Genomic DNA, 68,497 nt, shown 5'->3' on the forward strand with positions numbered 1-68,497 from the left:
GCTTCCGGAGGGAAAGACGAGTCCTGGGCGGCAGGCAGGTCCTGCCGTGGGCCTGGTGGAGGGGTGCGGGCAGGGAGGGGGTGCGGGAGAGAGCGGGGGGAAGTACTTCTGCAGTCTTGTGAGAACGGGGGTGCGTGCTTCTTCACGTCACGGCCCCTCCTCAGACAGCTAATTGTTGCTAAGAGAAAATATCAAGGGGAAAAGGTATGCAGAAAGATGGGTTAAAGTAAAAAACCAAATGCGTCAGCTCATGTGTCCTGTGTATCCGCTCAGGACATAAAGGACATGAAATGGGCTATAAAACCAGAGGATGATTGATCAGAACTAGAAGAAACGTAAAGCACACAAAAACAACCCAAAACAAAATTCTCTTTCACTTACAAGATTGCTAAGCAATCCTCTTTCACTCTCTTGTGTCTTCAGCCATTCCAGGAACCCTGTTCCTAGGCTCTTACAGGTGTGTGATTGCTCTCTTTTTCTTTTCCCTTTGAACAGATGAAAGGTTCATGTTCCAGCAGGTGCCGATGGTGGAGATGGACGGCATGAGGATCGTGCAGTCCAGAGCCATCCTCAACTACATCGCCACCAAGTACAACCTCTACGGGAAAGACGCCAAGGAGCGAGTCCTGTACGGTGATCGTTCTGCTCTGACAGCCATAGACAGAACAGGAAAGGTTTAGCTCGCTAATGCGCGAACACGGCCAGGACCGGGCCCACCGTGGCCACTGGTCTGAGCGTACACACTGAGGGGAGGAGGGCAGACTCCTAGAGGATGGAGAGACAGACAGACAGACACACAGGAAGGCAGGCAGACAGACAGACAGACACACAGGAAGGCAGGCAGGCAGACAGACAGCCAGACACACAGGAAGGCAGGCAGACAGACAGCCAGACACACAGGAAGGCAGACAGACAGACACACACACAGGAAGGCAGACAGACAGACAGACAGATAGATGCCGCTTGGTAGGTTGTTCTCAATGAATAAATGCTTGCACATAAAGGACACAAGGAAACCACACAGGAATTGAGTAGCATTCATTCACTGATGGCAAATTACACCGTAACCACCTCACGTTGACTGCCTTGGGTCTTTACACAGAAATCTAAATTGAGACACATTTGAATGTTGGGATTTCTTTATTTCATTTTATTTTTTGCTTTCAGGATTGATATGTATACAGAAGGCATGGCGGACTTGAATGAACTGTTTATTCTTCTGCCCATGGCTCCAAAGGAGGAAAAGCCTGCCAAGATCGCTACCATAAAAGACAAAGCAAAGAACCGCTACCTGCCTGCCTTTGAGAAAGTAAGTGCGGCTGTGGGCGTTGGGGACCCGGAGTTCTGAGGCTGAGAGGGAGGCAGTGGCCGGCCTTCCCCGGGGCGCTGACTCCCCCACACCCCCCCCCCCCCGTCCAGGGGGCCTGCGTGAAGCCCAGCGCGGCACCCTGGCCCACAAGCCACTGTAGAAAAGTGGACCGCTAGCAAGCACTGAGGCGATCTGCAGCGTTACGGTTCTTCCGCAGAGTTTCACTTAATCCCAGCCCAGTACAGCATGCACTGCTTGACAGGGTGCTGACTGAGACTGGTCCTAAGTCCCCCTGACCTGTGGAAGGCTGGAGCCCTCCCGAGGGTGAACCCCACACCCCACAACGACAGGGACCGGAACTCGGGAGCCAGAGGCTGACAACCACACCGCAGAGAGCACTTGGAGAGCTGGGGCCGGGAGGTGGGCGGGGAGCTGGGGGCCAGGGGGAGGGGGAGGGGGAGGGGGAGGGGATGGGGAGGGGATGGGGAGGGGGAGGGGAGGGGGTGGGGAGGGGCGTGTTCCATCCATCATGATTCGGGATAGGGCTGTTAGGCGAGAGGAGAACGCTGCCACCCAAGGAAACGAAGGGCCGTCCTGCCATGCGCAGCCCCTGTCCCCTTCCCAAGCTCCTGGCGGGCAGAGCGGCCGCCCTCCTTCCGCGTGCTAAGGGACCCGAGAGGAAAAGGCGCAGGTTGAGCAAGGACCTTGAAGTAAATGAAGACCTCTTGATAACGCGCCTCCTCGGTGATTCGCGTCCCTAGAGACGGGGCGGCCCTGCCCTGGACAGCAATGGGGATGGGGAGGGCAGGCAGGGCTCAGGGCGAGTCCCGTGACAGGCGCCCCACCTGCCCCCCCCCCCCCGGGACTCGGGAGAGGAGGCAAGGGAGCCGCATGGAGCCGGGAGCGCGCGTGGGGAGGGGGCTCCCGGCCCTGGGCACCCGCGGAACTGCACGCGGCTGAGTCGAGCCTCTGACAGCCGCCAAGGCCCCAGCGAGGGCGGCGGGCGTGAGCGCCAGGGCCGGGAATGAGAGCGGTGGTCACGGAGCCCGCGCCTGTGCGGCCGCAGGTCCCCGGCACTCTCCCTCCCAGCCTGGAGCCACAGCACCCAGTGGAGCGCTAGGACTGCTGGGAGTCAGCAGGAGGGAGCGAGCTGAGCAACTATGGGAAGAGGGGGAGGCCCCGAACGGACTCTGCGTGTGTGTGCGTGTGTGTGTGTGTGTGTGTGTGCATCTGTGCACACGCACGAGCCCACACCCTGACTCCTCCAATCCCGCAGGTGTTGAAGAGCCATGGGCAGGACTACCTCGTGGGCAACAGGCTGAGCAGGGCCGACATCCACATGGTGGAACTTCTCTACTACGTGGAGGAGCTGGACCCCAGCCTTCTGACCGGCTTCCCCCTGCTGCAGGTGACCTGTCCCGAGCCCCCCCCCGCCCCCGCCTCCCCCACCACTGCCACAGCCACGCCGTGTTTGTCTCTTCTCGTGAGGAGCAGCCGGGCAGGCCCCTCTGCCCCTGGCCCCCGCTCCTGGCCTCTCCACGCAGCCTTGCCTCCCCTCGCCCAGAGTTTCCTCCTCCGCGCAGCCCGCAGGCCTCTTCCCCTCTGCTCTTCCTCCCTCTGCTCTGATGTCTTCTCTCCGTGTTTCCATAGCCCCTTCCCGATCACAGTCTCCCGGCCTCACGAGCGGTTGGAACCGGCCTGATCAGACTTACATAGGCTGCCCTCCCTTCCAACTTGACAGCCCTGTGTCTATGCACCTTGGGGTGCCCTCTCTCTCTCTCTCTCTCTCTCTCTGTCTCTCTCTCTCTGTCTGTCTCTCTGTCTCTGTCTCTGTCTCTCTCTCTCTCTCTCTCCATCTCTCTCTCTCTCCCTCTCCCTCTCTGGGTTCCTGACAGACACAGCATTTTTGTTTGGCATCGGGCTGATGATTCCACAGGGGTTACACCTCAGTGGGCGGTGCGGAGGTGAACTGAATACAGCAGAGTTGAGGACTGTGTGGTTGAGCTCCGTGTGTGTCTGGCTCCCATGTTTCCTGTGCCTGGGATTCTGTTCTCAGCCTCCACCCTGAATGGGTGAAGAGAATCTCCTGGGCTTTGTCCAGATGGCTTCCGGTCTCCTGGGTGGTGTTCATGGCGGGAGTGGACTTTGGGCCCCCGTCTGCAGCTCTGCTTTGTGTGTTGCAGGCCTTGAAGACCAGGATCAGCAACCTCCCCAACGTGAAGAAGTTCCTGCAGCCTGGCAGCCAGAGGAAGCCTCCTCTTGATGAGAAAGCTCTAGAAGAAGCAAGGAAGATTTTCAGGTTTTAACACAGCTGGCGTTGACCAAGCTGCTACAGATGAAACTTGTGAAGTTTGCGGTGCCGGCGTGTCCCATGTTTATGTCCACTCAGTCTCCTGTGAGATTAAGAGAGTCTGACAAATCATACTCCTGTAGCTAAGAGATCTGGTTTTCCTGTCCATCCTTTATGAATTCATTGTTCCTTTTCTAAAACGAGAGTGAAAACCTCAACGGCTGATGGTTGTTGTTCCTCCCCCCCCCCCACACACACATCATTCCCTCTCTTGTAAGGCTCCTCTAGTCTGTGTAAATTCTCTAAAGAATTTTATGTGCTCACGAATCCATATTTGCACTGACGGGCTCCCACGCGGAAGCCAAGGCTGTGGGAGGATCTCGGGGCCCTGACGGGGTGCCAGCGCCCCGGTGGGAAAGCCAGTGCCGGGAACCTCCCGGCTCACCCCAGGAGCCGCGGCTCAGGTCGCAGCACCGCTGAGACGGTCGCGAGTGGCAGCTTCCTGGGCTTTCCGAGATTTGCCAAAGGAAGCCTCGTGTCTCGAGGTTTATGTGAACATCGCCTTTTGATTCCTGGAGGGGAAGGTTGGGCCCACGTGCTGCCATTACCAACAACCTCTGTTCTCTGCTAAAATCGGGACGCAGTGCTGCGCTCAGAGACAGATCCCGTTCCCAACTCCACGTCTGGCTGTGACCGTGGGCAAATGGCTTGAACAGTCGCAAGGGGCGGTGACGCGGTCCTTTCGAACGCGCTTCCTTATTCCCTGCACACGAGGGGACCGGGGACCGCCAGCACATACGAGTTGCGGCCTCTCATGGGGTCAGGACAGCCCGCCACCAGGGCATGCTCCGTGGGGCGGGTCCTGAGCCCACAGAGACTCCCACCAGCAGGCTCTCCCACCCCCACGTACCGCCACCTCCCTCCCTCCCTCTCGCCCTCCTTTCCTGCATTTGCTAGTCCCTCCCTCCTTAACTCCTCACCCCCCTCTCTCCGTTGTCTCCCTCCCGCCTTGTGTCATACTGAGAACTGAACTCAGTTCTTCCTTCTTGCTGGGCAAGTAGCCCCCCTCGAGCCGCCCGCCGGTGCCCTTTCCTTTCCTTTCGGTCTCTTTGCCGCTGGGGTCTCCCGCTAGTTTGCTGTGGTTGGTCTGGGATTAGAATCCTCCTAGCTCTGCCTCCTGGGATTCTAAGCGTGCCCCCACGTGCTTTGTACATCACTGCATGCCTTTCACAGTTCCTCCTCAGGCGTCCTTCCACTCTTTCTTCTTTATCTCTGTGTGTGCAACTGGCTCAATCATCACACCCCACTGTCAGTCATTGAAAGCTCACGCTATGACCACCGGGTAGACACTGTGGAGAACTCCAGACTCCTAGATAATATCCATGATCTAAATGAGCGTAGAGCTTAGTAGAGGGAGGAGCCACTCTAGAAAGAGAGAGGTTTGATCTAACATGGACAAAGAGAGCTGGAAGGCAGCGCCGTGTGCCAACCGTTAAGCGATCTGTTTAAGGAGCCGAGGAGGGATCTGCAGACGACGCGACGCGCAGCAGGGAAATCTGCTCAAACCGCCCCTGTGGAGGTTTCCAGGCTGGATAGTAGGGGGCATAGCACACTCAGTCCGGGTGTTTTAGCCAGTCTTGTATGTGATAAATGGTATTTTCTAGAAGTGAGTCCTGAGGGCTCCGTGGTAGCCAGACAACAAAGCTGGGAGAATGTCAGCACAATGTGCCGACGTTTGTCTGTGTGTAATCTGTTTTGGAATGAGGTCCCTGGTCTCGGATGGAGGAGCGAGCTGTGGGTGCCACGGGCAGGATTTACACCTGGAACCTAAGGAGGGAGGTTTTCATGGGGGTGAGCCGTGTCGGGACAGGGCCTGGCCGGAAAGGTTAGAAGGGACACGGGGATGCGTTGCCCCCTCGGGGCTGTCCCTCCAGTTCACCCTCGCTTCACCCTCTCAGGAGAGCGGGCATCGGGGAATGCTGAGCCACGAGGTTGATGAAGGGAATCGCAATGCCCTTTGCTGACTCTCAGAAAGTTGGGCGTGGCCCAAGAAATGACAGAGCTGTAATCTCCTAGCCTTACAGAGACCCAAGATTCTACCCTAAGCGTGAGTTAATCAGAAGCCAAACTTGCTTGGACCTCGGCGATAGGCAAAGGCCTCCACAAAGTGTGGCTGTGCGGTGCTCGCCTCGCTTCCTAAGAGAAGGAAGCCATCCGTCCTAGGGTGGTTTCACACGCGGGCGTCTGTAACTTCCAAGAGGTGGCTGCCTCCCTTTCTGCACGCGCTTTCCGCACTGTCTGAGAATCGGTAGCTTCCCGGTGAGAGGCAAGCTCCCCCGGTGCCCCCGGCCAGTTTCCCGGTCGGGCTTCCATCACTGCCCTGCTCCCGGTACCCGCGGCGGTTGCCGCGGCCGCTCACAGGGCCCCTGTGAGTTCTGACTGATCTGAGTCAGCAGTCATCCTGTCCACGCACAAAGGGAATTTGGTAAAGAAGCTTCCAGAAGTTTTGCTCACGGGCACAGAGTGATGCCCAGGAGGAACTTGCTCCTGTCGCGGACGGGCCTTGTGAGGGTCTGGGTGGGAAGAGGGGAGCAAGACAGCTTCAACACCACCCAGGAACACCAGCAAGCTTGACTGGTGGAGTGGGGGTGGGTGGGAGACGAGGCGTTCCCAACTCCTGTCAGCTCCGGCGCTGTGGACTCCCCCAGAAAATGTCCCTTGTGCTGCCTCTGCCCGTGGGAGGAGTCGGGGGCCACGCGGGCTCACGATGCTTGGGAACGTGTGTGCTTCCTCTGTGTATTCCTGACACGTGGTTCCCTGTGTCACAGTGCGTCCTCGATGAGGCACAAATTCTATGCGCACGGGGGAATGTGGGGGACCGTGGAGCTACCTGCTGGCATCCATGTCAACGCGTGCAGAACAACGCGGGTGGGCCCATTCCCGTGAGCAGCTGGGCACTGTTGTGCTGTTTGTTTTGTCTCTGGAGGCCACGTCTTCCAGGGCCTGACGGCAGCCTGTGCCTTTAAGACCCCGAGTGGCCATGGCCACCTCTGGCTGGCGGGTCACGGGGCCTCCCTCCACCTGGGTCTATTTGTGCATTGGACTCAAATCACCTCAAACCCAAATGACCCCTTCTCCCCAGTGTGGATCTTTAGTCTTTGACCCAGTGCTTGCTTTGGGCTGGATCTTGATAACGAGACACACCTGAATTTCTCTTCTAGAACTTGCAGTGTGAGGCTGAATGTTCACACCTACAAAAGCAAAGCCACATTCCCCTAGGGCTCCCCCTCCACCCCCCCTCCATGGCCTGGCCACGGCACAGTGGAAACGTGGAGCTCCACCCAGGGAAAATGGCTTCCCTCCTCCCTCCAGCTGCTGCATTTCTCCTCCCTGGCTATTGACACACAAGAATCTCCCTGATGTCTGTGTCTGCTTTCCTGATGTTATTTTATTACTGTAGGAAATTATACCCTGCTTATATTCAAGCATGATATGTATTGCAACATTCTGAAACATTTTAAAAGAACACAAACTGACGCCCATTCTCAGTACCCAAATACACATTATTTTCATGTCCTCGACTTATTCATTCTCTCTCTCTCTCCTGGGAGAAATGTGCCAACATATTTGTACCCTCGGCGGCATTTAAAACTCCACTGTGGGGGCTGGGGATATGGCCTAGTGGCAAGAGTGCCTGCTTCATATACATGAGGCCCTGGGTTCAATTCCCCAGCACCACATATACAGAAAACGGCCAGAAGGGGCGCTGTGGCTCAAGTGGCAGAGTGCTAGCCTTGAGCAAAAAGAAGCCAGGGACAGTGCTCAGGCCCTGAGTCCAAGGCCAGGACTGGCCAAAAAAAAAAAAAAAAAAAAAACTCCACTGTGGGTGACCAGCCCCAGGTCTTCCCTCATGCCCTACCACAGAGCTACATTCCAAACCCCTATAATCATCGTGCAGAAATCCTTGAATATTCTGATTATTTTACCAGTCGGCTTTTAAAAATACAACAGTAGCTCTTTCCTAAATTGCATAACACTTTTGAAGAGTCCAAGTGTGCGTTCACACCCCCTCCACCACAGCCCACTTGTAAATCCTCAAACCAAAGATAACTGTCGTTCATTAGCCGTTATTCCTTACAGCGGGGACCGCCTAGGCAGATAAGGGATGGGCTCTACGGAGCACGTGTAAGCATGGGAACGTAATCATTAACACGGAATGTATGGCTCTGTGGACCATCGGGCCCTGACCGCTGCTGCCCTGACCCTGGCCTCTCCCACAGGAGCCTTCGGGAGGGAGGACCGCTCTCAGGCCGTCTCACAGATGGGAAGTGGCACCTGGGAGGCTGTCATTCACCGGGGTCTTCACGGCACTCGGTGCCCGTGCTATGGTTTGGACGTGGGCCAGGTGCAGAAACTAGGCTCATAACCCAACCCCCCTCCCGAGAGGGAGCCGCCCTGGGCCCCAGGTGTGTGCCGTGAGCACATCGGGGAAGGCAGAGAGGGAGGAAGAGGAGCGAGCCGGGACAAGGGGCCAGGAAGGCGTCTGAAAGAGGGAGGAAGAGCTGCCGTGGGGCTGGGGAGGAGGGAGGGGAGGACCGTGCAGGCAGGGTAAACTGTGAGTGTGGGCTTCACTGAAGGCAGGAATGGCTCACCCCAGGGTTAGAGGCAGAAAGTTCCAGAGTCCGGGACACGGGGTACCAGGGCGCTGAGACTGTTGTACCAAAACTCAGTGGTGAGAAACAGAGACGCCGCACTGTGGACGGTGGGATTGGGAGAGCTGCCGTCTGCAGCCTCGTCTCAAAGACCCGCAGCCCAGGATCGAGCCCGACCCGAGCTTTGAGAGACGGAAACCACGCCCTTGAGGTGGAGGCCCAGCCTTAGCCAAAGCAGGCCTCACTGCTGTACTTAACTGATCGCTCAAACAAGTCACAGAATTAAGAAGAGGGGATTGCTTTGCCTTATAGAATTCCAGTTATTCAACATAAAAGGAACGGGGGAAAGGGAACTCACTGTTAGCCAGGCACCGGTGGCTCACACCTGTAATCCCAGCTACTCAGGAGGCTGCGATCTGATGATTGTGGTTCAACGCCAGCCTGGGCAGGGAAGTTCAGGAGACTCTCATCCCCAGTGAACCACCACAAATCATGAAGTGGAGCTGTGGCTCAAAGTGGTAAAACACTAGCTTTGAGGCTCCGTTCCACCGGACGGAAACGGGGAGACAAGGGAGGAAAGGGGGGCACCTGGGCAAAAAAGTTGATCTCAGATTTAAAAAAAGAAAGGTCTGGAGTTGCATAACACTCTTCTCCCCGAGCTAAATCCTTGTCATTGTACTGGTGCATTGTGAGATCCTTCATTAGAGGACACTAAACGAAGCACGTTTACGAGCTCAGTAGCGACACTCTAAGAAAATGAACTTAGGATCTCGCATGAGCTCACTCCTGGGTGAAAGGGGACTCAAAGTACAAACTTTTTGACGTGTCATCCCTCTAGTGTGTCCGGGAACCGGGGCCTGGACAGCCGTGGGAGTGGCTGTTACCTGCCGGTCCCGCCCTTCCGGGGAGCAGCAGTCACCAAATAAAAGCAGCTGGCAAGTCATGCTGAGCTGGCCGAGCAGCAAGGAGAGGACCAAGCCTGCACCAGGTCAGGTGAGCACTGCCCTCGCAATCTTCATCCTGCCTGTGCACCTTGCTGGTCGGGCAAACCTTTCCCAGGGTGGTTATTTTGCATGCTCAGGACACAATTCAAACATTGTGGATGTACTTCCTTCAGGAAAAACAATAACCAAGATTGGAGAAAAATGAGGAAAAAAAGGTGCTGAGTCACTATCAGCAATCTGCAAACACAGTCATAGCACTGCGTGGGGTCTGTGGGCGCTGACACAGAGTTGGGTTGCGTGTTAAAATATTTGTTGGTGTGTTTCATACAGGATTCGACACATAACTATATCCAATTGACATTGGGTATGGTCCTCCCTTTCGGGTTAAAAAACACATGCGATCTCAGTAATTATTATTTTTTTATTAGTGCCCAATTTGGGCACCGGCCATCCCTGCCTGCCATTCACAGAAGTTTTGGCTGTCATAACTAGTTTCACAGGGAATTGGTTATCCTTCATATTAGTTTGATTTGGGGGCCGTATTGCAAGGTCTTTCTGTTCTTCTCGTCCTTCCTTCTTTCTTCCACCCCTCCCTCCCTTCCTTTCTCTCCCCTTCTCTTGATCTTTCTCCTCCTCCTAACTTCTGCCCGCTTGCTCCCCCATTGTTGCTGAGTTCAAACGTCCTACAGTGGAAAGGAAATCCCCAAACAGAGACCGTCAAGACGTAACACAAATGGACCTAGGTACATTTTTTAGGCAAACTTAAGAAATGTAATGCCATTTTTGCGAAATGCTGTGTTCCTTGTTCTGAAAAGCATTTTCTAATATGATTAATTTGCCACATGAAATATTCCCTGTGCCCTGTGCCAAAGGCTCACAAATATTTTTAACCAATTTGTATGAATTGTGCAGTGGATTGCCATTGCTTCTATAATTCTGTTTTCACAGCAGAATGGAAGAGATTTTGATTGGGTTTTAACATTTTGCGACTGTGACCTTCAAGTATTACTTAATAGCTATGCATTAGTTAGCCTTAAATGATAAGCCATGTTTTCAGTACTTAAAAGTGTGCAGCATTTGAACTGTCACGCCTGTGGCATCTACAGAGTGGATTAAACTTTCTAGAATATGCTACTACTCTCTAAGGAGTGTGTGAATTCTTTGTTTCCCGTAAACTCACAATGACAGCATGTAGGAGAGCGGGCTGCAAGAAAAATGTAAGTGCTGCAAGAAGGGGAAATTTGATCCTGAAATATGGCAGGAAGAAAAAGTAGAATCCATTAGGAGGGAGTTGGCGGTCTGCTAGCACCTAGCCAGCTGGCACATCATTCTCCCTGGGGCTCAAAGCCTGGGTGAGAAACGTGGAGGCCGGCAGCCCGGTCCTCCGTCCCCGCAGCCCTGTAACTTGGGAACGCCTGCAGGAGGAGCGAGGTGTGTCAGCCAGCACACAGTTAACGGGATGATGTCTGTAAGTCCCCGAGTGGTAGCAGCAGGATGGTCCCTGGAAGGGACACAGAACAGCGTCACCCTTGCTTGACAACGACTCCTGGGCTTCCTCTTCACACAGCCCGTCCCGCCCCCCGCTGAGCCCGCTGGCCACCATGCAAAGCTTCTCCTGGGCCTCTCCTGGGCCGGCCTCCCCGGCAGCTTGAGCCCAGCACTGCTTCCCGGCCAGGGCCCAGTTGGCTTCCCACAGCGCATGTGGCAAATCCACAGGTCACCTTGGGTGTCACCATTAGCAGGGAAGCACTGGGGGGCCACCCTGCAAATGCACTGCAGGAACTGCCCAGCCCCAAGGGTCCACACGACAGGCAAGCATGGGCGGAGGGCGACAGAAGTTGCTCAACTTGCTCGGCAGCCAAGTGTGTGACGTCCTTATGTGTGAGAGAATAAAGACCAGGCGCTTTCTCCCGTGGGGAGAAGTTATGAGTGGGGTCCAGCCCTGGCACCTCTCTTTCCGTCTTGTAGGAGAGGAAGGATGAGAACCTGGGTTGGGGTTTGTGGGGTGTCACGAGGGTGGCTGTGGATGGGTGAGCACGTGTGCCCAACGAGGCAGCAAACGCGCGCTCGGCGAGGAAGGCAGTGTTTCTTGGGAAAGGCTGGCTCATCAGCCGCAGTCCCAGTGCGCCCTGGCCTTCTCTGTCCTCACTCACGGGTGTGTTCACATTTAGGGAAATCGAGAGGCGGCTCCCATGGCAGGAAAGCCCGTTCTGCACTACCCCAATACCCGGGGCAGGATGGAGTCGATCCGCTGGCTCCTGGCAGCCGCTGGCGTGGAGGTAGGTTCTGGGTGGGCTCATCCGACAATGGAGCTCCACAAATGCTTTCATAAGCATATTGTATAACCTTGGAGTAACCTTGACTGCAATAAAATGGTTTCCAGTGAATCAGACACTAGACAGAAAGTTTTAGCAATCTGTCCCTCATTCATCACATACCTGGTTAAAAGAGGTGTGTGTGTGTGTGTGTGTGTGTGTATGTGCACACGCACTCCCCTTGTGCTTGCTAGGCAGGTGTCAACCATGTGAGCCACACCTCCATTCCCTGTTTGCTTTGGTTCTTTCTTTTCCTTTCCTTTCCTATCTGCTGTGCGTGGGGCTTGAACTGAGGCTTGAACTCAGGGCCTGGACTCAATTCTAGCACTCTACCACTGAGCCACAGCACCACCTCCAGCGTTTTGCTGGTGTGTTGGAGGGAAGAGTCTCACGGACTTTCCTGCTTAGGCTGACTTTGAACCTGATCCCCAGATCTCGGTCTTCCGTGTAGCTGGGATCACAGGCGTGAGCCACCGGCACCGGGCTGTCTTGGTGATTATGTTTGACACTGGGTTCCACTCCATGCCTTGGCTGCGCTTCCTCTGCTTGTGCTTCTCGCATCACTGGGGACGACAGACAGGCACCCCCAGGCCAGGACCTGAGGGAGCTGGGGTCACCCAGATGCTTCTACTCAGGCTCATCCTGACCCACAGACCCCTCAGCGCACACTCAAGTAGCGTGCTGGAGCGGCCGTGCCCAACCGAGAGAGAATGGTAAGAGAAGCCTCACAATAACGTCAGGCATGGCTTCTACGGGCTTAAGGCAAACTATACAATGTAATTTAAACCAGCTGTAAAACACAAATTATGAGACTCATATAATGAGAAACTTGAATATGGGCTGCATAGGAGCTGATAGGACAGAACGACTGTAATTTGCTCGTGGGATTTAGTGTTTGATACGATGTGTACACAGAAACATTTATGCTCGGGCTGGGAATATGGCCTAGTGGCAAGAGAGCTTGCCTCGTATACATGAGGCCCTGGGTTCAATTCCCCAGCACCACATATACAGAAAACGGCCAGAGTTGGCACTGTGGCTCAAGTGGCAGAGTGCTAGCCTTGAGCAAAAGGAAGCCAGGGACAGTGCTCAGGCCCTGAGTTCAAGGCCCAGGACTGGCCCAGTTCAAGGCCCAGGACTGGCCCCCCCCAAAAAAAAAAAGATTAAAAGAAAAAATAAAATAAAATAAATTAAATAAAAAAAGATATATTTATGCTCAGACCATATGATAACTCTATTGTTTAAGTTATGATGACCAGAGTCGGGGGATGGACTCACAGATTAAACAAGATTACCTTGAGTTGGTAATTACTGGAACTCGGTAACTGATACAAAGATAGTCCTTCTAACTGAGGTGGGCTTTTTACCTTAATATAAATTCAATAACCAAACGAGTTGTGGTTAGATTTTACATAAAAGCCACCAACGTGGGGTGATGGTCGTGGACAGCAGTGCCCCGTATGGATCCGTGGTGATCTGTGGGGCCTGAGGGGCAGCGGCGTCTGTCGTGGGTCTGTGGAGCCCAGGGAGCAAGGCAGCCAGGCCCCTGTGGGGATGCAGACGAGGACGGGCAAGGCGTGAGGAGCTCGGAGGCCAGCTCTACACAGGAAGTGGTCAGCTCTGCACAGGAAGTGGCCAGCTCTGCACAGGAAGTGGTCAGCTCTGCACAGGAAGTGGCCAGCTCTGCACAGGAAGTGGTCAGCTCTGCACAGGAAGTGGCCAGCTCTGCACAGGAAGTGGCCAGCTCTGCACAGGAAGTGGCCAGCATTGCACAGAAAGTGGTCAGCTCTGGACAGGAAGTGGCCAGTATTGCACAGGAAGTGGCCAGCTCTGCACAGGAAGTGGTCGGCTCTGCACAGGAAGTGGCCAGCATTGCACAGGAAGTGGCCAGCTCTGCACAGGAAGTGGCCAGCTCTGGAGCAGGAAATGCTGCTGGGTTCCGGGGGCTCCGGGCTGTGCTGCCCTCTGCAGGCAGCAGGAGGACGCGCGTTTGGTTGTGGGTGCTGGACCAAGGCTGCTCCCTTGTCCCGGGGACCCCCTCGTTTCTGGGGCCCCCTCGTCCCTGGGGCTGCAGACGCGCGGTAGGGGTGCGGTCGCGCCCTGTGAATGGACTGCGCACGAGCTCTCCGGGCTCACAGCCGGGTTTTCACCGCCCATTGCAGTGATGCGCTCGTCTTCCAGGAGAACCCGGGGCTTTAGCTCCATCGTTTCCTACAACAAAGGCACAATTCACGCAAATAGGGTAGAGCCCGTCCTTTAAAATAAATTATGGAGGAAAAAGGACTGACATGTGTTCCATGACCAGACGTATGGTGACAAGAACGTAAATGACCACGGCACCGTGTCATAGCACATGATGGGGACACCAATGATTCTGTTTTACTGTCATTGGAGGTAAAGGCTTTCCAGACATTCTAAAACCTCAGGAGCCAGAGTTCCCCAGTCTCCTCCGTCATGCAACATCTCTCCCCAAGCAAGATCTAGCCTTAGCCATCCATTAAAAATCATGCCAAAGTTAGAAATCATATCCACCTATCCTCTCCTAAAAAAGGATCGCTCAAGGTGGAGACTACAGAGTTCTGCAAAGAACTAACGTGAACTTAATTCTTGTGCTTGCAGTTTGAAGAAGAGTTCATAGCATCTGCAGAAGACATGGCCAAGATAAAAACTGGTAAGCAGAAGCCCCTCCTGTCGCTGCTCAGGTGGTCTAGGGAAAGGTGTTCACCAGGCAGGGCAGCCAGGCAGTCAGATGGGGCTGGAGAGAGGCGGGGAGGGGCGGGAGGGGCAGGGAGGGGCGGGAGGGGCGGGGAGGGGTGGGGAGGGGCGGGAGGGGCAGGGAGGGGAGGGAGGGGCAGGGAGGGGCTGGAGAGAGGCGGAAAGGGGCGGGAGGGGCGGGAGGGGCGGGAGGGGCGGGAGGGGCGGGGCTTCTGGAGCAGCTGGCGCCTGGTCAGTTGGGAAAGGACTGGGCTGCTCCAGGCAGCCCCCGTGTCCTGTGAAGGCGCCCTCCGCGCGTCCCCTCGCCCCTGAGCCCGTGCCCTCCAGAAAGCTCGGGAACCCCAGTGCCCGGCACTCGGGCTCCACAGTGACAGGCACCGAGCTGCCGGGGAGAGCCGCACGGGCAAATCCCTCATGGCTTGTGTGAGTGGCCATCCCACCAGAAGTGCACGCGTGGAGACACACACGGTGACCCTCCACAGAGAGAGCCCGCGGTAGATCCTCCCAGAGAGAGCCCGCAGTAGATCCTCCACAGAGAGAGCCCGCGGTAGATCCTCCACAGAGAGAGCCCGCGGTAGATCCTCCCAGAGAGAGCCCGCAGTAGATCCTCCACAGAGAGAGCACGCAGTAGATCCTCCAAGAGAAAGCACGCAGTAGATCCTCCACAGAGAGAGCCCGCAGTAGATCCTCCACAGAGAGAGCCCGAAGTAGATCCTCCACAGAGAGAGCCTGTCGTAGATCCTCCAAGAGAAAGCACGCAGTAGATCCTCCACAGAGAGAGCCCGCGGTAGATCCTCCACAGAGAGAGCCCGCGGTAGATCCTCCCAGAGAGAGCCCGCAGTAGATCCTCCACAGAGAGAGCCCGCAGTAGATCCTCCACAGAGAGAGCCCGCAGTAGATCCTCCACAGAGAGAGCACGCAGTAGATCCTCCCAGAGAGAGCCCGCAGTAGATCCTCCACAGAGAGAGCCCGCGTTAGATCCTCCACAGAGAGAGCCCGCGGTAGATCCTCCCAGAGAGAGCCCGCAGTAGATCCTCCACAGAGAGAGCCCGCGTAGATCCTCCACAGAGAGAGCCCGCGGTAGATCCTCCACAGAGAGAGCCCGCAGTAGATCCTCCACAGAGAGAGCCCGCAGTAGATCCTCCACAGAGAGAGCCCGCAGTAGATCCTCCACAGAGAGAGCACGCAGTAGATCCTCCCAGAGAGAGCCCGCAGTAGATCCTCCACAGAGAGAGCCCGCAGTAGATCCTCCAAGAGAGAAAGCCGGCAGTAGATCCTCCACAGAGAGAGCCCGCAGTAGATCCTCCACAGAGAGAGCCCGCAGTAGATCCTCCCAGAGAGAGCCCGCAGTAGATCCTCCACAGAGAGAGCCCGCAGTAGATCCTCCACAGAGAGAGCCCGCGGTAGATCCTCCCAGAGAGAGCCCGCAGTAGATCCTCCACAGAGAGAGCCCGCGGTAGATCCTCCACAGAGAGAGCCCGCAGTAGATCCTCCACAGAGAGAGCCCGCAGTAGATCCTCCCAGAGAGAGCCCGCAGTAGATCCTCCACAGAGAGAGCCCGCAGTAGATCCTCCAAGAGAGAAAGCCGGCAGTAGATCCTCCACAGAGAGAGCCCGCAGTAGATCCTCCACAGAGAGAGCCCGCAGTAGATCCTCCACAGAGAGAGCCCGCAGTAGATCCTCCACAGAGAGAGCCCGCAGTAGATCCTCCCAGAGAGAGCCCGCGGTAGATCCTCCAAGGGAGAGCCCGCAGTAGATCCTCCACAGAGAAAGCACGCGGTAGATCCTCCACAGAGAAACCACGCAGTAGATCCTCCACAGAGAAAGCCCGCAGTAGATCCTCCACAGAGAGAGCCCGCAGTAGATCCTCCAATAGAAAGCCCGCGGTAGATCCTCCAAGAGAGAAAGCCAGCAGTAGATCCTCCACAGAGAGAGCCCGCAGTAGATCCTCCAATAGAAAGCCCACGGTAGATCCTCCACAGAGAGAAAGCAGGCAGTAGATCCTCCACAGAGAGAGCCCGCAGTAGATCCTCCAATAGAAAGCCAGCAGTAGATCCTCCAAGAGAGAAAGCCAGCAGTAGATCCTCCACAGAGAGAAAGCCGGCAGTAGATCCTCCACAGAGAGAGGCCGCAGTAGATCCTCCAATAGAAAGCCCGCGGTAGATCCTCCAAGAGAGAAAGCCGGCAGTAGATCCTCCACAGAGAGAGCCCGCAGTAGATCCTCCACAGAGAGAGCATGCAGTAGATCCTCCAATAGAAAGCCCGCGGTAGATCCTCCAAGGGAGAGCCCGCAGTAGATCCTCCACAGAGAAAGCACGCGGTAGATCCTCCACAGAGAAACCACGCAGTAGATCCTCCACAGAGAAAGCCCGCAGTAGATCCTCCACAGAGAGAGCACGCATAGATCCTCCACCGAGAAACCACGCAGTAGATCCTCCACAGAGAGAGCACGCAGTAGATCCTCCACAGAGAAAGCATGCAGTAGATCCTCCACAGAGAGAGCCCGCAGTGGATCCTCCACAGAGAAGGCTGTGTCCGAAACCTCCGCAAATGTGTTGATCACCGTGAGCTTTCCTTTGGAAACTCCCACCCAAGGTGAAATTCCCCCTCAGTATCCATGAAGACGGCACCCTGCATTCCCGGAAGGCCTTTAGCACAGTCAGTAGGGTGCTGTGGCAGGGAGCATGCGTGTGAGGACGATGGGGGTGGAGGAAGGAGCCTGCCGCGTGTGAACCACCACCGTGGAGCGCTTGAACCGCTGAGGCACAGCTTCCGCAGGGAAAGACGAGTCCTGGGCGGCAGGCAGGTCCTGCCGTGGGCCTGGTGGAGGGGTGCGGGCAGGGAGGGGGTGCGGGAGAGAGCGGGGGGAAGTACTTCTGCAGTCTTGTGAGAACGGGGGTGCGTGCTTCTTCACGTCACGGCCCCTCCTCAGACAGCTAATTGTTGCTAAGAGAAAATATCAAGGGGAAAAGGTATGCAGAAAGATGGATAAAGTAAAAAACCAAATGCGTCAGTCCATGTGTCCTGTGTATCCGCTCAGGACATAAAGGAGATGAAATGGGCTATAAAACCAGAGGATGATTGATCAGAACTAGAAGAAACGTAAAGCACACAAAAACAACCCAAAACAAAATTCTCTTTCACTTACAAGATTGCTAAGCAATCCTCTTTCACTCTCTTGTGTCTTCAGCCATTCCAGGAACCCTGTTCCTAGGCTCTTACAGGTGTGTGATTGCTCTCTTTTTCTTTTCCCTTTGAACAGATGAAAGGTTCATGTTCCAGCAGGTGCCGATGGTGGAGATGGACGGCATGAGGATCGTGCAGTCCAGAGCCATCCTCAACTACATCGCCACCAAGTACAACCTCTACGGGCAAGACGCCAAGGAGCGAGTCCTGTACGGTGATCGTTCTGCTCTGACAGCCATAGACAGAACAGGAAAGGTTTAGCTCGCTAATGCGCGAACACGGCCAGGACCAGGCCCACCGTGGCCACTGGTCTGAGCGTACACACTGAGGGGAGGAGGGCAGACTCCTAGAGGATGGAGAGACAGACAGACAGACACACAGGAAGGCAGGCAGACAGATAGCCAGACACACAGGAAGGCAGACAGACACACACACACACAGGAAGGCATACAGACAGACAGACAGACACACAGGAAGGCAGGCAGACAGACAGCCAGACACACAGGAAGGCAGGCAGACAGACAGCCAGACACACAGGAAGGCAGACAGACAGACACACACACAGGAAGGCAGACAGACAGACAGACAGACAGATAGATGCCGCTTGGTAGGTTGTTCTCAATGAATAAATGCTTGCACATAAAGGACACAAGGAAACCACACAGGAATTGAGTAGCATTCATTCACTGATGGCAAATTACACCGTAACCACCTCACGTTGACTGGCTTGGGTCTTTACACAGAAATCTAAATTGAGACACATTTGAATGTTGGGATTTCTTTATTTCATTTTATTTTTTGCTTTCAGGATTGATATGTATACAGAAGGCATGGCGGACTTGAATGAACTGTTTATTCTTCTGCCCATGGCTCCAAAGGAGGAAAAACCTGCCAAGATCGCTACCATAAAAGACAAAGCAAAGAACCGCTACCTGCCTGCCTTTGAGAAAGTAAGTGCGGCTGTGGGCGTTGGGGACCCGGAGTTCTGAGGCTGAGAGGGAGGCAGTGGCCGGCCTTCCCCGGGGCGCTGACTCCCCCACACCCCCCCCCCCCCGTCCAGGGGGCCTGCGTGAAGCCCAGCGCGGCACCCTGGCCCACAAGCCACTGTAGAAAAGTGGACCGCTAGCAAGCACTGAGGCGATCTGCAGCGTTACGGTTCTTCCGCAGAGTTTCACTTAATCCCAGCCCAGTACAGCATGCACTGCTTGACAGGGTGCTGACTGAGACTGCTCCTAAGTCCCCCTGACCTGTGGAAGGCTGGAGCCCTCCCGAGGGTGAACCCCACGCCCCACAACGACAGGGACCGGAACTCGGGAGCCAGAGGCTGACAACCACACCGCAGAGAGCACTTGGAGAGCTGGGGCCGGGAGGTGGGCGGGGAGCTGGGGGCCAGGGGGAGGGGGAGGGGATGGGGAGGGGATGGGGAGGGGGAGGGGAGGGGGAGGGGAGGGGCGTGTTCCATCCATCATGATTCGGGATAGGGCTGTTAGGCGAGAGGAGAACGCTGCCACCCAAGGAAACGAAGGGCCGTCCTGCCATGCGCAGCCCCTGTCCCCTTCCCAAGCTCCTGGGGGGCAGAGCGGCCGCCCTCCTTCCGCGCCTGCTAAGGGACCCGAGAGGAAAAGGCGCAGGTTGAGCAAGGACCTTGAAGTAAACGAAGACCTCTTGATAACGCGCCTCCTCGGTGATTCGCGTCCCTAGAGACGGCGGCCCGCCCTGCCCTGGACAGCAATGGGGATGGGGAGGGCAGGCAGGGCTCAGGGCGAGTCCCGTGACAGGCGCCCCACCTGCCCCCCCCCCCCCGGGACTCGGGAGAGGAGGCGAGGGAGCCGCACGGAGCCGGGAGAGCGCGCGGGGAGGGGGCTCCTGGCCTCGGGCACCCGCGGAACTGCACGCGGCTGAGCCGAGCCTCTGACAGCCGCCAAGACCCCAGCGAGGGCGGCGGGCGTGAGCGCCAGGGCCGGGAATGAGAGCGGTGGTCACGGAGCCCGCGCCTGTGCGGCCGCAGGTCCCCGGCACTCTCCCTCCCAGCCTGGAGCCACAGCACCCAGTGGAGCGCTAGGACTGCTGGGAGTCAGCAGGAGGGAGCGAGCTGAGCAACTATGGGAAGAGGGGGAGGCCCCGAACGGACTCTGCGTGTGTGTGCGTGTGTGTGCGTGTGTGTGTGTGTGCGTGTGTGTGTGCATCTGTGCACACGCACGAGCCCACACCCTGACTCCTCCAATCCCGCAGGTGTTGAAGAGCCATGGGCAGGACTACCTCGTGGGCAACAGGCTGAGCAGGGCCGACATCCACGTGGTGGAACTTCTCTACTACGTGGAGGAGCTGGACCCCAGCCTTCTGACCGGCTTCCCCCTGCTGCAGGTGACCTCTCCACAGCCCCCCGCCACCCCCACCTGCCCCCACCACTGCCACAGCCACGACGCGCTAGCCACCTCCGCCCGCCAGCGTCCGCTAGGCCTCCGCCCTAAGCTTCCATGTACTGCATGGGAGGCCCAAGCGTGACTCCAGTGGGAGGGAGCTGAGGAGCCGCTTGAGGAGAGGGCTGGTCTCCTCCCATTGCAACACGGACGGTGGTCCCTGGCCTCGGGATTCCCTTTGCCTTCTGACCCTCGCAGCAGCGCCCAGCAAGTCCCGCGCTCTCTGCTTCCCCCCCCCCCCAGCACGGCTCCTCCAGAGCCTGAGCCCGCACACCGGCTCCCACCCACCACCACGCCTGACCTCCCTCCCGCCCTTCGATATCCGCTTCCCACCGCCAGCTTCTCACTCCTGCTTCTCCTTCATCTGCTTCCCTTCCTTCTTCTCCTCCCGTTTCCTCCATTTCTCCTCCTCCTCCCTCCACTTCCTCTCTCTCTCCCTCTCACCGCCCTCTCTCTTGTGTCATTATTGTGACTTGAACTCGGGGCTCTCACTCGGTTTTTTAGCTCACGGCTGGCACCCCGATTCTTGAGCCATACCTCCCCCTCCTGCCTCCTTGGTGTGAGAGAAGAACCTTATCGGCTTCCCTGCCTGGGCTGAGTCGGAGCTCAGCTTCCTGAGGGTCTAGGATTATAGTCATGAGCTACTGGGGTGTGGCTTTTGTCTCCTTTAATCTCTGAAAGATGCAGTGTTTTCGCTTGACGACCGGAAAATGAATCCATGCGTTTTAAGTCTAAGGGAGCAGCGAGGACTTGAGCTGGATGAAGTCTCAGTAGAGCTCTTTGAGGACTGTGTGGTTGAGCTCCGTGTGTGTCTGGCTCCCATGTTTCCTGTGCCTGGGATTCTGTTCTCAGCCTCCACCCTGAATGGGTGAAGAGAATCACCTGGGCTTTGTCCAGATGGCTTCCGGTCTCCTGGGTGGTGTTCATGGCGGAAGCGGACTTTGTGCCCCCGTCTGCAGCTCTGCTTTGTGTGTTGCAGGCCTTGAAGACCAGGATCAGCAACCTCCCCAACGTGAAGAAGTTCCTGCAGCCTGGCAGCCAGAGGAAGCCTCCTCTTGATGAGAAAGTTCTAGAAGAAATGAGGAAGAACTTCAAGCTTTAATAAAGTTGGCATTGACTAGACTCGGGTCTATGAAACAATCGGAAGTCTTACAATGACAATGTTGTTCATGTAAATGTTGAGTCTGGTTGTAGGAGATAATAAAGTCTTACTAGTGTTATGTCAACCCAATGCACCGAGTGTGTGTTTCCCACGCCTAGCACGGTATAGGAAGAGAAGACAAACAAAAATCACAAAAAATGACGCAAACAAGACAAAAAATAAGTAGAAATCTAAGTGATCAAGATACCTCCAACAACAGAAAAAGAGGGTCAAAATTAGTGTAGAATAAAGTAAGAAGTTAATAAATATCTTAGTTTGCTAAGTAGCAATTATACAGAAAAGGGGGAAAAGCAGAAATGATTAAACCTGAAAAAGAAAAAGGAGAGGAAGTCAGTCACGCAAGGTTAAAGGGAATTACAACCAAATTTTTAGCCAATTTTTTTTTCCAGGCAGGAGAGAAAGTTTATTACCAAACTGCTGGCCTGTGGCCAAGATGATCCATGGCGGGAGAGAAGGGAGAGAAGGGATGACCCCCTCCCAGCCCCGCCTTATATCTAGGGCAGGGGCAAGGGGTGTGGCCAGGTGGATTAGGATGTGACCTCAGGGAAAGGGGAGGTAACTGTCTCCAGGTCTGCTAGTTACCCAGGTAACTGGGTGGAGACTTAATCAGGTGGGGGCATCTGCATGGAGCCTTCCAGGGACGGACCTTACATTCCAGCCTTTTAATAGTTATGAAAAAGGACGAAGACTCTCTCTGGCTGCTTCCTGCTGGCAAGGGGCCTCGGCATTAGGGGTAAAAGGCAGAAATGTGGCCCCTCCCGGAGAAGGCGAGCAGCAGGGTCCCTTGGTGGTAGATGCCAGTCCTTGAATGAAGCCTGGAAGAAGTCTCATGAGGCAGGGGCTGGACAAAAACTGGCTGAGTCCCAGGGGTCTAGGTGCTTGTTGCTGGGATGGCTTGCCCCCGTTGGCATTCACGGGGTTTGAACTCAGGGCCAGGGCACTGGCCCTGAGCACTTCTGCTCGAGGCTAGTACTCTACCACTTGAGCCACAGCTCCACTTCCAGCATTTGGCTGGTAAGAGATAAGTCTCTTCATCCATGCTTCCAGCCTGGTTCTTCGCAGGTTAGTTGGGAGATGGAGTTTTAGAGGGATATTTTTGCCACAAAAGCCCTTTTTTATTTTCAATTAAAGCAACAAGGAGGCCAAGGGGACTAGAGCTTACCTGGACCTTGTCAAGAATTGACCAAATACTTGCCAGAATTCTGCAATGACAAAACTCAGTAGATGTGATGAGTTTTAGCACAGATATATAGCTAGATGGACATATAAAGAATGGCATACTCGTTTTACATCAGTGTTTAAGTCACAGCCAACAATTGTACACCGATTTAATGATATTTGTCTTGTATGGATTTAGGACATACCCATACCCTCTTCTTTCTACACTGTTTCTTCAATTCCCTTTTCTGAGACTTCACTAACAAATGACATTTACACAGACATACACACATGGAACACACATACACACTGTGCACATAGGTTTTACAGCATGCATAAATGAATTTCAGCAGTAGACGCTTTTGGAATTCCAATAGTAAATGACATTTTTTTGCCCAATATTTTAGAACCACGTGGTCGGTTAGAAAAACAATTTTGCTAGCAAACAGCAAATTTCAGATTATAAAATGGAGAAACCATGTTTTGATCAACTCCAGTGGGATGCCATGTTGAGGGGGGTGGCAGGAGGACACAAACACACTAATAGAGAACATGTGGCATGGCATAATGGCGCCTGAGCTGGTGCCTGTTAAACCCAATGTCCACCACGTGGTCAATGCTAGAGAAAAGAACTTTTAGATATCTTTGCTGACAAAGCACATTGCTGGTCAAACCTCAGTTTCGGGGTCTGTGAAAAGAGGCAACATTGTGAGCAAGGCACGTTATCAGGTTGGTACAACTTGGAGTTTTATAAAGTAAGCAAGTAAGCAGGCAGGTGAGGGAGAAAAAGGAAGAGAGGAAAAGAGGGAAAGAGAGAGCCTGAATATAAGTGACTTCTGACCATCTACCATTGCAGTGGCAAAAACTGTATCTGTGTGAGTATTTCCAGCAGGCCTCATTGCACTGTCAAGAGGCGTGCTAGCAGTGTCCCGGCCCGGGTGTGACTGTGATGCAAAACCCAGAAAGCACGGGAGGGAGGCGCCTGGTGAGTGGATGAGCTTACAGGGCAGAAGCGGCAGAAGCGGCAGACGGAGCGGCAGAGAACCCGAGCAGCAGCAGTTTCACTCACCAGGGTAGACAAGTGGTGTGGAGGTGGATGTGGATGTGGAGGCCAGCAATGATATTAGTGAAAAGTGCCGCATGGCTACTCGCAGCAGTTCGGTTCATGGAAAAAGGGCCGTCAGGACTGGGGGGATACTCCCAGAAAAAGAAGAAAAATAGAGGGGAATTCCGCCTGTCCTGACTCTTAAGCCCCATCCGAGTCATGGCACCATATATGTTAGGTTTTTTAAAGTAGGTAGCCGGTAAAGGAGAACGCCACATGGTATTCAGGCAGGAGAGAAAGTTTATTACCGAACTGCTGGCCTGTGGCCGAGGTGATCCGTGGCCGGAGAGAAGGGAGAGAAGAAGAGAAGGGAGAGAGGGGAGAGAAGGGGCTAGCCAATTCATGTATTTGGCTTCAGGTACTGAGTTGTGTGATGTTTTGGAGTTGTGACATTTCCTTGCTTCACTGTATTAGATGAAACTGTTTCTGCATTGTAAATTTTTGCATCTGTTGGGGAAGACTTTCTTGCTTCCTTTCAGGTGAGGGAGAACGGATGCAGTAAGAAGGCCCATGACCGAACAATAAATCAAATATGTGCGTGAAGGAAGCGGAGCTTGCGGCCTCCTCCCCAGCGGGGCTGTAGAGGAATGAAACTCAGTTTCTAAGGAATAAGCTGGGAGCTTCACCATGATTAATATTATTGACATTAAAGTGACAGCAGGGATTGGGATAGAAATAGAAGGAAATAGCCAGGGAGAGAGGGAGAAGGCAAAGAAATTACAGTGGGGGGGGGGTACAGTATGATTATTACAGAGAAACACAGGATGCTTGGGGAATTAGAAAGAGGGGGACAGACACACAAAGAGCAGCCTCATACACCAAACATGGACGTTACGAACAAAACACATCCGTCTGTCTTTCCTGCGGAGCCCGGTCTGTGCGTGGCCCGGCCACCGAGTGTCTGGTGTTTGCTCGACTTCGGCCTTCCAGGACCTGCGGGTTTCTCTTGCCTCAACGTTCTGCGTGGTGGAGCCATTCCTGGAAGCAGGCTTCGACGAGACGCCCCGAGCACCCCCTCTGCTCCCTGGTGGCCGGGTGCGGCTAGGGCCTGCTCCACTCGGGCTGGTCAAGGCTCTGGCCAGGTCAGGCCTCGGGGAGGAGCAACCACCTCTTCCCGGGCCGCTCCGCTGGGGTCTGCTGCAGATGGCTCGGGGTGTGTGTGTGTGTGTGTGTGTGTGTGTGTGTGTGAAGTCCTTGGACGTGGGTCCTTCAGAAAGGGCCCTGTGGCTCCTCTCCTGGGCGCAGGGAGCTGTGGGAAGCCCTGGGGAGCGATGTCCACCCCTGGCTTTGGTCCCAGAGGCGGATAACCAGGCAAAGTTCCCGCAGTTGATAAAGTCCTGGCGGTCCCTCCCCGCCCCCCCCCCCCCCTCCCCCGTCCCCCCGGCATCGCTCAGCAGCATGGCGGGAACTTAGCGCCGCAGCTCAGAGATCTGGCTGTTCTGCCCTTCCTTCCGAATTCATTGCTTCCTGCCTTCCAAAAAGAAAAAAGTGCCGCTTTGGTCATGTCTTCTAACAGCTCTGCTGTGAGAGCCTCGCGCCTATGTACATCGTGAATAAAACCAGTTTGGAGGCAGGACTAGGATTTGAACTCGGGGTCTTGTGCTGGCTCTGCATGGGGGTAATTCTTTGAAGTATTTTTTTATGTTGCTGTTATTTGGGTTTGTCGCTGTGTTTTGGTAGGATGCCTGCTTTCGGATTGTTGAATTAGTACTTTTCTGATTGCTAAACCGTAGTGACTTTTCCTTGACACTGTAAAAGCATCTTTAGTCCAGAGGGAAGCGAGTCTAGGGGCCTGAGTCAGAGGCCCCCATGGGCCTTTCCTGCCTGTGACCAGAGGACTTGGGGTAGGCCAGCATAAACCAGAGGGAAAAGGAGAAGGAGGAGGAGGGGGAGGAGGGGGGGCAACGGGGAGAGGGAGGAGGAGGAGGAGATGCTTGGACCTTGGAATAAAACCAGCAAACGCTGTGGGTGATTGGATACGAGTGTGTAAAGACAGAGGCAAACAAGGGCTCCCTGTCAGCCCCAGCTCCTTAGAATCTTCTAGAAAATACCACTTGTTTTCGCCCTGTCTATGGGAGGAGTCAGGGATCGTTTCTGCCTCACATTTTATCAGTGGAATCTCAAGCGATCCTTGGGCAGGTTCATCTGGTTGGTTTTCTTTCGTGGAATTTGTGTGACTGCTTCATGACCGGGTCTTTGGCCACCTCCACGGCCTACGGAGACATGTGTCCTGCTGTGTAAATGCTCTTTAGACTCAAGGGCCAGGGACTCCATTCCAGCGGGGTCTGCGCAGTGCCTTTCCTGAGCCAGGACGGCCAGGGGCCAGTGCCCCCCCCACCCCGGCCTTCAGGCCTGGACCCCGTGGGGACACATTGACCTCCTCAACCCAGGTCTGTTTGTTTATTGGGCTCAGATCCACATGACTCCTTGTTTACATTGTTGCTTTCTTCTCTGATCTAGAGCTGGCTTCAGATGACAGCTCTTGTCAGTGGATATTTACAAATCAAATAATACTTGGAACCCTACATTGAACCCACTGCCTTCCAGCTGGAACAAGACTTCCGAAGCCTGCGGTGGCGTGCGGCCTCGGCGGTGTGCACCCCCCGGCCCGGGCCCCCCAGGGCTGAGGGCTCCCGGCGGCCACCTTCCCAGGAAGGACGTGGGATTGTGGGAGTGCTACTTCAATCCCACGCACACCGTGGGCAGGTGGAATCTGCACTGCCGTCCTGAGCGCCTCGGCTGGGAGGTGGGCGTCGCTTACCGAGGCGGCCAACGTCGCCGAGGGAACGCGGGGTTCTGAGCCGAGCACCGCCAGGTCCAGATCCTGCGGGAGACGCAGAGCCCCGCCCCCGGCCGGCCTGTGACCCGCGGGGGGCGAGGGACTGAAAGGCACTAACGTGTGCCGCGGGCACCGCCGGCCCGCACACGCCGCGCGGGGCACCCAGAGCCGCCCGGCTCTTCTCTCACACTTGCTAGGTTGCTTGGTTTCGTGCAGATGGCGCTGAGGTGTGAACCCAGGGCCGTGCCCGAGCCGGACTGGTTCCGTAGCCAGTCCTGTTGGTCACGGATTATTCTCACGGGAGGGCCTCGCTTCCGGCTTGCTGTGTACGGGAGCCGTGATCCACCGCCACCGGGCTTCCGTCGCTGCTGGGGTCTCGGGCTCAGCCCCTGCAGCCCGCCTTCTGCCTGGGCTGACTTTGTGCCCTGCTCCCCTGGGCTGAGCCTTCTCACGAAGCCTCGCTCAGGAACAGGTGGGGGGGGGAGGAAACACGGGGCGCAGGGTCCGGGCAGGGCTGAAGGACCCCGGGCGGCCAAGGAGAGAGGGCTGTGCCCCACCAGGGTCTGCTATCCGCAAGGACACGCGCGGAGGGGCTTAGCACGCAGGGCCGCGAGAACTCGGCCAGCTGCCTGGACCTTTGTGTTACGCAACAACACGCGTCATAACCTTTGCTAGCCATGCTGAGCGCAGTCTCCCCAGCCCCTCCTCCTGACACCGCTGCCGGAGGGCGCCCTCCTCCTCCTCCTCCCCCCCCCTCCTCCTCCTCCTCCTCCGCCGCCCTTCCCCTCCCAGGAGACGTCGGAGAATCTCCTCCGGAAGCGGATGCCATGGCGTCGGGGCGGCTGGGGCGGTGAGTCCGCGTGCCAGCGCCTTCCCGGGCGACCTTGGACCGGACGCCTGTCGACGTGGCCTCTTCCCTCTAGTCTGGCCTTGGAAGCTGTGGGCGTGGCTGCTCCCCATGGGTCCCCGTGCCCTCTGGGGGGCAGGGGAGGGATTAAAGCCGCTCCCCCACCGCCCGGAGCGGAGACGCGGCCGCCGCCACCTTCACCCGGTGAGTGCTGTCTCGATCGCGCTTTGCACGCGCGCTCACGCCTGCTGCGTGATGACTGTGGCTCTCCTGTGGGGCTTTGCTTTCGCACGGTGCTTCCTCTGTGCGCTTGCACGCGCGCTCACGCCTGCTGCGTGATGACCGTGGCTCTCCTGTGGGGCTTTGCTTTCGCACGGTGCTTCCTCTGTGCGCTCGGGAGGCTCTTTGCAAGCGTCGGCGATGAGTTCCTTAAGGGAAACGTAATAAAGAGCTTAGGAGGTATTATCACGTAGGAAGTTAGAGTGGTGTCACTATCAGCAATCTGAAAATGCAACCATGACAGTGCCTAGAGAAGCAGGGGACAGCTCGCGCACGTGCGCACACGCACACGCACACACACACACGCACACACGCAAGGGTGCCACGGGAGGCATCGGGAGTGGACCGTCTCCCACACATGGGTGCATTTGTGATGCACACGCAGTTTCCCGGACCCGCGAGGACCGCCGCGGTCTAAGGTGGCAGGCAGGCTCCTGAGCGTGAGAGGCTGCGGAGCCGGCGCAGCGGATCGGCCGGGAGCCGCTGGGGTGGGCCGGGCCCCCGGGCCGGGCCCCCCCGCCCCCCCCCCCCGCCAGGCTCATCTCGGTCGCCTGAGGGGACAGTGGGCTGAAGCCTCAGGAACCTGCCAGGTCTCTGCGGGGTGCGGCGGGTCCAGGAGAGGCTTTAACTCCTGTACCCTAGGGACCAGATCAGGCTAGTGTCTCTTTCCCAACTGCTGTCACCATTATTTCACAGGTGGAAACTGGTTAAGGGGTGCTGAGGGGTTGCAAGGAAACTTTGAAAAGAGATGCATACATCTTTTTTTAAAAAATAGTATGAAATCACCCCGTCTCTACGTGTCAGTTATCCAGTTCTTACTACCTGCTGCGTCCTGGGCTTTCCGCTCACACGTTACACACACCCTTGCCTAACCCGCTGCTGCTGGGCTTGCTGGCCCTGGCGTGAGGCTTTGCGTGGTCTCTTCCACGGGGCTCTCCCAGGCACCCAGCGGGGGTCAGTCACCCCACTGAGGACCCGCGGTGAAGTCTAAAGGTGCTCCTGACCGTCCTGACCAGGGGCGGAGATCATCCAGCCCAGCACCAATGGAAGCTGCCTGATAAATAAATAGTGGTGGTGCTCAGGGCAGCCTTCCAGAATCATCGCTCAGCCCCAAACAGCTGTAGTGCAGAAGGACCTCGGAAAGGTCCAATGAAGGGCTATCAAACATGTGTGGCTAATCTTAAGGGATTTGTAAATCTTCCATTAGCCTGGTACATACAAGCACACATCCATACATACCACATAAATGGCACTAAGATGAGAGTTTCGCCTTCACCGTGCCCGTCACCGCGACAGTGCACGCAAGAGTCTGGCCCGGAGAGAGAGCGTGTTAGAATGCCGGGCTTACCTCATCACGAAACCTGCTCAGATTACTGGTGTTCCCACCTACGGACTGGGAAAACAGCAAGCGTTGTTTACTAAGCACCTATTAGGTGCCGGCTGCAGGCTGTGGTCAGGGCGAGGCAGGTCCCGAAAGCGTTGAACCAGGCCGTCCGGGCCGCCGGCCGGGGCTCTGCTCCCGCCGTCCTCGGGCCCCGTGGGGCTCCGCTCCCGCCGTCCTCGGGCCCTGTGTCCCCAGGCCCCTCGCCAGGCTCCCAGGTCCTCATCCCTGTGGGGCCCCGGGCTCTCCGTCTGTGTCCTCTGAGTGCGGACCACGGGAAGGGAGAGGCTGGGCTTGTACAATGTCAGGATGGCGGGCGCTGGGGGGTGAGAATTGGGGTCTTTCTGGGACTCCCCGAGTCCTTCCATGAAAAAGGCAGGCAGTCCTTGTGGAGTCCTGCTTCCCTGACCTCCATCCCAAAGTCACTTTGCCTGCTTTCATTCACTCATTCCCTCCCTCCCTCTCTCCCTCCCTCCCTCCCTCCCTCCTTCCCTCCCTCCCACCCTCCTTCTCCTTTTTTCTTTTCTCTCTTTCTCTTCTTTCATTCTCTATCTCTTCTTTTCCTTCTTTATTTCTGTCTCTTCCTTCCCTCCTTCCTTTCTTCCTTTCTCCCCCCCCCTTTCTTTTCTTCTCTCACTTTAGTGACACGGAGCCGTCGGGGTGATGGCTGGGAGGCCTGTGCTGCACTACTGCAATGCCCGGGGCCGCATGGAGGCGGTGCGCTGGCTGCTGGCGGCCGCCGGGGTGCAGGTGGGTTCCAGTGGAGCATCTGTCTGCATCTGTCTGCATCTGTCTGCATCTGTCTGCATCTCTCTGCATCTACCTGCATCTACCTGCATCTCTCTGCATCTCTCTGCATCTGTCTGCATCTACATGCATCTGTCTGCATCTGTCTGCATCTGTCTGCATCTGTCTGCATCTCTCTGCATCTGTCTGCATCTCTTTGCATCTGTCTGCATCTGTCTGCATCTCTCTGCATCTACCTGCATCTGTCTGCATCTCTTTGCATCTGTCTGCATCTGTCTGCATCTACCTGCATCTACCTGCATCTGTCTGCATCTACCTGCATCTACCTGCATCTCTCTGCATCTCTCTGCATCTGTCTGCATCTCTCTGCATCTGTCTGCATCTACATGCATCTGTCTGCATCTGTCTGCATCTGTCTGCATCTCTTTGCATCTGTCTGCATCTGTCTGCATCTACCTGCATCTCTGCATCTGTCTGCATCTGTCTGCATCTGTCTGCATCTGTCTGCATCTCTCTGCATCTCTCTGCATCTGTCTGCATCTGTCTGCATCTACCTGCATCTCTGCATCTGTCTGCATCTCTCTGCATCTGTCTGCATCTACCTGCATCTGTCTGCATCTGTCTGCATCTCTCTGCATCTGTCTGCATCTCTCTGCATCTCTCTGCATCTGTCTGCATCTGTCTGCATCTGTCTGCATCTACATGCATCTGTCTGCATCTGTCTGCATCTGTCTGCATCTACCTGCATCTACCTGCATCTCTCTGCATCTCTCTGCATCTGTCTGCATCTGTCTGCATCTCTCTGCATCTCTCTGCATCTCTGCATCTGTCTGCATCTGTCTGCATCTACCTGCATCTGTCTGCATCTGTCTGCATCTGTCTGCATCTGTCTGCATCTGTCTGCATCTGTCTGCATCTACCTGCATCTGTCTGCATCTTTCTGCATCTGTCTGCATCTCTCTGCATCTCTCTGCATCTCTGCATCTCTCTGCATCTGTCTGCATCTGTCTGCATCTGGGCCAGAAGGGAGCATTCCAAACGTGTTCCTAAGACAGGTGGTTTCCACACTGTGAAACCAAGAACAGGTTCGCTTGAATTAATGTGTCTCCTTTGCATCGCCTCTATAATAATAATTAAAAATTATCTCCAGTTATTAAGAAAGAAGTGGATGTATTTGACCAAAGGAAAAGCTTAGCAGTTTGTCCATCAAGGGGCACGCATACAATTAAAAGGTATTTTTAAGGAAAAGAAAAGAAACATCAAATCATACCACGGCTTGGAAGTTGTGTGGCTTTAGACAAGTTATAAAACATAACTTGGGTATTTATGTAGCAATTAGAAACCTGAATGTTGGTTAGATACCAAGTACTCCTAATGTTTAGAAGACTGTCACGACGGGATGAGCTAACGTTTTCTGGTGACTTCTTCTGCTCGCAGTTTGAAGAGAAGTTTTTAACGTCCGCGGAGGACCTGGACAGGTTAAGAAACGGTAAGGACAGCGCGTGCGTGCTCTGGCTGAGGGCGGCTAGTGTCGGGGGCCCCCCCCCGCAAGGGCGGGTGTCAGGACCGTGGTGGCTAGGGACGGCGGACGGCGGGGTGACGCGGGAGGCGGGGCCAGTGGCCGCGCTGCGTCCTCCGGGGCCCTGGGGGCGGCTTTCCCGCTTCCTCGGGCTCCCTGTGCCCTCAGGAGCTCCAGTGGGCTTGGGGTCCCGCCGGGCCTCCCCCGAGGCGCGCTGGGGACCAGGGCCAGGCAGCTGTCTTCTGCGCTGGCCTTGTGCCTGCGATGCGGTCATCGCCGTCGGTGGCGCAGGCTCGGAGGGGCCCACAGCAGGGCCTGGCCTGGGAACCACCATGGACTTGAACACGAGGCGACTCGCTTCAGACACTTCCTACGTGATAATACCTGGAAGGCGGGGCATGCCCGCCAAGCAGGTCTAAGGGCTCCATGAAGATTGCTTAAGCCCCAACCCAGAGGAGGTCTCGTATGCATTTGCCATAAAAGACAAGTGAAACCAGTTAACTAGCCAAAGGAAGAGCGAGGTGCAGAGGAGACACAGAGAGCTGAGAATACATCGTTGACCCCGAGGACTGCGAAGCATGGCGCTCTCCTTTCTTACCTTGAGTCACTTCAGTAAACGTTCTATCATGGAAGAGTAGACTGCGTCAACATGTCGCTCTTCTTTCTCTTCCCTTCTTTCAAAAGATGGGAGCTTGATGTTCCAGCAGGTGCCGATGGTGGAGATGGACGGCATGAAGCTGGTGCAGACACGAGCCATTCTCAACTACATCGCCACCAAGTACAACCTCTACGGGAAAGACGCCAAGGAGCGAGCCCTGTACGGTGAACTCGCCGTTGTTTATTGTTGTTGGTTTGGGGCTTGAACGCGGGGCCTGGGCGCTGTCCCTGAGCTTTCCTGCTCAAGGCTCGTGCTCTACCACTTTGAACCACGGCTCCACTTCCAGTTCTCTGCTAGTTAATTGGAGGTCGGAGTCTCACGGACTTTCCTACCTGGGTTGGCTTCAAACTGAGATCCTCAGGTCTCAGCCTCCTAGGGTTCCAAGGCGAGCACCATCAGTGCCTGGCTGACGCTTCTGTTCTTACGTCAAAGATCATGCAGGAAGGATGCAGCGCTTTCTTTTCCCGCATGACCAGGACCCTGGCGGGGCGGTCATAGCCAGCAGCGGGCACTGAGCGGATCCCGGAAGAGTCCGGGAGACCAGGGGAGAGTAAATGTGCTCCGGGTGAGCCTCTCAGTCTCAGCCCGAGGACAGCCTCCAGCGGAGAGAAGCCAAGCTAGCCTGGGTTCCAGGTGCCCAGGGGCTTCGAGTTTGGACCCCAGCCATCAGCCTGGGACAAGGCACCCAAAGTTCCAGGGTCCAGACAATGAGTCTTTGGGGAGGGAGAATCCAGTGGCACCAATTCCCAAGTTCTAGAAATGAGATAAGGACCACCAAGAACTTGGACTACCCTATAAATGAAGGTGCTTGTCAACATGGTTACAGAAGGTGGCAGCTGGGGCAAGCTCAACTGACCCCCTGCCACCAAAGCGAGAAAGCGAGGGGTCTCTGCGCTGTTCTGAGAGCACCGCCTCACAGGAAACAGCGGATCACGGGCATGATCAGAGAAATGGTGACCATATAAATAGCGATAGCTGGAAATTCCGATGACTTCCAAAACCTTCCTGTTTTGAGAGACGGAAAGGAAAAAGACCTTCTAAAATTAGAGAGTGTTGGTGTTTGCATGATTCTGAGGATGTACTGAAAACACTGGATATTATCTTATAAAGACTCAGCAATCTCAGCGTGCAAATACATGACAAAATAAGCTGCTCGATTCACCACAAAAAACAATGAGGGAAATGCAGTGTGAAACGATACAGGAATGAGCACCACCTTAGATGGGCAGAATTTATAACCGAGTAAAAACTGCCAAAGTGTGGAGGCATTTCAGACGGTCCTGCAGAAGATGGGGGGGGGGGGGTTGTGAGAAATAGTTGGCAGAGCCCCTAGCCCTAGACGTGAGATGAAAGTCAGGGTGTGCAATGGGAAATGAGACAAGAGAGATGTGCAAGAGGGTGGGCGGGGGCTCCGTCGTGAGCCCGCCCAGCGTAGAATTCTTTCGCCATTAGACTGACACAAACGAATCCTACTTGCGTGACTGGTGGAAACACGAGCCGTTTCTACCGTATTCCCGCGTGGCTGTCAGCCTGGCCGGCCACTCATGCTTCCGTGCCTCGGCTAGCCACGGGTGTACCAGAAACGTGCAGCATCTAGCCACCCTGGGAGGTAATTGTCAGAAGTGAATAGTAGTACATAAATAAACTTCACAGGACTCTTGCTAGCACGCGGACTCCCTATCGAGCAGGACGCTTCCTCAGATTTTGAAACTGAACTCCAATGTGGGAAACACTGGTGTGGCTGCTGTTGCCTTTCAGGATCGACATGTACACCGAAGGCATGGCAGATCTGGGCGAGCTGATCATCACCCTCCCGGTGGGGCCTCCAGCACAGAGAAACGAGCGCATCGCCTTGATCAGAGACAGGGCAAAGGATCGCTACTTGCCTGCCTTTGAAAGAGTGAGTGAGGCCGTTCCACGTTGGGGTGGAGTTCAGAGGAGAAGAGGAAAGCAGCGGTGGGGCTCTGCAGAAGCATTTTCTAGAACATGCTTCAAGCTCACTTCCGCAGAGCTTTGCTGACCTTCAGACGTTTAGAAACGCGGGCCATGAAGAAGCATTGCGTGGCTCTGCCCAAGTTTACGATTTTTTTCGACAGAACTTCCCTTTGCTGCAGCCCAGTCTGGTACTTGGGTTCTCCCCAGAGTACGGATTTCATCTAGTCCTCGCTAAGCCTGATCTGTAGGAACCATGAGCCGCCCCTGAGACTGGGCTAGGCCCTGCAGAACTCCAGGAATCAGGGGATGACAATCACAAACACACAATGTTCTGGTAGGTCCCGTCGGGAGGCAGGCGCGCAGCTGCGGGTCTGGAAAGAGCTCAGTGCTTTAAGAAAGGATGAGAGGGGCTGGGGATATGACCTAGTGGCAAGAGCGCCTGCCTCATATACATGAGGCCCTGGGTTCGATTCCCCAGCACCACATATACAGAAAATGGCCAGAAGTGGTGCTGTGGCTCAAGTGGCAGAGTGCTAGCCTTGAGCAAAAAGAAGCCAGGGACAGTGCTCAGGCCCAGAGTCCAAGCCCCAGGATTGGCAAAAAAAAAAAAAAAAAAAAAAGGATGAGAGGATCTACACAGGGACAGGAGACAGTGGGGGGTACATGGGAGGAGCTGGAGGAATCCACAGGAAAAATGAATGTACACGGCTGACCCACCCCTGTAATCACAGCTACTCGGGAAGCAGAGATCAGGGGACTGGAGTTTGAAGCGAGCTCACACTGAAAGCTCTGCGCGAGACCATCCCCCCAAACCCCACCGGTCCTCCTCGTGGAGGTATGACGCAAGCAGCGAAGCACCAGCCAGGCGGACAAACTTACAACCATAAAGCTCGGGGATCCAGTCTAAGACCATCAAAAAAGTTTTTTGTTTTTTTTTTTGGCCAATCCTGGGGCTTGGACTCAGGGCCTGAGCACTGTCTCTGAGCTTCTTTTTTTGCTCAAGGCTAGCACTCTGCCACTTGAGCCGCAGAGCCACTTCTGGCTTTTTCTGTGTATGGGGTGCTGAGGAATCGAACCCGGGGCTTCATGCATGCTAGGCGAGCACTGTATAACTGGGCCACATTCCCAGGCCCCCCCCACTCCAGTTTCTTTTCAAAAACCAATTAATATGTATGATTTGAGATTATGTCCCTCAGACATTAGAGGAAAGTCAAACTAAGAAGCAAAGCTCTGTTCATATAAAGGAGCACCTTGAACACATTTCAAAGTTCTTGTACTTATACTAAGTACAAGATACTAAGAACTTACGCTACGTGCGAGATGCTAAGTACTTATGAACCAAAGGATGACCACAGGCAGTACCATATTCTTACAATAACCAAGGAGGAAATAAGTCCTTTAGCATGCCTTTTATAAGCAATCACATTCTTCTTTTTTTTTTAACTAAAAAAAAAGAAATCGATTCATTGCTGACTCTGCCCCATGAGAGCAGTGACGGTTTTGAGAAGCGATCAGGTCCTCGAATTCCCCTGTGTATACCGTGGTGCTGAGAGCTTAGGGCGCGTGGCACGGTGACACTCTCCCCAGACATCGGCTGCAGTCACCTGTGCACTGACGTCAAAGAGCTCGGCTTAAAAAAAGAAAGGACAACAGATGTTACATGGCAGCACGAGGTGCTGGATTCTATTTTGCACTAAGTATCATCCAGGCTTCCCTCTGCTGTCTGTCTGTCTGTCTGTCTCTCTCACACACACAGAGTATAGTGGGTAGTGAGGGAATGACTTAACAGTGGTTTATCTTTAGTTGATCATGCTGTGTTTTTCCTTTTTATTACTAATAACGCGCTATACACACGTAGTACACACCGCACATTTCCCCAAGAGTTAGGACGGAAATCTCATGATCTAGGAGAGCTAACACGTGTGCAGTGCCCGCCTCGCCGGCACCGTGGGCATCGGGGCGTTGGTCTGTATCCCACGCCCGTGTCCGCGCTCGGGCTCCCGCGTGCGGAGGAAGGCGCAGCCATCAGCCCCTCCCAGACTCGCCAGGACGCAGACCGGGAGAAGTGAAGAGAAATGATGAGCTCCAGCCCCCGATGGCACCTCGGAAGCAGAGAGCAGGGCAGGGCAGGCAGGAGGAGAGTCACCTCCGGGGGAGAGGTGCCGTTGCGGAAGAGGGGGAGACGGCCAGCGGCGGGGAGGGCAGGCAATGAGAAAACCACAGGGTGACACACACGGGGGTGAGAACAAGAAGCCACCTGACCTTCAACCCGGGAATGAGCATCTCATACATCTCCCTCCAGTCAGGCAAAGGCCTAGACCTGCCCGGAGGCCACAGAGAGGGGCGAGTTGAGGCGGAGGCTCCAGCCCCCTCTGTGTGTGTGTGTGTGTGCGTGCATCTGTGCACACGCATGCGCTCACACCCTGACTCCTCCAATCCCGCAGGTGTTGAAGAACCATGGGCAGGACTACCTCGTGGGCAACAGGCTGAGCAGGGCCGACATCCACGTGGTGGAACTTCTCTACTACGTGGAGGAGCTGGACCCCAGCCTTCTGACCGGCTTCCCCCTGCTGCAGGTGACCTCTCCACAGCCCCCCGCCGCCCCGCCTCCCCCCACCACTGCCACAGCCACGCCGTGTTTGTCTCTTCTCGTGAGGAGCAGCCGGGCAGCCCCCCTCTGCCCCTGGCCCCCGCTCCTGGCCTCTCCACGCAGCCTTGCCTCCCCTCGCCCAGAGTTTCCTCCTCCGCGCAGCCCGCAGGCCTCTTCCCCTCTGCTCTTCCTCCCTCTGCTCTGATGTCTACTCTCCGTGTTTCCATAGCCCCTTCCCGATCACAGTCTCCCGGCCTCACGAGCGGTTGGAACCGGCCTGATCAGACTTACATAGGCTGCCCTCCCTTCCAACTTGACAGCCCTGTGTCTATGCACCTTGGGGTGCCCTCTCTCTCTCTCTCTCTCTCTCTCTCTCTCTCTCTCTCTCTCTCTCTCTCTCTGTGTCTCTCTGTCTCTCTCCATCTCTCTCTCTGTCTTTCTCTGTCTCTCTCTCTGTCTGTCTCTCTGTCTCTCTCTCTGTCTCTCTCTCTCCCTCTCCCTCTCTGGGTTCCTGACAGACACAGCATTTTTGTTTGGCATCGGGCTGATGATTCCACAGGGGTTACACCTCAGTGGGCGGTGCGGAGGTGAACTGAATACAGCAGAGTTGAGGACTGTGTGGTTGAGCTCCGTGTGTGTCTGGCTCCCATGTTTCCTGTGCCTGGGATTCTGTTCTCAGCCTCCACCCTGAATGGATGAAGAGAATCTCCTGGGCTTTGTCCAGATGGCTTCCGGTCTCCTGGGTGGTGTTCATGGCGGGAGTGGACTTTGGGCCCCCGTCTGCAGCTCTGCTTTGTGTGTTGCAGGCCTTGAAGACCAGGATCAGCAACCTCCCCAACGTGAAGAAGTTCCTGCAGCCTGGCAGCCAGAGGAAGCCTCCTCTTGACGAGAAAGTTCTAGAAGAAGCAAGGAAGATTTACAAGTTTTAGCAAAGCTGGCGTTGACCAAGCTGCTACAGATGAAACTTGTGAAGTTTGCGGTGCTGGCGTGTTTCATGCCTATGCCGAACCTGGCTATTTCAAGAAAATAAAGTTTAATAAATTGGATGCATACCCAGGTACATGAGGTGTGTATATCAGTCCACAATATGGCACAGAAAAGAGAAGGCAAACAATAACAGCAAATCAAAGAAGATAAAGAAACGAAGTAGTAAGCATACCTCCAACAACAAATGGAAGGGGCCAAAGTTAATACAGAGTAAAGTAGAAAGCAAAAAATAAATAAATAAACCTTCAAAAGTAAGGGATAAAAACCTAAAATGAGAAGGGGAAAAAGCAAGAACCACTTTAAACATAAAGGAAAAGAAGAAAGGAGTAAGCGTGAGTGAGAATCAGGAGATTTCCAAAGGAAAAGGATAAAAACAAATAAGTATTACAAGAAGGAAGAGAGAGAGGGCGTCACCCACCTCCAAGGAGGAAGCCGCCCCAGGAACAGGTGGGGTTGAGAGTACAGTTCCTGTCCCCAAGACGGTGGGGGGGGGGGGAGGAAGGGGGCGGGAGGCCCCGGGCGGTGCCGAGCCGAGCTCACGCAGCCTCTGCCACGCAGGCGACGCGGGGAGCCCCAGCCGGCTGCTCACCCCGGCTTCCCGGGACAGTCAGAGCGGCCCCTGGCCCTTGGGGGGCCGTCGGCTGCCCTGCAGACGGAGGCGGCCAGGGAGGAGGGCAGAGCCCTGCGCCAACGTTCACCCCGCGCTTAGGAGCCCTTTGCACTCCAAGGAGAGAGGCGTGACACACGCAGCACGTGTGCCCGCGGGGGGCGGGGGGAGGGGAGGGGGAGGGGAGGGGGAGGGGGCGGGGCAGGGAGGGCTGACCGCCCAGCCATCTGTCTCGGGCTGGGGTGAGCGTGGCCCGGGCCGGCTCTCCACAGTCCCCCACCGACGACTGCGGCGGCAGAGACTAAGCGTGCGTGGACTCGCGCGTCCAGGAGCCGCAGGGAGGCTGCGCGGGGGATCCAGCGGGTGCTAACACGATCCGCACAGAATCGGGGCGGGCGACTCGCTGAGGAGAGAACAAGGCTCGGACGGACGCGTGCAGTCTCCAAGCTGGTGACAGACTCAGACCCGGGACGTTTTGATGACACAATCTTTCTATTTGCACTATTCACACACCCGCCACCCAAAGTGGGACACAAGAATTACGCATCTAGCGCGGCCTGGCTTAGAATAGGCTCCTACTTCCCCACTGCCTCCTGAGCAGCCGGGATTACAGGCGTGCGCCACCCTGCTTGGCTACACGACGTGGTTTCCGTCCAGATTCCTCCACGTCGGCACTCTCTCTGCACCCGCAGGGTGCGCCTGTCCAACCCCCGCAATGCTTTAAGTTGCTGGACGTTTACTTGGTGGCCACGAGGGGGCAGGGCCACACAGACCAATGAGAACGCACGCCCCACCCCAGAGAGCTCGTGACCCACACAGACCCAGGAAAATTCAACGCTGCACAGGAAATGTTTAGAGGTGGAGAATATGGCAAGGCTAAGGTACTGTAAAAAGCCATTGAACGGTGTATTTGAGGAAGGACAGTACTAATCAGGATGGAAATCAGCACAAATGAGCTCTGTGGGAATCCCCCCCACCCCCAGGACAGGGTGGAGCAGAAGATGTAGATGGGTATTGTGACCAGTCTTGAGTGTGGTAAGTGGTTATTTCCAGGAAGTGAGTCTTGAGTGTTGGATGCTGGCATGAGAACAATGTTAAGCGCCAAAAGTCACGGCCTAAACAACAAATGCTGGAGGGGCTGTGGGGAAAGAGGAACCCTTCTCCATTGTTGGTGGGAGTGCAAATTAGTACAACCACTTTGGAGAACAGTATGGAGGTTTTTCAAAAAGCTCAATATAGACCTACCCTATGACCCAGCCATACCACTCCTAGGCATCTATCCTAAACAGCAAAACCCAAGATATCAAAAAGACATTTGTACTTCCATGTTTATCGTGGCACAATTCACAATAGCCAAAATATGGAAACAACCCAGATGCCCCTCCACAGACAAATGGATCCAAAAACTATGGTACTTATACACAATGGAATACTACATAGCGATTAGGAATGGTGAAATATTGTTATTCGCAGGGAAAGGGTTAGAACTTGAACCAATAATGTTGAGCGAGACAAGCCTAGAACACAGAAAACAAAGGGGCATGATCTCCTTGATATATGACTGTTAAGAAGGGGTGACGGAGAGACAGTAGAGACCAGGTCTGTGAAACCAAAAACTGCTTGTCAAATAGTATTCCCCACAGGATTGGGGCAGCGACCCAACAGTATGTAACTAAAACCAAACAACTACTCAACATATAAAGGTCAAAAATCGACCTGTCAGTGGAATACAATAGCTCAAAAGCTATGTATGTACGTTCTTATAAGACTACTGTCGACATATTGTCTAATATCGACATTGCATTTAAAGCCCTAGGCGAACTTTCTTGGGCTTGGCCACGTGGCTACTGTATATGTTCTTGATACATTGTATATTGTATATATGTCTACCTGACCTAGAGAAGAGAAAGAAAAACAGGACGTAAGATATCACAAGAAATGTACACACTGCCTTACTATGTAACTGTACCCTTTTTGCACAACACCTTGTCAAAAAATTTGTGTTCAATTAATAAACAAATAAATTAATAAAAAAAAAAGTCACGGCCTAAAGAAGCTTTCTTCTTGGTGCCCCAGAAACCACCACTGGCTCTCTGGTCTGTGGGCCAGGCAGGTTCCCACCTGCCCGCAGGCTCCCGTTCTTTAAGACCCCCTTGCTGCTGTGAGTCTTGTTTTCAAGTCCCTGGGTTACTTTGGTCTTGAACTTTGCCTGGCTGATAAACTTCGGTCATTCGCTGTAAACATGTAAGAATATTCATTAAAAAAGTGGAAAGGGCTGGGCACCCATGGCTCACGCCTGTAATCCCAGCCTCCTGAGATGTGAGGGTCAGGGTTCACAGCAGCGCAGGAAAGTCTGTGAGACTCTTACCTTCAACTAACCCCTAGAAAACTGGAAGTGGCGCTGGGGCTCAAAGCAGTAGAGTACTAGCCTTGAATGAAAAAGCTCAGGGACAGTGCCCAGGCCCTGAGTTCGAGCCCCACAACTGACCAAATAATAATAATAATAAATCCAACAACAGACTAATCACTTCATAACCAAGATCAAGTTTGTGGTGTCATTCCAAACACACAAGCTTGGTCCAGCAGTGAGTGTTCATGGAGGACGAAGATCACAAGACCATCTCAAGAGATGCAGGAAAAGCCTTGGAAAAAACGCAACCTGTATTTGTAACAAAACCTCTGGAGAAACTCGGAATAGAAGGAACACGCCTCAGCACCAGAAAGGCTGTGACTACAGCGCCGAACCTTTCGCCAACACCGCACTGAACAGGGGGAGCCCGAGAGCGCTCCCTCTGGCATCGGGAATGAGAGAAGGGTGGGTGATGAGCCAGCTTGCTGGGGGGTATGGAAAACCCTTTGGCCTTGGCCTCCCCGGGGGTTCTGGAAGACGGGAAGGCATCCAAAGCTGGACAGAGCCCCTTCCCCTCCCCCGTGGCCCTGCGGCTCGGTGCTGCTCCCAGGACCTTGGACATACGATCTTGCCCCGAGCACTCGGAGAAGATAGGGATGTGGTCCTTCTCGCACTCTCTCAGTGTCACGCGGGCCTGACCCTCCAAGGAGAGTACAGGGGACAGAGGCCAGTCGTGTGTAAATAACTCTGCGGGCACAAGCCCTGCCCTGCCCCTGCGGCGGTGCAGGCCTTGTGTTTCCTCTACCGAGCAGACAAAACACAGCACACCCAGGCTACGGCAACTGTGACCTGTACCACCGGTGTGTTTGCTTCTAACTATGTTCTATTAAAGTAGGCCATATGTTTATTCTATTAATTATTTATTTGCATCTGTAGCTCCTCTACTTTGCTTGATGGCCCAATATAAATGTTTTTCCAATAAGCCATTAGCTCACTCTCTTCAGAGGACCCCCACCAGCAACTCACGACAGATGTTCCCATCTGCCTTAGTCCTTTTCTCTCATTTATAAAAATCCTTTTGAGGAGCCTTTGTCTAGGGTCTCCTTTTCTAGAGACTATATGAAGAAAGTAAATTTCTTCATCAACCTGGTCCGGAATGACTGAACAGAAAGGGTCCAACGGACCTGGAAATACGGCCTAAGCTGTGCATTGCCAAGCCTGAAAAGGAACATTTGCACACTTCACGGTGACTCCTCATTCTTCCCACCCAGTATGGAGCAGAGCAGGTGTCTCCAGCGACCCGTGGAGGGGGTGATGTTTCCCAGGCTGGACTCTGCACCTTGGGGGTGGGGGGGTAGGAGGGCGGGATTCCCGTGAGTGAATGACATATGACGCTGCAAGCCTTCCTCCCTAGCTAGGCAGCCAAGAGGGACACGCTTCTAACAAGGTGCAGAGCCTCACAATCTTCGACAATAGCTCGTACTTTCCTATCTGTGTCTCTAGAAAATGCCTTAAAAGTGTTTCCTTAGTATAAAAAAAAAAGTCTGATTTATAGTCATGTAACAGGCATTGGCCTTTTGAGTGTGCGTATACAAGAGCTAAAGAATTCTTCATGTCGTTGCTTTTGGACGCATCCTTAGAGAAGTGTAGAAAGGAAGAATTCAGAGAACCAGAACAGGTGGATTGAAAAAAAAAATGAGTGACAAGGGGAAAAAAAGGAGGCGATGCCACTTTGGACATTCTGTGGCTGCGGTCCACGCAAGAGGGGGGGACGTTGCTGGGAGTTCACATCTGTGGCCGTCACGGCTGTGGCATAGACCTGCACACTTCCTCGTGTGTCCTCAGACCTCTGCTCCCGTCGAGGAAGAGGCCCCCGCGCCCACCCAACACCACCCGACCTGCACTGGGAGTGGCGGTGCTCCACAGGCCTTTCTTCTGTCACCGAGGTTTTGCAGTTTGTTGCTAGGGGTTGATGCCAGTGGGTTTTGTTTTTGTTTTCCTTTTGGGTATTTATTGCTGGTAGGAGAATCTTACTGTAAGCCACATTTGAATTTAGTAGGAAATGACATCATTTAGGACTGTATGACAGCGATCCTGTGAATTAGCCTACAATCACTCAACAGGAATACGTTAACCAGTCTCTTTTTCCAAGTTGAATATTTGTCCGGACGCTCTGATGTTCCCAATATTCCTTCGTCATTCTGAGTCTGCTTAGGAGGGGCAGGCCCGCCTGTTTACTTATCTTATTTTATATTTGTTTAGTCCGTTATGGGGCTTGAACTCAAGACCTGGGCACTGTCCCTGAGCTCCTTTTGCTCAAAGCTAGCACTTTGCCACTTGAGCCACAGCACCACTTCCAGCTTTTTCTATTTATGTGGTGCTGGGCTTCGTGCGTGTTAGGCAAGCCCTCCACCACGAAGCCCCACTCCCAGCCCCACTCCAATTTGTCTTGTGTGCACCTTGTTTGGATTCTGATGCAAATAATCCAACAGTAAAAATAAATAAATAAGAAACAAACCTTATATGACAATTGAAGAAATTGGAATGCCAAATAACTGCCCGAATTAAGATTTTTTTGTTCTTTGGCCAGTCCTGGGTCTTGAACTCAGGGCCTGAGCACTGTCCCTGGCTTCTTTTTTGCTCAAGGCTAGCACTCTGCCACTTGAGCCACAGCGCCACTTCCAGCTTTTTCTGTATATGTGGTGTTGAGGAATCGAACCCAGGGCTTCATGTATATGAGGCAAGCACTCTTGCCACTAGGTCATATTCCCAGCCCTTAAGATTTTTTTTAAACAGGACAACTGTGATGGTATTTTCTAGAAAAGTAGTCATTACATAGTAATGTCACCCTGCATGTGCTTTCTGAAAACCTATGAAATCACCCTTTTTACAAACTAGCGCTCCATTTCCGATTATAGATGCTCCGCTGGCCTGCCTTACAGACCGCCGAGAACCAACTCAACCGTTTCTGTGAACTGGGAGACAGGGTAGAAGCAGACAGCACCTACCTCCGCCACCAAGGATGCCAAGCAGACCTGCTATTCACCCTCCCCGGGGAAACCATCTCCAATACCCCTTGCCCCTCTGACAGTCCTCCCCTGCCCCTTCTCACAGCCCGCGCCCGTTGAATGGCAGCTACGCTGAGTTCCCAGGCTTCTCCTTACCGTCCAGCCACAGCATAAACGTCACTGCTCAGATTACTAAGCTCCTGGTTCTCTTGTTGGCTCTGTAAGTCTGAGAGGGAAATGATTAGACATTGGTAACACTGGTATTTACACACACAATGATACGCGCATGTGATGGGGGGGGAGTGGGCTATCTCATTAGCTTCTTGGGGCTCCAGTTACAGATTTTCCCACAGACTGGGTGGTTTGATCACACGATGGATATTTTGATATTCCCCCCCCCCCCCGCCCCTTTCCTTTCCACTTGTTTCTTTCTTCCGCCTTTCTTCCTCCTGTTTCCCTACAAGGTCTGGCAAGGTAGCCGGGAGGCCCGGGACCCGAGGTGCTCCAGGCTGCCCCTCCTGACTGCGACGCCATCGCTGGGTGTGTTCTCGCGAGCTCTTGCTCCCTGCGCTGGGCTCCTGTGCGGCTCTGTGCACTGCAGATAGAGACATTCAGCTGGGTGGCCAGGAGTCCTTTTCCTCAGAAGACTCCTGCAGCTCCAGGAAAAAACTAAAATTAAAAAAAAATGGTAAAAAGAAAGAAGAAAAGCTTGCTTCTTTTCTTCTTAACAGAACTAAAACAACCCACGTAACCATGTGCTCAAAACCAACAAAAATTTTATCTAAAATATGCCTCTAACACGCTGGTGGGATAGTTTTGGTTATGTAAAATTTGAACAAATGAAATCTTAAAGGGACCCGTCTTAGGCTTTGTTTCGCTTAACACAGTCAGGAAATAAATATTAAATTCTGGTAACTGAGAAATGGCTACTAAAAGTTCTTAGAGTTAAAACCTGTAAAGTCTGGTCCTGTCCATGTATTTGTTCCTGTCCTTGGCTGCTACAAGACCACTGATTTGTAAACACTGGTAAGTTCTTTATAATAAAATTATTTTCATAAAATTGTAGGTAGTAATTCAGCCAAGTGACTTGATCGTGTGGTGGAATGTCTTCACAACTGCCAGCCGTTCACAGCGATGCGCACGTTCACGCAGGTCTTCTGCCCACCCCGCCGGCACAGCCTTCGCTTATGTGTGAGGCCCAGGCCTGGTTGCTTTCGTGATCTTCTGGATGCCTGCTTGGTGTGTGTGGGAGCCGCAGCTTTGAGGCGCCTGCAGAGCTCCGGGAGCCAGCCTACTTCTGGCTGTGAGTTTCTTTGGTTTTCAGCCTCCGGTTTTGGCAACTTGCCCCGGTGACACTTGGGGACGAGCCTGTGTCCCATCCCCTAGGCCCCCAGTGGCCCCTCCTCTCTGGCATGCAGGATCCGCTTGCCCTGCTGGAGGGTTCAAAGTCTGCAGGAGCGCTCTGCCCTAAGCTCTACACCTGGTGTGTAAATCAGGGACTAAGACAGGCCCTGCCCTTCCACCATGTCCTGAGGGGTGTGTGGGGGGGGAACCAGGGCCCACCGTGACCTGTGGGTCATCGGGGATTAGGAAGTCGACTTGTAGCCGACGTGGTGGAAACAAGCTGTGGCTTCCCCATTCAAGATGAGCCCACTTAGACTTATTTAAAACAACAAGCATAACTAAGTGACCAGCTCTGCTCCTCAAGCACGACTGTTACAATTGAGTACATTAACTATGATGTAAACGGGATAAAAGTGTATGGCAAGTCACCTCCAAAAGAGAAGAGACTTCTGACTGGGAATGTGGCCTAGTGATAAAGGCTCGCCTGGCATACATGAAGCCCTGGGTTCGATTCCTCAGCACCACCTATATAGACAAAGCCAGAAGTGGCACTGTGGCTCAGGTGGCAGAGTGCTAGCCTCGAGCAAAGAGAAGCCGGGGACAGTGCTCAGGCCCTGAGTTCAAGTTCCAGAACTGGCAAAAAAAAAAAAAAAAAGACTCTTGGCAAAAGAGAAGAGACTTCTACCTGGTCTTTGGGTACTAAAAACACACACGCACGCACACGCACGCACGCGCGCACACAGGAATCCTACGCCTTTCACAGGAGACATGGGCTGATGTACACTGCCCCCTGCCTTCCTCCTCCTGGAAGTTCACCCCCAGTCTCACACTTGGTCTTCGGCATGGAGGGCGGGCGGGGGGGGGGGGGGGGGGGGGGGGGGGCTCGGCTGTCCGGGTCCGGCCGGTGGGTGGTGGCGTCACGGAGCTCCTCCTCGCTGGGCCTCCGCTCCGTCACTGCGGGCTCGAAGGGCCGGGATCAGCAACGCGCCCACGGGGCAGGGGTCCCTGCGGCCTCCGGCGGACGAGGACGGTGCACGGGCGTCAGGGGAGCGGCCTGGGCCAGCGCGGGGGCGGGGCCGGGCGCGGGGGCGGGGCCGGGCGCGGGGGCGGGGCCGGGCGCGGGGGCGGGGCCGGGCGTGGGGGCGTAGGGCGGGGCCTGGAGGGCCGGGGAGGAGCCGCGCATGCGTACATACGGGCAGCCCGGCCCGGCCCTAGGAGCGAGGCCCCGTAGAACCCAGTGCGCCTGCCCGGAGTCCACTTCCGGGACCGGGTCCTCGCTTCCGCCTCTCTGCAGGGCTGCCGGTGAGTTTCCCCCGCCGCAGGGGCTTCATCTTCTGGGAAAGGCAAGGAGTAACAGGCACTAGGGCTCCGGAAAGCGGAGGGCCTGGCGGGGCCCGGGGTGTGTAGGCTGCTTCCCCACCGTGCAGGGGTGGGGTAATGAGGAGGATGGCGTCCGCCCCCCCACCTTGCAGGGGTGGGGCTGTGCGGAGGATGGCATCTGCCCCCCCACCGTGCAGGGGTGGGGTAATGAGGAGGATGGAGTCCGCCCCCCCCACACCTTGCAGGGGTGGGGCTGTGGGGAGGATGGAGTCCGCCCCCCCCCACACCTTGCAGGGGTGGGGCTGTGGGGAGGATGGAGTCCGCCCCCCCCCACACCTTGCAGGGGTGGGGCTGTGCGGAGGATGTCCTCTGCTCCCATCCCCTCCAACCTGGTCTTTCCTTTCTGACACTCTCCAGTTGCACCCACTGCTCCTGTCTCCCACCTGTCCTGTCCCATCACCCCCTTCTCCCTCCACCCCCACCACACAGCTGCGCCATTGCTCCTTGTCTCAGAGAGTAGCTCTAGGCCCCCCCAGCCCGAACCTCTCCCACTGGTCTCAGTAATCCCTGCCGCCCTTGCATCAGGCCTGGACCTCCCACCTGCACTGCCATTTTCCCAGGCTCTGCTTCTTGGCTCACTGCAACCGTCCGCCTTCCTGTGATTCATGCGGCTGGGATGGGCTTGCAGGGGTTCAGATCTGGTTGTAAATCCCACTTTCCCAATCCCTCTGTTCCCTTAGGTCAGAAGCAGCCCCCCGTCATGGGGTGTGGAGTCCTGCTTCCCCACCAGGCCCTCCAACTTCTCTGCTCCCCTGTATGGTTTATTTAATTGTGGATATCTCTGCCAGCACAGAAGAGCTGTCTCACTGGGAAGGTAGAGACAAGGTAGATGTGTAAAGAGAATCTGTGGCTGGGTGTTGTAGTGCATGCCTGTAATCCCAGTGCTCACGAGGTGGAGACAGGACCACAAGTTCTAGGACAGCCTGGGCTGCATAGCGAGAGCCTGTCTCAACAAACAACTGGGCACCAGTGACTCACATGGGATCCTAACTGCTCGGGAGGCTGAGATCTGAGGGTTGAGGTTCAAAGCCAGTCCTGGCAGAAAAGTCCATGAGACTCTTATCTCCAGCCAGCCACCGGCAAGCCAGGAGTGGAGGTGCAAGTGGGGGAGCACCAGCCTTGAGTGAGAACGTGGGGGAGCGTGCCCTGGGGCTGCGTTGAAGCCCCAGCCTTGGCACGTGCACACATGCCGTGTACACACAACGGAAAGAGACAAAACCTTCCCTTCCGTCACCAAGCCGTCATTCCCTTCCCTTTCTGTCCTTCCATGTGGGAAGAGCGGAGGGATGACTCTCTGCCCCAAAGTGAAAGAATTACAAGACCGAGGCTGGTGGGGGAGGCGGGTGGAAGGGTGGACTCTGCGGGTGGAAGGGTGGACTCTGCGGGTTGGCACTGTCAGGGGTGGCCGAGTATTACAGTGTACGGTGTACAGCAGCATATCGCAGTTCCCAGGTGACCAGAGCAGAAGACGGTGTTGGCAGGAGCGAGGACCTGCACTGCGGAGGGGTGGAAGGGAAAGGAGAAACGCCCTGAGGTGGGGGGGGGGGGACGGCTCTGTGTTGGGAGGGGTAAGGCTTGAACCTCCTCGGAGCTGTGTGCTTCTGTGGGTTACAGGCCTGCTCCCTCCTCCTTTCCTCTGCGGCGCGTGCTCCAGAACTGCGCCCTCACCGATGCAATGGATCTGGTTGGGTTTGGTTACGCAGCCGTGGTGATCTTGGAGAGCATTTGGAGTTACAGGCGGAAAGGTGAGCCTAAAGCGGACGACCATCCAGGGCACCGAGAGGGGAGAGGGTGGGACCCGTCTGAGGGTCGCGCGGGGGTCTGTAAGGGGGCCGCCTTGGCGTAGAGCTAGGGGACTGGGGGGAGGGATGCAAGGGGAGGGATCTGCGGACGGAAGCGGATGCCACCAAGCATGGCGGCGTTCCTGGGGCTCCGTGGCTTTGTGCAGTTTCGATACCTGGCCGGGTGGACCCCCGAAGGCGCCGGCGCTGTACTTGAAGGCACGGAAGGGATTTCTTTCGTTTGGAATTCTCTTAGGGAGACCGTTCTCGTTCTTTCTTTCCTCGCAGGCGGGATTGTGTTTCTGCTTGCGGGTCTTGTTTTGGGGCTCTTGTCTGCCTACGGCGCTTACCGCATCTCCAGTGACCAGCGAGACGTGAAGCCGTCGCTGTGTAAGTGAGCGCTGGTCCTGCGCGGCGGCGGGCCGGCTCTTAGCACTTCACCGCAGGTGTGTGAGAAAGTGTGCTGCCGGCGAGGAAGCGGCTCTGCGCGTGTGCGGAGTGGGAACACACCTGCGCCCTGCTAGATGAGATCTGAAGGGAGGGGGCTACTATCGAGCCTCATGGCTCAAATTTCTTGTTATTGGAAGAGTTAGATTAAATTAGGAAAAGCAAAACTCTTAAGACTCATTCCTAGATTTCCTTTCTAATTCTCTCAAATGCACCTTTAGCATAATTTTTTTTAAAAAATTGTGCTGTGAAAATATCTGGAAAAGAGACAGCCTTGAGTTATTTGATTCACACACAGTTTTGACACTCTGTACTCTACTCTGCATTGACACTTGATTGAAAAAAGCAAAGCTGACCTAAGTTTGGCTTTTTGTCCCTTAGGCTTAAGTAAGAGAATGTCCATGGTGTGGGGGTGGGGGGGTCAACAATGGAACCCCATATGTTTAAACCCCGGGATACTGGGCTCACCTTTGTCTGTCTGGAAGACAGTGTGGTAAGCCGGGCACCGTGGCCCACGCCTGTAATCCTAGATGCCCAGGAGGCTGAGCGCTGGCGTTGGAAGCCAGCCCAGGCAGCAAAGTCCATGAGACTGGCCTCCAGTTAACCACTCAAAAGAAGCAGGTGCCGTGGCTCAAGCAGTAGAGCACTACCAAAGCTCAGGGACAATGCCCAGGCCCTGAGTTCAAACCCCAAGAAAAAAGGGGGGGAAAGGGGTAGATGTCTGTTATTGCACGCAGATGGTCCCCAGGAGATTGCCACTGAGGAAACGGTGCAAATGCTCAGCACGCAAGAGCCCAGCACTCTGAAACGACTCCCGTTTGCCCATATCGTTTGTGCAGTAAGCCGGCAGTCTGTCAGCTGGAATCTCACAAAGCAGGCTACGCTTTTTACGTTCTTTATCTTGAACACAGTAGATGCTTCTTTTTGTTTTCCCCCTAACATGGCTGAAGACAGGCCACAGGTCCACAGACCAAAAGTGTTCACTCTGTCGCTTAAATGAAACGTGCTCACTTTTCCTTTGGGGACTTTTTCTTCTTCTTTTTTGCTTGCCTGGTACTGGTGTGGGCCATCAGCACCTGGTCACAATCGTCTCGGTAATGAGAGCTTTGAAGCCAGGTCCATTGCCTCCCGGAACAAGCACCGATGGTGTTTGGGACTCTGACGCGCGGGCTGGTTTGGATTTCAGATGCGGCTTTTTTCCTGGCCACTTTGATGGGTACGAGATTCAAGAGGTCCAAGAAGGTAAAGCCAGCTGGACTGATTGCAGGTTTAAGGTGAGAATTGTTTTGATTTTGGACCTTCCTCGACCACCCCTTGGAAGTGCTCACCGCTGGCCAAGAATTCGTTTTCCACTCAGAAGATCAAAGTGATTTCCGTTACAGCCAGCATGACTGTCAACCCCAGAAACCTTTATGGTTCCACCTCTCTTGGGTGTACCCCCTTTGCAGGTGGGTGGGTCCTGGGACTTGAACTTGGGGCCCTGTGCTGGCCGGGCCGGCGCCCTGCCGTTTGAGCCAGGCTTCCCGGCCTGTTTCTCGCACAGTCCCGCTCCCAGCCGGCCCTGGGGCTTCTGACGTGCCCCCTGTGGGTGAAAGCGGGGTCTCCTAAACGTTTCTGGCCAGCCGGCCTCAAACCACCATCCTCGTATCCTCGGCCTCGCGTGGTTTGGATGGCACCTGGCTCAGCTGCGCTCTCTGGCCCTGGTAGTACCCGATCTCACGTCCACAGGTACACCGCGTCGTGCAGGGCCTGGCCCGCCCGGTCCCCGCGTGACCTCCTTGGTCTTTGTTTGGTTTTACTGCAGCTTCTTGATGATCCTGAGACTTGTCCTCCTGCTGTTGTGACCCGCCCGAGGGCTGAGGGCCGAGGACCGTGTCCCTGTCAGCCTCCCGCAATGGACAGAGCATATTCTTCAAAGATGCGTGCGTGTACCGGGCGCTGGTGGGGCACGCCTGTAATCCCGGTACTCAGGAGGCCGAGGTCGGAGGATCACGGTTCGAAGCCGGCCCAGGCAGGAACATCTGTGAGACTCTTTATCTCCAGTTAACCACCACAAAGGCGGAAGTGGAGCTCAAGTTGTAGAGTGCTAGCCTTGGCAGGGAAGCCCAAGGACAGAGCCCAGGCCTTGAGTTCAAGCCCCAAGACTGGCACACACGCACATACAAAAAAGACAAACGTGTCGAGTGTCTTATTTTATGTTAGAGATAAAAGGAACACTGTCATCTCTAATATAAACACTAGTTTGGGTTGTTTTTTTTTTATTTTAAAGCAAAACCTTTGAACTTATCCGTCACTGTTTCCATTAAATGTGTTTAACAGTAATGTACTTTTATTTGCTGCATCTATTTTTATATATGGGTTATTTATTTTTGAACTATTCCAAATACTTATGTCTAAAGTAAGTTGCAACTGAACTATAACATGTCAGATAAGGGAATTCCTTAAGTGTAACTTATTTGTTTGTCTCAGGCTTATATTAGACATTTTATTTGCTTTGCTACCGGTGTTATCCAAAAGAATTCCATTCTCAGAACACTCAAGTATCCTGACAGTGTGTTCAGTATGGAAATAAAACGTTTTGTTTAAACCTCCTTCTTTCCTGTTTGTGTCTCCTCTAAGAACAAAGTCCTCCGGCGTTTATGTTCAGTCAGCGGTGAGCAGGTGTAAGGGGTGGGACTCGAGCCAGCACCCCGCCCCTCCCCGAGAGCAGATAATCAGTCTCAGTCTTGACAATCTCTTCGATTTGTCTGCTCTGGCTGGCTTTGAACCTTGATCCTCAGATCTCAGCCTCCTGAGTAGCCAGGGTTACAGGCCTGGCTTTTCGCTATGTTTTTAATCTGAAAGTGGGGGAAAAAAATCCCAAGAGAAGGCTGAGGATAAAAGATATCACAGGCAGGGACTTCCTGTGCAGGTCAAACCGAGTACAGGGTTAGGGAGAGTCTGTCCCTTCTCTCTCCTTCCTTCGTGCAGTTCAGACAGAAGACAGTGCTTGTTGCCACTAACCTGAGTGGAATATCTAAGAAATCCCTTGGAAAGAAGGGCAGCGGGTGTGCAGAGGAGCTGAACCGCCGGCCAGGTGTGGGCGGGTGTTACTTTTAATGGCGTAGCGCATGCCTGTGATACTTGGGCTCCCGGTGTTCTTGTGACTCAGCTCAGTCTGGACCTCATAAAGAGCCTTAGGAAGAGGGCAAAGGTGTGGTACGGGTGAAATGGCCTTTTCAGGTATTTTTTTTTTGGGGGGGGGGGTTATTCTAGTTAGGACATGATACCGTTGGCTTTTGGGCTTAAGCTTTTGATCGGTAAAGTTTTAAGGCTAGGATCCCACTGGAGGAGGAAGGGAGGTCCAAGATGGTTTCTTTATTGATTCCCCTTTACAAAAAGATCTCTATAGATGGCGCTTTTGGAAGACCTGTTTTCTCCTTTCTCTTCTTCAAGCTCTCCTTGGAGGCAAGGCACAGCAGTGTGTGCCTGTGAGTACTACTGGAGAGGCGCAGACCAGCAGGACCGTAATTCCATACGAGCCTGGGAAAAACGCTCCTCAGACTGCCGTCACAATCAGAAAGTTGAGCAGCCCGTGGAGGGCCATAGGTAGTTGCCGGCCCAGGCTAGCCTTGGGGAGAAATAAATGCAAGATTCTATCTTAAAAAAAAAAAAAACACAAAACAGCAAAAGGAAGTCCAGGGGTAACTTGTGTTTTTCTTACCCACACCAAACTGTTGTCTGAAGATTCGGAGTCACTAGACCAGCCAGAGCTGGAGTAAGACCGTGTGTAGCCACCGGTTCCGAAGGCATGAACGCCACGGATAAGAACCGTTGTCTTGAGTCCTACTGATTCCTGACTGGGAAGCTGGAAATGCTTCTGTCTCCCCGCTTTACTCTGTTCTACTAAAACAAATCCTTGGCTAAAACCCTGACTCCTTCTTCTTTGTGTGTGTGAGGAAGATGCTTGTCAAGAGTGGATCTCAGGGAATTTGCGTGGATGAGGGAAGCCCTCTCCCCTCCTCTGGGGAAACGATTGCTCTCCTGTCTGTGGTGTCAGACATTTCCCTGTGGACACGTAAGACTCCCTCAGCGTGTCCCCGGGTGAGGCTGTGGCTTGCCATTGGCCTCGTGTCCTTGATGTCACAGACCAGAGTCTCTCAAGAAAGAGCTTTCTTCCGGATGGCAGGGGAGTTGATAGAGAGGAGGGAGATTTCGGGACCGTCGCACAGAAGCCATCGGATCCCATTAAGTCGTTCCTGGTGGGTCTGCCCCGAGGTGCCTGGGTAGCCTCTGCCAAGGGTGGCTTCTGTCAGACACGGCCTGCAGGACAGGTGGCCAGCCTTGAGGTGGGCGCTGTCCTTGGTAAGCGCGTTTGCTGCCCGGAGGAGCCATCTTCTCAGGTAGGTGTCATTCTCCTGAGACTCGCTTTGCTGAGTTCCCAGACAGCACTCGTTTCCTAGGCCGACAGACAGGGTCAGAAGGAGAGACACACTTTCCTTTCCCTCTTCTCTTTTTCCTGTTCACTAAATGTCTCAGCCTCTGGAGGGGTGTGTAAGGCTTAAAACAAAGAAAACAGTGCCTGTGTGCTTCCCGTCGAGCTACTCACGAATGCGGCGATGGCCTCTGGATTCCTGGTCCTGTTCTCCTGCCTCATTTTCTCCGATTTATCCTACCTTATTACCTTTTATTCGTTTGGAACGTTTTTGAAGCGACAGCAGGCGTGGTGGTGTACATTTTGTAATCCTAGCACTGAAGAAGCACAGAGAGAGAAGGATCCTGCGTTCAAGGCTAGCCTCTGCTTTTTGACAATATCCGAGAGAAAGGGCAAGCTTAAGACACAGTCCCTGGCGGTTAGAAACTCCGGGCCGGGGGCTGGGGATATAGCCTAGTGGCAAGAGTGCCTGCCTCGGATACCTGAGGCCCTAGGTTCGATTCCCCAGCACCACATATACAGAAAACGGCCAGAAGCGGCGCTGTGGCTCAAGTGGCAGAGTGCTAGCCTTGACCGGGAAGAAGCCAGGGACGGTGCTCAGGCCCTGAGTACAAGGCCCAGGACTGGCCAAAAAAAAAAAAAAAAAGAAACTCCGGGCCGTGTGGTACCACTGTTTAGAATGTACAGAGAGCTCGGACGTTTGTGGTCAGAGCCGAGGCTTTCCGTTGCCAGAGGTTTTTCCCCAGATCCTAGACTGGCACTTGCGAAGGTTTTTGAGATGGCGAGCCGGGAACTCGAGCGTCAGGCAAAGCGGGCGAGCTTCCAGAGCCTCTTTGGTCCTCGGTGCTCAGGGCACCGTGGTCCTTCTCCAAGGCAAGCTCGGAAGTACGCTGGGAAGAGCACGCTCAGAACCGAGCGGGTTTGCTCAGAGCACCGGGCAGGGGCCAGGGGACTGGAGGAAGGCCTTCTCCTCACTGACCGAGTGAGATTGCCGGCGGGGGGCTGTGGAGAGAGGCAGTCCTGTTCTTCACGAGGCGCTGGAGACGTGGCGTGAGTCGGATGGCCTAGGCGGCGTGATGCATTAACAAGCGGAAAGCTCAGTGGCTGGCCGCCGGGGACTCAGGCGCGCACGCCTGCCGGCTCCTTCCCGGACGTGGGTGGCCGGCGCTCTCCTGCCCGGGCCGCTCGCCGCCTTGGCCCCTTCTTTGTCTCGTGGCCTTTCCACACGTGGCCTCTCAGATCAGTGTGCAAGAGACGGACACTTCAGGAAACGCGCCCCGGATGCCGTCGAGGCTCGAGGCCAGCGTGTTCCCACGGCCCAGGGGCAAAGGCGTCTGGGAGGCGGGCGGGACCCGTTTCTCCCACACAGAATCCCGAAGCAGACAGGCCCGAGGGGACGCCTCTGAGGTCAGACTCCGGATGGTGAAGGTGACCCTTAGGGTGAAGGGTAGCTTGTGATAGTATCTGGAACCTTCTATGACCGGGTCCTTGACCTTCCATCATCCTTCTCTGTGGCCTGTGACCGCCACGGAGCCGGCCTGGCGGGTCCCACGCCAGAGGCTCCAGCTGCTCTTCTCCCTTCTGGCCCCGGGTTCCGACGGGGCGCCCCGGAGTCCGCGGGGCCTCTGTGTGCGAGCGAGGAAGGGCCCGGGAGTCCTGATAGCAGACGGCCCCCGGGGACTCTCTTTGTTCCCCCTTGCTGGTTTTGCACCTGTGTGAGGGATTCTGGTGCTGATAAAGGCAGGATTCCCAGCAGGGGCTGCCGCGGATGCCCGCACACAGGAAACACGAGCGTCTGCGAAGGCCGCTGCTTCTTCCCACAGACGCCCGTGAATGGAGCCAGGGCTCCGGGCCAAGCGGGCGCTCCACGCCCAATGCGCGGCAGGGCTGACCCTTTCTGAAGAAGCCCTTTTCATGTGGGTCCCCTACGAACAAATCGGCCGTCTATCTGCCCTCAGCCATCAAATGCCGTGGTTCTGTGGTGTCGTTGTGGAGTCTGGTTTTCCCTTGCTCCTTTTGTCCACCCGGGCTGCTTCAGCCTCCTGAATACCTAGCGCATTCTGTTCCGTGTGTCCCAGGAATTGAGTCCGTCCCATCAAGAGCTCTCGCTACGGCAGGTCTACCCCAGCGAGAAGCGACAACCACACAGGCGCTTTACACGCGGCCATTTCTGCTTCCTCTGAGCTGCGTGGCTCCCTGGAGCTTGTTTGTCTCTATGGGAATTGTCCGTTACAAGGGATTCATTCGGTGGCAGAATCCCCCTTCTGTTCCCAAAGCCCGGTGGCCTGTGTGGTTAGTGTTGAGCGGGGCTGGGGAGCGTCTCCTGTAGCTCCCTGCTCTGAGCGGGCCCCCAGGGGGGCTTTAGTCTCCCCATGGGACACACGTCCCTGCAGGTGGCACTAGGGAAGTGCATTCCTTCACGTCACGCACTTCAGGGTCCGCCCATGAAAAAGATGATGGAACTACGATTTGTTCTTTATTACAATTTCCCGGATTCCTTGTCTCCTCTCACGTGCAGAGGAAAGAGCTCCGAACCCTGGCTGCCATCTTTGCTGCCCGGCATTGGGCATCCCCCTGTGTGTCAGAGAAATTGTACGAGTAAGGATTAGAGGAGAGGCAGAGGGAAAGAAACATACCAGCGTTCCCCAGTGGACATCAGTCTTTCTGAGACTCGGTTCCTGCTAGCTTTCCTTACCTGTCTACCCTCTGTGTCCGATGGCCCTGGCATCTTCCCTTCCGAGCCACTTAGCTGTTCCCGGAAGTCTCCTCCCAGATGAAGTACAAAAGGAAAATGCAAGCACAAAACATTTTTTGTGTGCTGTGTGTGTGAGAGAGAGAGAGACAGACAGACAGAGAGACAGAGATTTGAGAGGATTCTCTGAAGGCCTGGCAAGCTAACGCACGTCCTCTGACCGGGGGGGGGGGGGGGGGCCTCTCCTCTCTGCGTTCCAGCTTTATTCCTTGGGTCTGTTTTGCCATTATTCTCCTTGGAAGTGAAGGTTCTGTTCGGGAGGTTCCTACGATAATAGCATAGGAACTGCCATGACTGCTTACCTGGGCCTGGGAAGGGGGAGGGGTCACAGGGAAAGGGGAAATGGCTGAGCAAAGAACAGGTGGCAGCTGCGCAAAGGGCTGGCGGCAGAGATCTTGGGAGGTCACCGGAGCGAAGCATACGTGTGCAGTGGACGCTACGTGTTCACTTGAAAACAAGGCCAGGCACCGGTGGCTCACCCTGTGAGACAATCTGTGAAGTTCTTATCTCCAGTCCCAAAAGCCAGAATCGGCGTTGTGGCTCACCTGGTAGAGCACTAGCTCCGGGCGCAAAACTCCCCCGAGTCAAACCACTGGACTGGCACAAAACCCACAAGAGTCAGGAAGAGGGGGTGCTAGAGTGGGCTTGGGGGTGGAGGTACCCGGCAGAGGCACCTCAGCCCCTCAGTCCTCACTAACCGGCTCTGACCCTGCTCATTAAACTCATTTTAATTATGCGATGGTACGTGAGAGCCCAGACATGATACCAATCGGAATTTAGTTATAGGTGCTAGAAAAATCCTACCTGAGCTGATTTCAACTGTTAAGAAAAGAAATGTATATGTATATGTATCTATATAGCGCTTCCTTTGGGGAGGTGCCCACCCCTGGAGCAGTTTCCCTGAACACAGAAGGGAGTGGGGAAGGGGCGTCTCCACCGGCCACAGAAGCCCCGGGACGGCGAGGGGCGGGGGCGGGATGTCCTCGCTAACGGTGGATTCTGTTGCTGGACGCTGGGTGAACGGATGGGCACCGGCCAAGAAGCCGCACCCACCCACCCCAAGGACCTCAGTTCCCATGCCCTGCAGTGCTGTGAGGCCCCATGGCCCAGAGTTCTGGCACAAGAGCCCCGTCCACCAGATGCCCTCCAGATGGAGGGGGAATCGAGCCGGGAGGATGAAACCCAGCTCTGTTTCGAATGACTACACTTTTGCTCTTTGACAGCCCGGCCTGGAGAGGCCCAGCCGGCGGGCAGAGCTGTCCCGTCCTGGCTGCTCTGTGAGGAACTGCATACAAAACTGGGGTACAGAATTTTCCATACTCCTGCCTGGCACTGCCTCTCCATTTCCTCCTCTTCTTGCTGCCATCTGTCCTCTGAGCTCAGAATAGCTGGCTCTCTTTCTGACTCTGTTCCCTTTCTCATCTATCTGTCTGTCTGTCTGATTGCCTGCCTGCATGCCTGTCTGTCTTCCTCGCTCTCTGGGTCTCCTCATTCTAGGACTAACTGGCCTGTCTCCCCGCGTCTAATGCTCTCTGGCTTCTTTTCTTAAATCTCTTTCTTTCTACCTCCATCTCACTCCTCCCATTCATTCTCTGTCTCAATCTGCCTGCTTCTCTCTACCTGAGTCTACGGAGCTCCCGGTCACTTTCTCTACCTGCCCATTACATTTCTTGGGTCTCTTCCTCTCTCCACCTGCCTCTGGCTCTATTTTTTTTTTCTGAAGTAGGGAGTTCTCACTACTGCAGAGGAGACTCTGTAAATGTCCCCAGCTCCTGATTATTCCAAATATTATCTTTTATTCCAAATGTGTATCAGCACACAGAACAATAGTTCTGTGTAAGGATGGAGGTCAGACCTGAAGGAAGGAGAATTGAGAAAGACACAGGAAGTACTGATTGGGCCCAGGGGTTATTTGAGCTAAAAATTACACAGCACACATACCCATTAAAGTCACCAACACCTATAAACGGGCACGACCAAAGTGTTGTTTTTCGGAATCTAACTCTTCCCGGGACGGCCGCTCCCCGGGTTTCTAAGTGGTCCGGTTACCTGTCTCTGATACACAACCTCCGTTCCACAGCAGACCCAGGGGCTTGCACGGGACGGCCACGGCCACGTGTGCACCGGGGAGTCCCACCCGTGGGACAGCTTGACCCCTAGTTCCTTTGAGGCGGTTACCCAGGTCCAACTCCTTAGCCCTGGCCACAGAATGATGCCCAGCGGGGCGAAGGCCAGCGCCGGGCCCTCTGAACGCTGACTTGGGATTACTAGGTCAGCAGACGCCAGGGCTGCGTTAGCTTGATCTTCCAAAGCGAGTACAGCGGTTCCTGCCATCACCGTGAGGTCAGTGGTACAAAGGAATAGGAGGTCCAGGGCTTTTTCTTCTTCTGCTTTTGAACGTGTGTTGTGGTTGTTTTTCTATCAGAGCGAGCACACTAGGAGTCCTGTTTTCCCGACATTCAAGCGTAAGCTAGCTGATGTCTGGCGCGGCCTGGCACTGAGGGAGTGGCAGGTCCGGGCGCGTTGTTCACTTGGTGAGGCGGTGCTCAGCTCTGGCTAGCTGTTAGAGAGTCCGGTGAGGTTTCCAAAAACTCTCACAAGTCCAGGCTGCAGTTGGAACCCGTCACATGAGAAATCCCAACCAGAGACCCCAGCAGCCTGTTTTTAATTTATTTATCCCCCTCCCCCCCCACACACACACTGGGACTTGAACTCAGAGCCTCCTGTTCGCTAGGCAGGCGCTCTTCCCTGAGCCAGGCCTCCAGGCTGTCTTTGTGCGGGTCATTTCAGATAGGGCCTCCCTTCCTTCCCAAGCCCGTGCCCAGGCCTCAGCCTTCCCATTCGACGTTTCTCCCGGTAGCCGTGATAACAAGCACGCTCCCCACCCACCCCGTGCCCAGCCTGCTCCAGGGTCCAGCCCTCCCTCCCAGCCTCTCCCCCCGCTGGGACGGGGGAGGTGGGGCCGTCCAGCCACTGCGTCCTAGAAATCCCACCCTCCTCTCTGCCGCCCGGCCCGATAGCCTTGGCTCGGAGGAGGCCACGTTAGCTCCGCGACCAAGAGTCAGGGGCCCTTGTTTTCAAAGTACGTTACATTGGGTAGCTGTAACCCCTCTGTACGTCACCTTTATAATAACAAAAAGTGTAAGAGTTGCTAGTTCCAGCGTTGAAGTGTAATAAATCAGCATTTCTTTAAAAAAAAAAAAAGTATGTTAGAGAGCCCAGAATTTAAACCTGCCCTTCGCTCCCTAAGAGATTATTTTCCAATCTTTCCAATAATTTTCCATCTCACAAGATCGAGTGTGGAATTTTCCACAATGGCGTCAAATTGGTGCTCAAAAAGGTTTTGGCTGGAATCGTAGACCAAAAACACTCAACCTGTCTTGAGAACTGAGCTAAACCCAAAGTCCTTATCTTCAATAAGTAAATAAATAAAGCTCTAACACCCAAAGGTAGGTCACCAGGAAACAGCAAAGCTTTCGAAATACAAAATAAAAAACTCCCTTCCTTCCTGTGGAAGTTGATGGATTTATGTACATACTCTGCCAAGTTGACTTCCTGTTCAGAACAGGAAGCTTGCAATGAGGTGGCGGTTTACCAAGGAAAGTTCTCGGCTAAAGAAATCACTTCAGTGGCCCACGTCACTAGCAAAAATATACTGCACCGGCAACACATTTAACAAGCCTTTCGCTCTGCGGGACACAGTGTTCTGTTTTCTCCACTTGGAAGGGACTTAATTTCGAGGCCCAGGAGCGGAGGCTCAGGCCTCTAATCCTAGCCACTCAGGAGGCTGAGCTCTGAGGATCACAGTGGCAAAACCGGTCCCCGCAGGAAAGTCTGTGAGACCCACCTCCAGTTAATCTGCAGAAACGACGAGGTGGAGCTGTGGTTCACATGACAGAGCACCAGCCTTGCGGGGGGGGGGGGGGGGGGGGAAGGCCAGGCACCGTGAGACTCAGCGTTCAAGCCCTGGAACTGCCACACACAAAAAAGAAAAAATAATTTAATTTCAGGTGCACTGAGGTACCCTTATGAGTAATAAAATACAAATCTATCTTACAGCTTTGCAGAATTCCTATAGTCAGATGTTCCACAGGGTTGACTGTGCATTTCCAGATTTGCTGAGGTATAACTGATAGGTATGGTGGCACGTACTTCAGCTGTGTTCTGGAATCGAGGCCCATTGTGAGGTGATTGCTGTGGTCCAGACAATTTACATGGTCGTCACCTGGCAGTTGCTTTGTTGTTGTTGTTGTTGTCTCTTTGTGGTACGAACATTTAAAATCTACTTAGCGAATTTCAAGTGCATATGCCCTGTGATGAACTACATTCACCACACCTGACATTGGCTCTCCAGAGTTTATTCCTCCTGTGTTACCGAAACTCACATCCTTTGACAGGTAGCTCCCCATCTCCCTCCCAGCCAGCTGAGAGAGGAAGAGAGAGCGCGGCGCCATTCTGTGTGTATGTTCTGGATTTTTCTTTTTTGTGTGCTGGTACTGGGGCTTGGACTTAAGGCTTCCAGTCCTCACTTAGCTTTTCCCCTCAAGCTGGCGCTCTACCTCTTGAACCATACCTCCACTTCCAGCATTTTGTGGTTAACTGGAGATAAGAAGATTTGTCTGCCTGGGCTGACTTGGAACCACGATCCTCAGATCCTCAGCTTCCTGAACAGCTGGGTTCACAGGCGTGAGCCACGGGACCTGGCTTCCACAGAGAAAGGCAGAATGCAGGACGCGTTTCCGTCATTCGCAGTCAGACAGGTTGGTGATGTTCTCAGGAGAGGAAGGAGCTGGGCGCCGCCCTTCCCCCACGCCGGTGCTGACACCTGGCCACGCAGACATCTTCGTGTGGCGTGGTGGGGGCTCCTGGAGGAGAGCTGGAGTTCAGAGGGAACTGGCCTCCGGAACGAACGAGAAGGAAGCCTCGTCCTCCGTCCTCGTTCTGTTAAGGATCAGGGAAGGCGATGCTGTTCACTGACGGGGCCCCTTCCAGGCCCTGCCTTTCTGTATCTGGCTTTCCGTGGGACGGGACTGAGGCCCACGCATGCATGGTGTGCGTTAGGTTGGGAGGTTTTGGTCTCTGTTACTGAGCAGCACACCCACTCCATTTATTCACTGTGGAATGGCATTTGGGTTGTTTCTATTTCGCTGCTCTTGGAGTTGTTGAGACCAAAGCTGGATTAATAGAAAATAATAAGGAAAGTTGTTGTTGTGGTGGTGGTGGTAGTGGTGGGGTGTGTGTGTGTGTGTGTGTGTGTGAGAGAGAGAGAGAGAGAGAGAGAGAGAGAGAGAGAGAGAGAGAGAGAGAGAGAGAGATGTGTGCTAGGAATCAAACTCAAGGCCTCTTTTCATCCCCTCTGTGCCACGGCCCCTGCCCAGCCTGATAAGGTATTTTGAAACATAATTTGCTTTCTGGAGCATTGAACGTTATGAATAAAGGTGCCATTAACATGCAGGTACAAGTCTTTTCTGTGTCCAAATGTGTTCGTTTCTCCTGGGTAAATACCTAGAAGTCTGTTTGCTAGGTCACCAGGGCAGGCACGTGGTTCACTTTATGTAAGACTGCCAGGCCAATTTTCCACAGGGTTGCACAATTTTCCACCTCCACCAGGAATACACGGAGGCTCCCCGGCCCCCCGCCCTTGCCCGTCTGGGGTGTTATCGCCATGGGGTTTCAGCAGGACCTTAGTTTTTATTTCCTTGCTGACTCCCTCTGTGAAGGACTGCCCCGTTTCTGGAATGCCCGCCAGGCAAGCCCTCTACCTGGGAGCTGCATCACGTCACCTACTTCTCTTTTGTACTTAAAAATCAGAAGCTCAACACTGAAATGTTGCAGCCCACGAGTCCTGCATAGAGCTAATTTGGGGGTTGGGAGAAGAAGGTGACTCGATGTATATCTGTCTTTTCTACACCGGCATTTTGGAATTGAGAGCGATTCTAGTAACGGAATAATCTTGGATCTGTGTTGATTTCTTGCTGGGTTTTGCTTCTGTGCTTAAAAAAAAAATGGTCTGTCGTTTATTTGTTTTTTGTTTTTGGAAATGAGAACCAGTGCCTTGAACATGAAAACATGCTGCTTTAAAGGTGATATATGTATTTCATTACATATTAATGAAATAGATAATGGACAGTGCTCAGGCTGAGTTCAAGCCCAGGACGGGTTCATGCATACACGTGCACGTATAAGCACACGCGCACGTGCACACACACACACACACACACACCCAGAGCCAATAAAACTCTTTAAATATGTTCTTTTTTCACCCAGACAGCTTATGTTGCAGACATTGGCAAGATCATTTTTTCCCTCTCACTTCCTCACCAAACAAAGCAGGGAGCTGTTTAAGGCTCCAACAGGGAGTAACCAAGTTTCTGGTCTCAACGTTTGCTCACGGGCCAAGAACTTTAAAACTACTCAAGAGCAGGCCCAACGTTAGCTTGTGCTCATAACCTATGTTATACGGGTGGTGGAAGGAGTTTGGGCTCCCTCCAGAAGAATTCAGATTGGATCGGTTTTGGCCTTGCCTAGGAAACCTGACAAGAAGATGAAGATGCCTCATTCTAGCAGGTTGGGCCTCTTCTCTCCCCCCACTGGCAGGCGGGTAGCACAGCAGTGTGCCCGGCTCTCCTCACAGAGCCCCAGGGAAGGGGCATCACCAGAGCCTCCCTGGGGCTCCCAGCCCACTTCTCATCTATTCTGTGCTTGGTGTTGTTCTCAGGACTCCAGTCTCCATGTGAATTAGGATGGAAATCACAGCCAAGGCTTTTATGTTATCCCCACAGGACCTGGACGACAGCAGGATTCACTTACTTTCCTTCTTGGCGTTTTTAAAACATCATTTCCTTCTGTTTGTGAAAGAAACTCATGTGATCCTGTTTTTGTTGTTTTTTTTTTTTTTTTTTTTTGGAAAATAAAAGAAACAAAAGAGCAAAATGAAAATTCCCTGAAACCCTGAGAAAGCAACCGACAGATTCCACACAATGCCGCCTATCCCGGCTGCTCTTCACAGAAATAGAGAAATCAATCCTGAAACTCATATGGGCGGATAAAGGACCCCAAACGGGGAAGGCAATCCTGAACAAAAAGCCCAGTGCTGGAGGCATCACAATGCCAGACTTCAAGTTCTAATGCAGAGCCGTCATAACAAAAACAGCTCGCACGTAACTGGCACAGACACAGATCTGAAAACCAGTGGGACAGAATTGAAAACCCAGAAATAAAACCACACAACTGCAGCATCTGATCTTTGACAAAGCACAGAAGACAGCCTCTTCAGCCAACAGTGCCGGGAAGACTGGTTATCTACCCGCAGAAGACAGAAGCCAGACCCTCCCTCCGCCCTGTACTAAACTCAGCCCCAAATGACTCAAAGCCCCTGCTGAATGTTCACGCAGCCCCGACCCCCTCTCTCCAAGGAATCACTCCTATGGCCTTGCTATGCCTTCCAGTGCATGTGCTTTCAGCAAAGACTCAGTTGCTCACATTTGCTTTCTACTTTTTGATATATAAATAATGCCAAACTGTATTTCATCTTCTGCCATTAATTTTGTTGGTGGTGTTGGTGGTGGTACTAGGGCTTGAACTTAAGGCCTGAGCTCTTTCGCTCAAGGCTAGCTCTCTTCCACTTTGAGAGCCACAGCTCCACTTCCTGTTTTCTGGTGGTGAATTGGAGAGAAGAGTCTCATGGACTCTCCTGCCCAGGCTGGCTTTGAACCACAATCCTCAGATCTCAGCCTCCTGAGTGGCTGGGATTACAGGCGTGAGCCACCAGTGCCTGGCTAGGCCATTCGCTTTTCATGCTGAACTACATGGACAAAGAAAGCTGTCTGAGCATTTGGTATTCATTTAGGACTTTCTTTGTCTTTTTGTATAGTATGCCATCTTATGATTATATTAATTTAGTAGCCATCTCCCACTAATGGGTATTTAGTTTATTTTCCAGTTTTCTGCAGGCACATGTAATGTCGCATGAATTATTGTGCGTCTGCTCCCTGGGGTAGCGTGTGCGTGGCAGAGCAGAAATTCGGCTTTTTCACTGAATCCCCGACATCTTTCAAGGTCTTAGCTTTGGGGTCTTCATCATGGCCTTTGGCACTTGTACATAGGAAGGAGACACGGAGACTGGGCTCCCGGCGTGGCTGAGACGTGACTGGATTATGGCGCACATATGGGCAGCTGTTGTCCTCACGGACTCCGGCGATTCCTGGAAACATCATGGGACCAAGGTTCTGCTGCTTGTTTTTTTTACCCTGTGCTGTTTGAGTTGGAACATCTGCAAAGTCCACCAGCTCCTGCCGAGCTAAATGAATGACTGTTTCTGGGTCCATGTTGGTCAGTGGTTTTCCATCCAGGACACAGGCCTCTGTTTTTAGAGGACTCAGGTCTGTGTACTTGGTCACACAAGGGGCTTTGTGTGAGGAGCCGCTGGTTCTGCATCTCCAATGGGCCGTGGGAGAGGTGCAGTTTTGTCCAGCTCGCTGGCTATTACTGTGGGACCTGGGTCTGAGCTGAAGTTAGCAGAGCAATAGTACACCTACTCACCTCTCTCTCTCTCTCTCTCTTTCTCTCTCTCTCTCTCTCTCTTTCTCTCTCTCTCTCTCTCTCTTCTCTCTCTCTCTCTCTCTCTCTCTCTCTCTCTCTCTCTCTCTGTCTCTCTCTCTCTCTTTCATTGTTCTGGGGCTTGAACTCAGGGCCTGGGCTCTGTCCTGCTCAAAGCTAGCACTCTACCACTTTGCACCACAGCTCCACTTCTGACATTTTTTGATAGTTACTTGGAGATAAGTGTCTCAGGGATTTTCCTGCCAGGGCTAACTTTGAACTGTGATCCTCAGATCTCAGCCTCCTGAGTAGTTAGTATTACAAGTACGAGCCACCAGCACCCAGCTTCTACTAATTTTTCATAAATTCTGCTCTCCAATATGTCAGCAATAGAAATCACCCTAGAATAGCCTCTCCCTTAGGCAAAGCATACAGTGGAATAAACACCTGAACTTACAAGAAGCCATGATGAAGAAAGATTCTCGATGCTACAGAAAAGAAAGTTCCCAGATCCTACTACAGAATAAATTTCAACGAAAAACCATTAAACTTACCAGCTGTAGATTCAAATCCCGAGTTTCTTTCTTTATAAATGAGAGACTAAAAACAACCCTACAGCCTCAAGCCACTTGCTTACTTGAAACTCTGTTTTTCCACCACAGGACGGTACTGCGGTGTGGATATCTCCTCAAAGGCTCTGTCTTGAAGCTTAACTCCCAATGCAGTAAAGCCCACCCCTGGTCACCTTCCTGTCATCAAGACCTGCAAGCCACCGGCTTCGCTCACAGAGAATTCACTCCTTGGATAGCATTGCACCATCTTCCAGAGACAGAATGGGATTATCAGTACCATCATCAATAAGGCACTGTCAACACCCCCAAAGGGCCTGCAAACCGATTCTGGCTGAGAGCCTCGCCGTGGAAGGACAGCAATATAAAACATGGACAAATCGTCCTCACGGCACTGCTATTTTACAATGTGTTGAAAGTTCAGATGTGGTCCGAGTTTGTAGGACAAAGACAAAGATCTCACAGAAAAGAGGGTTTAAGCTAGACTCTGGGGGTTGCTATCCTAACTTGCCCTGAGGCTGAGAAAAAAGATGAGTCACCAAGAGACTAAGTAACCAAACAACCACCTCCTAGGCGGTACTAGCCAGCATTCCGTCCATGGCTATTTCCCCGTGGAAAGAATCAGGCTATGGCCCGAGGCTACTGTTGTATTCTTTTCCTTTTTTAGGGTTTTCAGTTTGCTAAACTTACTACTTTCAGAAGTATGTGGCTTTGGGGATTGTCATCTTAAATAATTGCTGTCCTCCCTGGGTAACCCATCAGCCAATGGAAGCCAATTCACTTTAGAGTTCTGATTGGCCAAAGCACATCAAAGGGGACCCAACGGGCCTGCAGGACAGGTGACATGTGCTGCGTCTCCTGTGGGAGGGCCTTGGGGCGGGGGGGATCCTCTTTGGTGGGACACGAGGGTCCTCAGCCCCGTCTCCCCCCACGTGGTGAGATCCAGTTTACCTCTGGAGCTGTGCAAAGTCTTCCTCTCCTAGTCCAGTCCATGAGCAATGACAATTCCAGCACGCGTTTCTAGTGTGTTCTGGAATCTGGAGGAGCCCTGGAGGCCTTGCACCTCGGAGCCTGAGACAGGGTCTGGCAGTGGCTAGCGTCCCGGCTAGGCAGGGTGAAGGGTCAGTGCGACAGGGATTTCCGAGGCGGGACAGTAGGCACCGCCCCGTGCTCCCCCCCAGACGCCTTTCCCACCGCGTCTGCTGGGCCGCCTTCCCCAGGGAGGCCTCCTCCGCCGGGGCGCAGACCAGGTCCCCAGAGCGCTCCCGGTCACCTCTGTGTCCTCCGGAGCTTGCTTCCTGCGGGGCGCGTCACCAGGACCCACCCGGGTTGCTGGACGGTGAGTCACTGGGAGCCACGGCTGGTCACCGGGGGCCCGCCCGAGGATGCGATTCCCAAGGGAGGGTCTGCAGAGCCCTGCGCTCCCAGAGGAAATCCTGGGGGCCCTGCGGGGTCGTGAGAGGTCCCCTGCTGCGCTCCCCAAGTCCCGGAATGCACTGTTCCAGGACAGGAGCGACAGCAGTGTCTCCGGGGGTCACCGGAAGTGTCTGTGCCTCCTCTCGGTGGCTTCTCCTTTGCCCTTTGGCATCTCCCCAAACTCCTTCACATGCTAGAACAGACCCCACTCCCTTACTGCCTCATTCCCCCTCCTTGCGCTCCAGCAACTCTTGTCTCAAAGACTGTGATTCTCCTAGCCTCAGGACCTTTGCACAAGGCATTCCCTCTGCCAGGAAAACTCCCCTCCTTCCCTTTCCCCTAAGAGCTGCTCAGGACGCTCCAATCTTTCTTCAAGTCCCCCCTGAAATGCTCCTGCCCGATCTCTCTACCTTCGTGTGCCTGGACTCACGTGGGCCTTCTATGTCCCGTGTTTCCTGGTGTGCTTATTACACGTGTCGTCTCTTTCGCGCCCATTCGCCTTCCCACGGCTTCATTGTGAGTTCCGGTAGAAGCAGCGTGTTCTGTGCTCCACTCTGCGTCTTGTCCGGCAGCTACAAGACGCTTCAGACGTTATCAGCCAGCGTGGATGGCAGTCTCTAAGGGGGCCCCTCGTCCCCCACCTCTCAGCCTTTACAGCTAGCACCATCCCCTCGAACTCAGTAACTTGCTTCTGAGCGATGGCATGAGCCGCCACCAAAGATCACGATGTCCAGAACGTAGAGACCTTAGCTCTCGCGGCGCTGATGAAGCAAGCCGCCATGTTGGAAAAGCTCACACGTCCACGAGTGACGCGTGGCCTCGGGATCCGCTGGAGTTCTTGGGTCAACCGCCTGCGGGGAACTGAACCTCGAGACCCGTCGAAGAATGTCACAGAGCCGAGGGTGTGGCTCAAGGGGTGGAATGCCGGCGGAGCAAGCATGAAGCCCTGGGCTCATCGAGATCCAGGACCACAAAGCCAAACAAAAACAATGAAGGGAAGAGTAACGGGGTTGAGCATGGAAGTACACACCTTTAATTCTGGTACTCGGGAGGCTGGAGGTCAGAGGCGCGAAGCCATCTGGACTGTATAGCAAGTCCTCCGGGAAGAGTAGCAGCAGGAAGGGGAAGGAGGGGCAACGAGAGAGGGTAATGGGGAAGGGTTGCATATGATCAAGCTATATTTTATACAAGTGAGAAAAATATCATAACGAGACCCACTATTTTGTATTCATATACACTAATAAAAATGTGCTCTTAATTTGTCAAAAAAAAATCGTGGTTTCCAGAGGTACCCCTTCTAGTCTCATATGCTGTTTTATTTCCCCAATCATCCCAAACCTTGTTGCAGCATTAGGCTTTTTAATTGTTCTGTGCTCATTCTACTATTGTTATGGAGACTGTTTAGCTAAACCTAGGCAGATGGTAACAATTCCCTGAAATTCCTCTGAGCTGTGTACTCACACTGTCACTGAAAAAAAATGCATTCAAAATTTCTATTTAAAACATTAAATTTTAGGCATTAATCAAGATACATTGTAGTCATAACTACTTAAGGTAATTTAAAAAATACCAACAACAACAACTAAGTATCAGCCAGACACCAGGGGTCAATGCCTGTAATCGTAGGTACTGGGAAGGGTGGCATCTGAGGATTGTGGTTAGAAGCCTGCCCTGCCCAGGAAGAAAGTCTGTGAGGCTCTCCTCTCTAATGAACCAGCCCAAAGCTGGACGTGGAGTTGTGGCTCAGGTGGCAGAGCACTGGCCTTGTTGAAAAAGCTAAAGAACAATGCCTAGAGCCTAGATTCAAGCCCAATACTGGCGCACACACACACACACACACACACACACACACACACACACACACAAGAAACTGAGCATCTCCTGTATACAAGAGCAGATCAGAGAGGAGAGTTCTCCACGGTCAGGGCCCGGCGTCTGGGAAGATCCGCAGTGTCTTCCTCACAGGAAATGCTGTAAAGTGGAAAGCTGAGCTAGGGTGGCCTCGTGCCCTGATCACACACCTCGCCCCCCCCCCCACCTGCCTTTCCTCCTGGGAAGTACGGTACCAGCTCTTGGGTGGTTGATTTAGAGGGACTGTTCCTTGATGCGTAAACACACATCGAAATGCCAGGCTATCACACGCGCACACTGGCCTCGCTCCCAGACACAGAGACTAAAATAAATCAGGTCTTGGGCCAGCAAGCGGTCGGCGTGACCTCCGGAGGCTGAGCCTGGGCGTCTCTCCTCTGCCTCCCTCAGCCTTCCTGCCACGCCAGGCGGCTACTCGCCCCTGTCCTGCTCTGCTGGCGTGGACGTTCTGGCCTCTCCCTCCACCCCTACAAGCCCAGTTCTTGACAGAGTGTGTCTGTGTGTGCAGTCCCCGCCCTCGGTGTCAAACGCTCCGTCTGCGTCAGTGAGCATCCGGCAAGCCAGAGGCCTGTGCACTTCCACAGAGCCGCCCACCCCGCCTGTGCACGGCGGCGAAATGCAGAGAAACAAATCCTGCCTTGGAGCTTCTTTTCCAGTAACTTGATACACACCTATCAATCAAAGACACCTTTAGGCACGTATTTAATAACAAACAAGGGGAAGGAGTAGTTGTGATCTTACCATTTCTGCTTGTTCTCTGAAACCTCAAGTGTGTCCGTGGACTTTCTCTCGCCTTCCTTCCTTCCTTCCTTCCTTCCTTCCTTCCTTCCTTCCTTCCTTCCTTCCTTCCTTCCTTCCTCCCTCCCTCCCTCCCTCCCTCCCTCCCTTCTCTCTTCCCTCTTTCTCTCTCTCTTCTTTTCTTTTATAGGGCATCTAACTCAGGGCCTTATGCATTCTAGGCAGGCACCCTTGTCATTCATTGAGCCACATCTCCAGCCCAGATGAAAATTTGCACCATTGCTGTCTCCTTCCAACCTCAGGGATT

The 68,497-nt window shown here is 54.1% G+C and overlaps 4 protein-coding genes across 10 annotated transcripts in view; all 4 read left to right on the forward strand.

The window, feature by feature from the left end:
* LOC125352481 (glutathione S-transferase A1-like) overlaps positions 1-3,658 on the forward strand; it is a 49,025-nt gene extending 45,367 nt beyond the window's left edge. For 2 of the 5 annotated variants that reach the window (XM_048347618.1, XM_048347623.1), the window contains 4 exons: positions 548-628; positions 1,168-1,309; positions 2,586-2,717; positions 3,493-3,658. In XM_048347618.1, the coding sequence (XP_048203575.1) occupies positions 548-628; positions 1,168-1,309; positions 2,586-2,717; positions 3,493-3,615 (478 nt within the window). In that variant the 3' untranslated portion in view covers positions 3,616-3,658. Of the gene's footprint in view, positions 1-495; positions 629-1,167; positions 1,310-2,585; positions 2,718-3,492 lie in introns of all 5 variants that reach the window. The other 3 variants (XM_048347619.1, XM_048347622.1, XM_048347613.1) reach the window with 2 other exon arrangements.
* Positions 3,659-11,353: 7,695 nt separating this feature from the next.
* LOC125352483 (glutathione S-transferase A1-like) lies at positions 11,354-21,061 on the forward strand. Of its 2 annotated transcripts, XM_048347626.1 has the most exons (6): positions 11,354-11,474; positions 14,130-14,181; positions 17,487-17,619; positions 18,219-18,360; positions 19,643-19,774; positions 20,810-21,061. In XM_048347626.1, the coding sequence occupies exons 1-6, from the start codon at positions 11,388-11,390 to the stop codon at positions 20,930-20,932; spliced, it is 669 nt and encodes a 222-aa protein (XP_048203583.1). In that variant the 5' UTR covers positions 11,354-11,387; the 3' UTR covers positions 20,933-21,061. The 2 variants fall into 2 exon arrangements, with proteins under 2 accessions (XP_048203583.1, XP_048203584.1); XM_048347627.1 differs by lacking the exon at positions 14,130-14,181 and having other exon boundaries at positions 11,466-11,474.
* Positions 21,062-29,172: 8,111 nt separating this feature from the next.
* Positions 29,173-37,040, forward strand: LOC125352484 (glutathione S-transferase A1-like). The gene is made up of 6 exons (XM_048347628.1): positions 29,173-29,291; positions 30,726-30,777; positions 31,492-31,624; positions 33,224-33,365; positions 35,845-35,976; positions 36,797-37,040. Exons 1-6 carry the CDS (start codon positions 29,205-29,207, stop codon positions 36,917-36,919), a joined length of 669 nt encoding a protein of 222 aa, XP_048203585.1. The 5' UTR covers positions 29,173-29,204; the 3' UTR covers positions 36,920-37,040.
* An 8,498-nt stretch (positions 37,041-45,538) lies between these two features.
* Tmem14a (transmembrane protein 14A) lies at positions 45,539-49,869 on the forward strand. Of its 2 annotated transcripts, XM_048347630.1 has the most exons (6): positions 45,539-45,588; positions 46,347-46,491; positions 47,281-47,411; positions 47,736-47,837; positions 49,081-49,168; positions 49,699-49,869. In XM_048347630.1, the coding sequence occupies exons 3-6, from the start codon at positions 47,342-47,344 to the stop codon at positions 49,736-49,738; spliced, it is 300 nt and encodes a 99-aa protein (XP_048203587.1). In that variant the 5' UTR covers positions 45,539-45,588; positions 46,347-46,491; positions 47,281-47,341; the 3' UTR covers positions 49,739-49,869. The 2 variants fall into 2 exon arrangements, with proteins under 2 accessions (XP_048203587.1, XP_048203588.1); XM_048347631.1 differs by lacking the exon at positions 46,347-46,491 and having other exon boundaries at positions 45,573-45,588.
* Positions 49,870-68,497: the final 18,628 nt, after the last annotated feature.

Source organism: Perognathus longimembris, chromosome 6, assembly GCF_023159225.1.
Source record: "Perognathus longimembris pacificus isolate PPM17 chromosome 6, ASM2315922v1, whole genome shotgun sequence".
NCBI classification, from domain to species: Eukaryota; Metazoa; Chordata; class Mammalia; order Rodentia; family Heteromyidae; genus Perognathus; species Perognathus longimembris.

Coding starts and splice junctions, on each gene's coding strand:
- LOC125352483 (XM_048347626.1), top strand. CDS start 11,388: ATGGCAGGAAAGCCCGTTCTGCACTACCCCAATACCCGGGGCAGGATG. Junction 14,182..17,486: donor CATGGCCAAGATAAAAACTG/GTAAGCAGAAGC, acceptor CCCTTTGAACAG/ATGAAAGGTTCATGTTCCAG. Junction 19,775..20,809: donor CCGGCTTCCCCCTGCTGCAG/GTGACCTCTCCA, acceptor TGTGTGTTGCAG/GCCTTGAAGACCAGGATCAG.
- LOC125352484 (XM_048347628.1), top strand. CDS start 29,205: ATGGCTGGGAGGCCTGTGCTGCACTACTGCAATGCCCGGGGCCGCATG. Junction 30,778..31,491: donor CCTGGACAGGTTAAGAAACG/GTAAGGACAGCG, acceptor TTCTTTCAAAAG/ATGGGAGCTTGATGTTCCAG. Junction 33,366..35,844: donor ACTTGCCTGCCTTTGAAAGA/GTGAGTGAGGCC, acceptor CCAATCCCGCAG/GTGTTGAAGAACCATGGGCA.
- Tmem14a (XM_048347630.1), top strand. CDS start 47,342: ATGGATCTGGTTGGGTTTGGTTACGCAGCCGTGGTGATCTTGGAGAGC. Junction 47,412..47,735: donor TTGGAGTTACAGGCGGAAAG/GTGAGCCTAAAG, acceptor CTTTCCTCGCAG/GCGGGATTGTGTTTCTGCTT. Junction 49,169..49,698: donor GGACTGATTGCAGGTTTAAG/GTGAGAATTGTT, acceptor GTTTTACTGCAG/CTTCTTGATGATCCTGAGAC.